The sequence below is a fragment of the Gobio gobio genome (assembly GCF_949357685.1).
Source record: "Gobio gobio genome assembly, chromosome: 1".
Taxonomy (NCBI): domain Eukaryota; kingdom Metazoa; phylum Chordata; class Actinopteri; order Cypriniformes; family Gobionidae; genus Gobio; species Gobio gobio.
In genome coordinates, this window is record NC_137097.1 from 63,200,031 (window position 1) to 63,254,711 (window position 54,681).

At 39.8% G+C, this 54,681-nt stretch overlaps 1 protein-coding gene across 2 annotated transcripts; it reads left to right on the forward strand.

The window, feature by feature from the left end:
* Window positions 1-760: 760 nt before the first annotated feature.
* On the forward strand, window positions 761-30,466 carry raver1 (ribonucleoprotein, PTB-binding 1). Of its 2 annotated transcripts, XM_079820085.1 has the most exons (15): window positions 776-1,145; window positions 2,704-2,770; window positions 6,589-7,058; window positions 12,107-12,298; window positions 12,731-12,851; window positions 12,943-13,037; window positions 13,125-13,196; window positions 15,609-15,687; window positions 24,002-24,204; window positions 24,421-24,505; window positions 24,597-24,739; window positions 24,833-24,904; window positions 25,000-25,119; window positions 28,323-28,388; window positions 28,530-30,466. In XM_079820085.1, exons 1-15 carry the CDS (start codon window positions 834-836, stop codon window positions 28,674-28,676), a joined length of 2,244 nt encoding a protein of 747 aa, XP_079676211.1. In that variant the 5' UTR covers window positions 776-833; the 3' UTR covers window positions 28,677-30,466. The 2 variants fall into 2 exon arrangements, with proteins under 2 accessions (XP_079676212.1, XP_079676211.1); XM_079820086.1 differs by lacking the exon at window positions 13,125-13,196 and having other exon boundaries at window positions 761-1,145.
* The last annotated feature ends 24,215 nt before the right edge of the window (window positions 30,467-54,681 follow it).

A 54,681-nucleotide genomic window follows, 5' to 3' on the forward strand; every position in this document is an offset into this window, starting at 1 on the left:
TGTTTAATAGGAAGCCAGTGCAGTGTTGACAGAACTGGGCTAATATGGGCATACTTCCTGGTTCTAGTAAGAACTCGAGCTGCTGCGTTTTGGACCAGCTGGAGTTAATACTCAGATGTATGTCACAATACGGAAGTTGCTACGTCCATTTCAGCGAGGATTTGATGGCACGCAGTTGCAAGACCTGGTACCTTAGGTACCTCAGCTCTAGATACCATGACCAGCTATACAAACAGCACATTTTCACAACAACTCCATTGTGAACCCCCATTGTTAGGACCCATGAGGCCCATTGAGTGCTTTTAACCTGATATAGCAACCCCTTTTTATGTCTTCTGCATTGTAAAACCAGAGGAATGAAAAATAATTACCAATAAACACCAGGGTATTAAGATTTACAAAACAGTGCTCTACTAGGCTAAAGTCTAGAGCAAGCACGTCTGAAATAGTTTGTCTATTTTTTGGTTTAGTTTGAATTGTATGTTTAGGACAATATCTAACAGGCTGTGCATTTAACGTGTTATCAGGTATTTAAACGTTTTAATGCAAACAGTAAAATAATGAAAGAACAAAACATGTTCACGGAGAGCCTAATAAAACAAAGAAACGTGATTTTTTTATGTATATATTTTAAATAATAGTGGTATCTGGCAACCCACATGCTGTGTGTTCAAATTTGAGAGGTGACTCGTTGGCCCCGCCCATCATGCCTAAAAGAAAAACGCATTTCCCCTCGTCCAATCAGCAGGCGAGTTCCTCGCATGTGTGTATTGTTTAAACTGGCCAAAGCAAACGAGCAGTGCGAGCACACAAACTTCCACACATACGGAGACATGGCGGCCGCAGTGTCCGTTAGCGCAGCTGCCAGAGACGAGAAATCCTTCACTGGTGCCAATCCACTCTACACAAGTTACGAGCAAGCAGCCGAACCTGAAAACTGGGAGTTTGAAACGGGCAAACAAGCTGACTTGGACACCGTCGATGAGGGTTCACCGACGGGTAGCGACTGTTCGCGACGGCTCGATGATGAACTGACGGCCCTCAGTCCAGAAGAGATTGCCAGCCGTTTGGAAAGAACGAGAAGAGAGTTTTATAATAGGCGAAAAATAATAATAAAGAACCTCCCAGCCGACATCAGCAATCAGGTTTGTACATTAAAAATATAGCTTAAACTTGTTGGACTTTAGGACGGGCATCCCAAGCTTGATTCAGACACCGTTTCGGTTATCGCTGACTCAGTAGTTAAGGGATTTCTACAGTGTTTCGGTGTGGGTAATTGCATCTGCAGTGTCAAAGTTAAGGAGGATGATCAGTGTTTCTGTGAGATGCTTTGACCACTCCGGGAACCTCGTGTCATCGCAGCCATTAAAGAGCCCCCGGTAACGGGATGGAGTCCCATGGGAGTTGTGTAACGTTAGTTGTATTGAAATGATGCTTGACCGTTGATTTAAGGCAAGCTGAATGCCCGGAAGTTTATCCTGACTAATGCGCCACAAGCACAACTTGAGCAGGTTAATGTTGTATGTTAATTTGAATAAATCAGTAGCTATTTAATATTTATCACAATTCTCGAAATCTAACGCTTAAATATGAAAATGTTGGCCTTTTCCATTTTCCGTGAAGTTGAGTCTGGCAAGCAGTTTTGACACTTGAAACCATTTACTATTAACTTTTTCATCAATAGGTAATCCAATAGTGACTAATACCTGTCTTATTTTTAACTAGTGTGTCCATGAGTAGTGTTGTGTAAGATACTCCAAAAATGTAACTAATTTAATCTTCAACGGTGTAATTAGATTACTGTACCAGTTAACGTTACTTTATCGAAAGTAATGGATTACTTATTACTTTCTAAACCCCATATCAACCTTGACCAATTGAACAGTGCGATAATGGGCATGAAACTGCTCTAGTAAACAAAATACAATTGCATAAATTATTCTTGAAACTGACCAAAGTGTATAAAGGGAGAAGGTTACGTTAAAAACATACATTTTGATGTTAAATCCACTTGTTTATTTAGAGTTGTGCTATAGTTTGTACAGTATTTAATGCCGTTAAATTACAGAACGGTTAAGAGTAACCCCTTACATTACATTTTTAAGGGAAAAGTAATTCGATTGCTTAGTAATTCACTGCACCCAACACTGTTCAGGATGACATGAGGGTCGGTGTGGTCGAAGCATCTCTTTGTAAATCCGCCTTCAGATTGACACAGCAGATTCAATTACGACACCAAAGTTCATATGGGTCAGTTGGTTCTTGTTCTTTGTGGATGTGGTTCTCTTAGGAAAATGCTTGATTCATGGGGAAAACAGGCGTGTGTGCGTGCGGCTCTGGTATTGTTCCAGATCGGAATGGGAGCAGTGAGGATGACAAAGGACAGAAGGCGCTGAAACAAAACGTTTTGCTTTCACTGAAACTAAAAGAAAGTGCTGGTTCATAATATTATGGTAACATGTAGGAAGTAAAAGGCATTGTCAAAAGTGGTTTATAAGTCCCTCAATCATAACAACTGAAAGAACAATATTTGTGACCCTTCAAAACGAGTCGTAGGAATAGAGATGAGAGCTGAGCCATTCAATTTGTTCTGAATCTGTTGTGTGACTTTAGTTATTCATGCGAAATGGAGGATACTGTGATTGTTGGATGAATGAAAGTCCTCCGTTGTGGTGACAATGTGATTCTGTTGTTTTTCTTTAGGAGGTGCATGAGCTGTTAAGCAACTATGATTTGAAGTACTGCTTTGTGGACAAGTACAAAGGGACAGGTGTGTATGACTCTATTGTGAATAGACATTTTGTGTTTTTGAATGGGGATATTGACAACATTTTACATCATCCTGAGCCGATTAAGTCTTAATTTAGCATCAGCTGTTCAGGATAATAACAGTGTTTTAAAGGTAGCAATTATTTCTCAACCTTATTTTTTATTTTTTTTTGTGAACCCGGCCTAAATATTAAAACACTTAACATACCCGTTGCAGGTTGTTTCAGTCTTGGGCATCCTATTTATTTTTTGTTTTTTAACTTTGCTTTTTAGTAATATTTTTTTTTATTTATTTTTTATGAATATTTCTTAGCAAGGATGCTGTAAAATGATGATAAATGACATTTATAATTTTACAAAAGATAATTTTTCAAATAAATGCTGAAGAATCCTAAAAAGGAAATGTATCGCAGTTTCCACACACTGAACTGTTTTGGCAGGTTTCAATCCAAGGCTTTCTTTTTCCTGTTTTAACTTTATAGTATAAGTTCTATGTCGATACTTCAAATGTCGTGAAAAACTAGTTTGGAAACATTTGTGTAGGTTTTGGCCTAGGGCTAGATCAGGGGTTTTCAAACTGGGGTCTGGGAACCCCCAGGGGTTCTCCAGAAGGTCCTGAGGGGTCCCCAGAAAATTTCAGAGAATAAAAAGACAAAGAAAAATGGATGAAGTCTACCGAATATTGTTTAATTTCTAAATGTTTCTCTCATTTCTTGCCGTATACATAGGCTACTTTCCAGAATTGTATATGTTTGCTTTGTATCTTTCTAGTGAGTCCCATTATCTTTCTCACTGGGGTTATAAGGCAGTATTCTTATCACAGTACATAAGCTGCTTGCATATATTTATTGTGAAAGTTGCTTTTACAAATTTTAATTGAAAAATGTTCTTCAAGTTTATACATACAACATTAAGTATAGCCAATTTATTAAGTTTGGAAACAATATTTTGTATTTATAATGTCACAATTTATCTAACAGTTTAAATGTATTTTCATAAAAATAGATGGAATTTATGATGGGGGTCCCTCATAAAATATTAATTGTATTTGGGGGTCCTTGGCATCATGAAGTTTGAAAACACCTTGGGCTAAATGATTTGGCCAAAAAAATCATATCATATCAAAATCATATTTTTTTGGTTGAATGGCAATACACAGTATATATCCTGGTGTTTTCGATTGTTTTTCTATTTGGATAAAAAAAAAAAAATCTATTTATTTTAATTAATTTCACATCCTGCCCAATGTTGATATTGAAGGCTATAAACAAATACAGTGAATGTGATTTTTAACCCAAAAAAGTTACCGACTGCAGCTTTAAAGATTGTTGCTATATGACTGAACATTTTACTCTACACCAATCTTTTTTTTATATTTGTTTTATGGATCCTTACATTTTGCATACAGGACAAACGAGCTGCTCCTTGTCCAAACCCATGGGCTTCTCATAAAGCAGTTACATGCAGTCCTACATTAATATTTCCTAGTTTAGGAATGGGCATGTAGGCGCCGTGCAATCACATGCATTTTTTTTTTTTCCCCATCCTAAAATACTCCGTCATCTTTGGTCATACAGATAAGAGTAATGCATCATAAATGCCTCCAAACTGTGAAGTCTACTTTTATTTGTGTACACTCACAATAACAATTTTTTTTGACAAAGCACATCCTGTTTGTTTTCATTTTACGTCTTGGTTTTTATGAACTGCAGCCTGTCACATAAATGATCCGAAACTCAGGGTATGCTAGCCTACTTGCCTCAGACATGAGAAATGTATCTATAGAAAGCTTGAAATGTCTACTTTTAAACAACCCAATTTGAATCAAATGCAAATACTCTCTGCTTATGTAATCCGTATTAGAGCCCTACCGATATTAGGGAGTAAACGAGTATCGATATAGGTCGATATTATTTGTGTATATTATAGTACTGTATCAGCCAAAAGTTTGGACACACTTTCTCAATGATGTGTCAACTTTTGACTGGTACTGTACTATAATGTACATGTACATAATATACATACATTGTACATAGATGCAACAGAACAAACATACAAATGAAACAGTTCTTTTCAGGTTTTTCATAGGTCTAAACTAGATTTTCAGGTAGGCTACAGAAAAAGTAATCAAATGTAAAATATCACTTCATAGTCTTCACTGTATAAATATAGATGAAACCTTTTTTTAAAGTTATTCAGTCAAAACCAGTGAGTAATTTGTCTTAACTCATCCTTTGAGAGAACGCTTGCCAGCCAATGAGATTTTCTGGCTTTCCATGTTTTCACTGTTATATGGTAGGGGGTGCTATGATTCATCTTCTGAACGAGTACAGAATCTCCTGATCAAAAACACAGGCGAAGAAGCAGAAATGAGCAGTCTCCTAAGCAGATGCATATGTAAAAATGCGATCATCAACATTAAACGGCATATAAATCAAAACGGTTATGTTATTAAAGGAAATGTCAGACGAGCTATAGGACTGTGAGGGTTTGTGGTGTTAATGGACTCAATACTCCATCTGTGTTTTGATCATCGTTATGAATTCAATCTGCATGTAGTTCTTTGACAACAAATGCAGTTTTCTCAGCTTGAAGTGTTTGTTTTGTTTTCTTCATGAAACTTACCCACATTGTTAATAAAAAATGTGATATATTGCATGTTGAGATATTCACACAAGATATCCTGTGGGGCATGAAACTTGTGAATATGACCAAAAACTTTGGTGGTGAATGGCAAGTGTCAATTTCATTTTTAAGTTCACTTAAAGGGATAGTTCACCCAAAAATGAAAATTCTGTTATCATTTACCCTCACCCTCAAGTTGTTCCAAACCTGTATACATTTCTTTGTTCTTCTGAACACAAGAAGATATTTTGAAGAATGTTTGGAACCAAGCAGAGAGAGCAACCATTGACTACCATAGTAGGGGAAAAAAAATACTATGGTAGTCAATGGTTGCTCTTATCTGCTTTGTTACAAACATTCTTCAAAATATAATCTTTTGTGGTTCAGCAGAACAAATAAATGTATACAGGTTTGGAACAACTTGAGGGTGAGTAAATGACAGAATTTAATTTTTTGGGTGAACTATCCCTTTAAGACTGCTTTAATCTCTGTGAAAGGTGCCTTCTCTCTCTTTTGGCACGTTCACTATAGGCTACTGCAGAGATGGCGAGGCAGCGTCGTCGTCATCTTTGCAGCCGACACTGAGGTCTTCAACCCTAGTTTATTTCCACCCTGCTTCAGCACACCTGCCTGTGTATTTTCAACAAGTGATCCTGAAGAGCTTGATTAGCTTCACTTGTCTTTAATTAGGGTTGGAGCTGAGCTCTGCAGGACAGTGGGTCCCCAGGAGCGGGTAGAAGACCTCTGCACTAGTATATTAATAAACAATTAAAATATCTCTACATTCATAATTGTTACTTTTGCCTGTGCTTTGTGTGCGCATGAGCGCGGAATAGGCATATATTCCGCCCCCAGTATATATTTAAGTAATTAAATTAATATAAACGTGAGGTTAGTGGTTGTTCATTTAACAATTATTCGACTAGTTTACTAGAAAAATAGCATATTAGAATGATTTCTGAAGGATTATGACACTGAAGACTAGAGTAATGATGCTGAAAATTCAGCTTTGCATCACAGGAATAAATTAATATTAATATATATATATATATATATTTTTTGATCAAATATATTTCTTTGTGAGCATAAGACTACTTTCCAACCACAAATATTTGAAATTTAGATTTCTTTTTTCCTCCATGCATATGGTTGCCATTACTAATTTTTCATGGTTTTTTTCTTTTCCTATCCAAGCCTTTGTGACTCTACTGAACGGTGAGCAGGCCCAGTTTGCGATAAAGGAATTTCACCAAAATGTTCTCCGTGACCGTGAGATCTCTGTGCAGCTGCAGCCGACGGACGCTCTGCTGTGCATCGCCAACCTTCCCAGAGCTTTCACCCAGCAACAGTTCGAGGAGCTCGTCCGCCCCTTTGGAAACATTGAGCGCTGCTTCCTGGTGCACAGTGCTGCCACAGGCCACTCGAAGGGCTATGGCTTTGTGGAGTACATGAAGAAGGACTCTGCAGCCAGGGCGAAGTCAGAGCTGCTGGGGAAGCAGCTTGGGTCACGTATGCTGTACGTACATTGGACAGAGGTTGGATCGCTCACATATCCCATGCTGCACTCGCGCTGCCTCTGTGTGGACCGACTACCTCAAAACATCCTCACCGCTCAGGATCTCCGCAGTGTGTTGACTGACACGCACGCTCCTAGTTTCTGCCAGGTTGGTATGAGCAATTTGACCCTTACTGTGTGTGTAAGAGGGGTTTTTTTGTGTGTATGTGTTTGTTCCACTGCGCTGTTTTTCTGTTTACAAGCATTAGATGGAGATTTTCGCGTCTGGCATCTGTCAAGTAAACTTTTGAAAACGCATCTCTAGACCTTGCTCTTTTTCCCTGTTCCACTGCCCTGCATCTTAAATTTTTAAACGCAAAAACATGTGAGTTGCCCCTAATTCAGCACCTCATTATCCTGACTGGGACATGTAACTAGCAAGAAGCTGTTTTCACTTGGAAATTGGGAAGAAAAGATGATCACGATTTCTATTTAATGCAGACTTTAAAATAGGGATGGGCATTTTTGTCAATTTATCATTTCGATCATCGATAGGTCTCAAAAACGAGTACTCGGGGGCGGGGCATGTCCGTCATTGAGATAATGAAAATACTGTTATGAAAATGGTTGTTGACCAATAACAAACGTGACATGAAAACGGGTATATGAAAACATGAACCTATCAAGCAAAAAATAACTGCTAGATTATGATGCATAAATGTCTTTGAAAAAGAATTTTTTTTATAAAATGACCGTCTCAAAATAAGTCAGTAATATCGAGCATTGCATTTGAGCTGAAACAGTGAAATAACACCACCCTGCAGAGCTTGCTAGCTGGTTAATAAACTCAACCAAACGCACCCTATATTAATATGAAGATTAATAGGAACCTATTACAACTTAAATTAACACAAGGGCGTGAATGCGCACGTGAACTTCAGTGTGCTAGATTTTACAGGCACGGAACATTTTGAATGCGCTCTTCCCTTAACAACGCTGATACACGGACAACGAAAGCACACAGAAATTAATTAATTAAATTAATTAAAAATAATTTTATTAAAATCGTGTTCTCATTATGTAAGGAATAATTGACGACGGGCCGTTCAATTATTAGAATGATAATGCACACCCGAGGTGGTGATGCGGTCACGACGCGAAGCGGAGAATTCGTTTGCATCTTGGCTAGGGCTGTCAAATTGGCTGAAAAGCTAAATTCGAAATTCTTTCATAAATATTAGCAAAATTCGAATTATGTTTGAATTCTAAAGGCAATACTTAAATGTTAGAGGGAAAAAGTACTGCATTGTCTCCTATGCTCGCACGAGGGCGCAAGCGAGTGCAACAAGCAAATGTAAACCAAATCGAGCATCGCATATTTTATTGAAATGGAATGACATTCACTTTTTACAGTGCATTCACTTTTTTTTTAACAATTGTAATTGAATAAAATATAATTTCATTAATGAGCATGTAAGGAAAATTAGGTAACAAAAGTGCATAAAACTGAAAGTGCATCAATAATCTGAGAAAACACTTCAACAGGCAACGTAATGTGGACACAAAATGGCAAACGGCGTTAACGCCGACGCCCCGGTTGAATGCAGCGTAAAACACCCTGAGAGTTGATTGACAGCTTTTAGGTGTGTTATTGGCTGCGCCACCCTCTGGTTACATGGACCACCACATCAGCACTGAAATCATGGGGATTTTTTTTTTTTGACAATCGCACAACCTGTTCTATAATCTAATCAAATATTCAAAAATCATGACTCCTCATCCCTATGGTGCTCTTGTACACTGTGCATTGCACACGATCTCTAAGACATGAATAATAAGGAAGTAAATGGGTGGGCAATTTTGTTTGTCATTTGTATGTACTCGCTAAAGCGGCAGATGGCAAGATAATCAACATGCCGTTTAATTACTTCTCCAGTGCTGGAGTTTTAATTTTGACGTCATGGTCATCTTTTTTTCCAAATGTTTGGTAGCGGTTATTTACCTAATTATCTGATGGATTATTATCTGCCTTCTGCTATATGAATTCTTGGGTGCTTTTGAATGTACAGCTAATGAATGGTGCAGAGCTCAGAAAAATAAGTGCACCTCTTCTCAACATGTGCTTTTTTACAAAGTTGCCATAACAAAAAATGTCACGCACATCAGGGTACAGCAAAACTGTTTATTTTTTCATTTGTTTTGTTTTTTTATTTGTCATCACTTGTCCACTTGCTAGAAATCCTTGGTTTTTGATGTAACCAATTGATTTTCCCCCACATCCCTCAATCAAGCTTCTAAACTTCCACTTGCTGCGAAATGTTTTTTTCCAGCTTCTCTACTGACGTTTATCCACTGGACGACTGACATTTATCCACTGAGGCTCATGAACATCGTAATGAGTCTTTAAGTTGCTGTGATCAGTCGAAAATCTTAATGTTAACATCCTAATCTTTTTATTATGTGGCGTTTTAAATCCCTTAATGGAATCATTTTCCCAAAATGGAAACATTCACTTACACACCCTCATGTTTTTCCAAAACCGTATGACTTTTCGGTCCATTCCTTATACAAAGCTGTCATTTAACTTAAAAAGACACAGCACATTGAACAGACTGCATTTCTGCCTCTCACTGCGTTGTTTTCCTTTGACTAAAGGCCCATTCTCACTAGGAGAACTAGGGGTGAGCAGTATACCGGTAGACACATTAACCAGATTTTGGACTATCGTCTCTATCATGGTTACAATCGCATGACATTGGCTTCTGATTGGCTGTCAAAGTTTTTATCATTCATCAACCAAGAAAATAATCATTTTATAAGTTAATTAAATAATTCCAATCATGTGTCATTTATCGTTATAAGCTGTGGTGTGTGTGGACTGATTATTAAACGTCTGTTTATGATTATTGAACGTCTTTGTGTAAACAAACCTTTAGTCAAGTGAGCTGACTTTGATGCTTAAATGGTGTTTTTGTCCTTTATGGCTCTTGACCCCTATCCTTGTTCACTTGCTTAATTTTCTGTTTCTTTTATTGGTGTTCATGAATGGCCCCTTGTCAGATTGACTTAATTATAAAGCTAAAATGTCCCTTTTATTCCATTTTTATGTTCAACCTTTGACCTGTTTTTGAGACCGTGCAGAGTGCTCCATGGCAAAGTGCATTGGTTTCTATGGTGATTGTCACCTGACCAGCCCAGGTGCTGTCAGTCAGCAGGTCATTCTGGAACCAGAGCAAGCTGCTGCTGCTGCTGCTGCCTTTTTCATATGTTAAATGTGGGCCGCATACACCGCAGGCTGCAAGGCATTGTTGGGAATGGCACTTTTTGCCATGTTCCCCATTGCTTTGGAATTAGCAGAGGCTTTTGGAAGTTCCTTTTCATTAAATCAGTTTTGCTCCCAGTTTAATTTCTAAGGTTTTAGGGAAGTATTGGATTATCCTCCTTCATGTGGATGAGGCTCTCCTTGTGCGTAAAATGGTTAAATTAATATTTCAAAGTAATATATAATCAAGGTCTTAGCGTCTCCATTGTATTTGCTTGTTGAACACAATTCTACTCAAAGCAGAGAAATTTGGCAGCTGCAATAATCTTAATGGCTCGGTCAGGAATGGTTGCATTTTTGTATAAGTATGCATGTGTTTTCCATAGATTAGCATACTGTGATTGTATTGGTGTTCCACGTCTCCTGTTGACTTGAGGTGGTACAACTGTTCTTATACATGATGACTTCAATCCCTCTGTTTGACATGTTAGAAGTCTAATAAAATGTTTCATATGATTTGTTTTTAGGGCTTTCAATAACAATTATTTTTTGTAATTGAGTAGGGCTGTGCTGTGTAATCTTTTTTTTTTTTTTTTTTGCTTCCAACGATTAGGAAAACAGGATAATCTAGGTGAAACTATAATTGTGCCGCTGCCGCATTTCGTCCAGTGCACTGTTCTTTCCTTCACATTCTGTCGTTCCTCCCTAAGCTAAACTTATCCAAATCAGCTGAATAAGTGACTGATGTAAAATGTTGTCTACTGTTGCTAAACTGCGGGACGCGCCTGATTTATTAAACAGTGTTGTTAAAAGCGTATTAAGCTGCAAAAGATATGCTGTTCTCTATGTGGCCGCCTGTGCGCACTAGGGTGGTATGGAACCGGACCGAATCAGAACGCAGATTTCGGTGCCACTTAAATTCAAATGTGCTTTCGCGGTTTGGCTGGCGTCGATACCGAGAGAGACCCGCTCACCGCTTGTCACATATCACAACTATTCAGTGTTTTCAACCACATAATATTTATTTTAGGTTTCAGACATTTAAATGCTCATAAGTACTAGCAAAAAACACACACTGATGTTTATGGAAGCGGCAATAACAATCCTTTAAGACAGTTATAATTTGACTGTTTTATTCATATCAGATAGTACACATTATATAGTAACTATATGCTTACTCTATTCTTCTCCCAGTTCACCGGTCACTTACTTTCATGTATTACGTGAGACGAGGATGAATTTGTGATTGTAAATCCGACAGATCCGATTCTCAAAGGCACAAACTAACATGGTGGCGCCCATCGCGCATTATAGCACCCATTCACTTGAACATATTTGAAAATTAGTGAAACTGATAATGATTATCAGTTAATCATTTTTAATGATGATATTTCACAATATTACGGTTTCTGTATTTTTTGATCAAATAAACGCTGACTTGATGAACATGAGAGACTTCTTTCAAACACATAAAATTATGTTTCCAAACTTTAAAATGCAGTGCATAATACTGTATTTAACTGAATCGTAGCCTTTGAATTCACAATAGCACTATGCTGTAGTTTTTATATGGTTTTAATACATCGTGCAGCCTTTGAAAATGGTCTAATAATGTGGTTTGTGTATTCTCGTCACTGGAATGTGCCACTTCCAATATTTCGCCGGTTACTCCAGGATTTTTAATAGTACTCCTATTTAATCGAGGATTTGTGACAGCCCTATTTGTTTCTGAGTGGAATCAAATGTCTTGAAGTTGTACACTTTGGTCCTTAAAAAAAAAGCTTGTTCAGTTTGAATTTTGGAATAGAAAATGTACTTTATGAACTTAAACGGTTTTGGTTACTATCGACTTCCAATGTATGGACATCTTTTTTTGGGTGAACTATCCCTAATAGTTGCCTTATTGGGGTAGCCTCATATCTTTGAAGAATAAAATGCATTTCTTTTCCCCGTAGCTTGCCCAGGGTCAGGATTGTAGTTTTCGGCGGTTTGCAGTGCTCGAGTTCTCCACACCTGAGATGGCTGAGGATGTGCAGCGGCTGACTGATGGAAGATCTCTGGGCGGGTCTCACATACGCATCTCCTTCTGCGCCCCAGGACCACCTGGAAGGAGCATGTTAGCTGCCCTCATTGCCGCCCAGACCATGGTAAATCCCCACACCCCACTTCTATTATTCACAAATGAAACTTCTGCATGCACGACGCTCAATCGAATAATTAAATTGTGTGATTTTGTTATAAATATTTGCAGGGAATAAGCCTTTTGATATTTACTTGTTGATGATTTTTCTCCCTCTGTTAATATTAATCATACTTTCTTTGGTTAATCTTATAAATATGCAAATTGAGGTTTATAAAACCCTTTCAAAGAGTGACATTAACAAGTTACCAAAGCACAAACTTGGAGTCAATTTAGTGAAAGGTGGGATGTTTTGCGTTCACTTCTCAGATTTTTCCCCCACTTGTTTAATACGTTTTAATTTAGTTCCTAACTGTTCATGTTTTATAATGGTGAATCCGAATGGATTGTGCTATTGTTGTGGTTTTACATGCTCAAATGTCGTCCTGTGCCTCTGCAGGCCTTGAACCGAGGGAAAGGTCTCCTTCCTGAACCTAATGCCATGCAGATCCTTACTGGCCTCAATAACCCTGCCACACTAAAAATGATGTTGGCGTCTCTCAACCCGGGACATAAACAAGGTGCTTACTGATTGTTTTTCTTGTTTCTTTGATGGGTTTGTATTCTTGTCCAGACAATGGATTTAATTGTCACTCTTCTCACCATATGCAGGCCTGCTGGGAGCTGCGCCTGCCGTACCTCTGCTGGCCAACCCTGCCCTCTCTGCTGCCCTTATGCAGATGCTGCTCCAGAACCAAGTCCAACAGGTACCATCCCTCCCTCCACCCCTCATCGCCTGCCACTGTCCCAGCAGCATGTGTTATAGCCCTCACTCTCTTCTTTTCCCCTCTCAGCAAGCTCTTTTAGGGAATCCACTTCTTTGGGCACATATTCTGCACAATAAAGAGTGCAGTCTCCTTCCTTGTGTGAGTGGTTCCTCTGTGTGGGTGTGAGGTGGTTCTGTGCTTTTTAATAGTCAAACTATTTCTACCGCAGATCAATGCTTTGAGCCCAAGTGATTAGTTAGCTACATCTGTTAAAGTATCAGCCATAATTGATCAAACTTTTTTGCGTTGGTGTGCTGTTTAAATACCTCTTCAATTTTGGTGTATCTGACAATGGCTATGTTTACATGCTCCGCTTTTGTTTTTTAAATCGGACTGAATCTGAACGTGTTTACATGAATGCCAAAAAAGTGATCGGTTTGTGTGTGCTTGTCAAAAGCTTCAAATCGGAATTGATTTGACTGCACAAATATGCTGAGTTTCCCTCTATTTGAGCATAACTATTCCTACACTGGTTCTTTATTTGTTTTAACCAGCAACCAGACTTAATATTTATCCAATTCTGGTCATAATTTGGAGACAATGAGCATATTAACCATTTTGCTGTGCTGCTTATATTTATCACGCTGTAAAAATGCCCCTCCGTGCCCAAAACCAGTCATCTGTTGATGAGAATCTGAAACCAGGACTGGTGGGATGTTGTCCTGCTCCACTTCACAGACGCTGAGTGAAAGGATCATTTTTAGAATGGTGGGGCAATCAATAGACACTTTTCCACCGTGGGGCCGAATGGTTTTCATTGCGTAACCGTTCTATTCCGTGTCGATCCAGGCCAGCTGGTACGGTTCTGGTTTCATTTTCCACTGTGGGGCTGATAGCGGCCAGTCTTTGGAGTGTCATACAAAAGCGTCAGTCGTTGACTTGGTAACACAACAGTTTACTGATGATATGAGACGTAAATAACGACTGCATTATAGAGGATGGTCAGATATTTCTTAAAAAAAAAAAATTTTTACATTTACGTTTGTGTCACTCAAATAGAGTATTTAGCCAGCTAAAGAGAAACTGTTAACAAGCTGCCAATCCTGAATGGCGAGAATTCCAGGCCAAAGAAACACAACTGGAACCATTTGGCCCCGACAGTGGAAAAGCAGCTATCTATGACACTTTATTCAACATTACATTTGTACGTCATTTAGGGCTGCCGATGACGTCGACATGCGTGAAATGTGTCCGCGTCGGCGTCACATTATTTACGTTCTAGAATAGAACAGATCTAGAATAATAGCGGCTTCTGCTCCCGGGCATAGTGAAAATTATATTTTATCATATAAAGCGACATTCAAAAGTGTGGGAGCACTTTAAACAGAAGCCGAATAAAACTGTGCTTTGTTCGCTGTAACGCCGATTTCACACGGCACGTGGTGGCAGAGCAGAAGCTGTGCGTGCCCGTTGGTCTTTCACACTGCCAGTGATCGTCTCGCGCAGCTAAACCATGGCGTGTGTATTGCAAATACAGACGAATATTGTCCATTCGGTCACATTTTCCGGTGTTCTTCTCCGACTCCAGTACGTCTCGTGCTTTTATTTATTATGGGCAGCATATATCTGCTTCAAATGCGACCGGGTTCCCCTCTGTCCCAAACACACATGCATAATAACATGCTGTATATAGGTAGTTTACATGATTAAAGTAACATGAAAGTTAAGATATGCCTCTAGTTTTAATCATTTAAATGTGTCTTTGAAGTTTGGGCAAAAACTTCTGGCAGCTTTAGGCGTTGTTTATGCACGAGTATATCTTCAAAATAGACGACTAGTTATACATTAGCAATATGCTGAAAGCTCCTGTATGTGAACCTTTTGCAGAGAAATACAAGTGCGTTTTCGTTTCCTATTAAAACAAATCAATTAAATTCAAAGAAAAAAAAGTAAATCATACTCAACTATTATAGTAAACAACTTTTTCTAATTAGGCCTACTCTGTATACATTTTATGATGAATAGTATCATTAGTTATACATGTTTAAAACGCTTCTTGTGTTCATATATTTCATTATAAAATGGCTTAAGTACACTACCCTTCCTGAAATACAATTAATATTGTCATCATTCATTGATTTCATGTTAAAATAATATACAAATTCACTACCCTCTTTGAAAAACAATAATCGGGAAAAAAAGATGAACCTGGAAAAATAATTGCTAGATTAGTCAACTAATCGGAAAAATAATCGCTAGATTAGTCGACAGAAAAAAAAAGTTAGTTGCAGCTCTAACGTCATTGCACATGCGCAGTCCTTTCAGTTTCGTTTTTTTGAATCCGATCAAGTGTTTACATGTCCTCTCGATCGGATTAGAAAAGGAATAAACCACCCCTTTCATTCGGATCCAGCTCAATCGGATCAATTTAAGGTGTTTACATGAAGGCTTTTCAGTCCAATTGAGCCGTCAATCTGATTACTAATGGATTGGGTTGCATGTAAACATAGCCACTGTCTCTGTTTCTGAAGGATTTTATCAAAAATATCAAATACCGTTCTCTCTTCACAGGCTGGGTTGCTGAGTGAAAATCCTCTGGCTGCTCTTCCTATCCAACAAGCCATTAACATGCTGGGAGAGATGCCTCAAGGTATCACACTTTTGTAATGGTCTTTTCGTTGCACTTATTTACTGGGACAGGATTCCCACAGTCTTGGAAAAACATGGAAATCGTCTAAGTTTGTCTCCCTATTTTTTGAGAACTTAACTTGGTTGCAGTCATTTTACTTGGCTTCAGTGCCAAAAAGGAACTGTTACTAGTACCATGGAACTACTCAATAACAGTTCCTAAAGTTAAACATAATTTTTTTTTTTTCACTTTCACGTCATTCCAAACCCCTAAGACATTTGTTCATCTTTGAAATGCACATGAATTTGAAATAAATCCGCGATTTTTCCCTCCATCCGCTCGTTAAGTCGTGACGTAAGGAACGCCATTTCTGGGTCCAAGCCTCAACTCGTTTCACTTGAGAATGCCATCGACAGCCATTTATGAGCAACATTTATTCATATTAAACATCAAACATTTAAAAGTTAATTTTTTTTAAATACTTACGGTCTACACAACAGTCTCTGTGCTCAGTGTCACAGACATTAATATTTTAACGATTTATTAAAGATGAATCACTGTCTGGGGATCTGGAATTTTGGTATGGAGATAAAGGTTATGATCATATATATATATATATATATATATATTATATATTATTTATTTTTTTTATTTTTTTTGTAGTATTACACAACAAGCAGTGGTAATATACACACACAATGTGGTTTTTCTTGTGGTATGAGAGAGCCTTTGGACCCGGAAGCACTGTTGCAGTTACTTTAATGTCTTTACTACATTCCTGGGGCTTGAAAGTGGTAATCCATGTGACTCCAGTGGTTTAACCTCAGTTTTATGGAGCGATGCAAGTGCATTGTTTGCAAAAAAAAACCCCTGACTTGCCTCTTAATTTAGAAAATATTAATCTCCAGCGTGTGTTTACGCTATAACGTCAAAACACGCATGCGTTGTGGTGCTCTCGTGAACACGCGTTGGAGATAAAATGTGTAAATAAAGTGGCCGTTTTTTGCACAAACAAAGCACTTGTGCCATCTTCATAAAATTGAGGCTAATACACTAAACACAACTGAACACCGTTGTTCAACAATAATCTGATCAAATTTTGTCTATCACATTGTATAAAATCTTGAAAATTGGATTTTGTGATCTAATCTGATTTCAGAATCCTTTTGAACAACCAATCTTTGCTTTGGTCTGGATTGGGGGGGGTGCACAAATAGTCGAATTTTCAATCTGTAATTAATATTCGAAAAATAAAAAAGCACTTAGAATTTTACGACATTGCTTGCTGGTTGTAGATGCAGTGAATCCATGATAAGTCCCTCTAAAACTCGCAGTTGTAACTAAATCCACTGGGTGGAGCGTAGATCATTGTATTTGATCCAAACATTGCGAGGCAGTCGACGACATTGTGAATTACTTTATAAGTTTATCATAGCACAAAAACAATATTCACTGTTTTGTTCAGTTTCACCAACGAAAAGTTTCAAACAAAGATGACCGCAGAAGTAAGCTATTTTGCGTTCTCCAAGCGACACTATGCATGTTTGAACCAGTCGGTTGAAATGAAGTGACTTACCGCCACCTACGGGTGGTTTAGTGTATTTAAATGCATGTGTTTTGTTTAAAATAAAATTTTGAATAGGCCTATATGAATACGAAATGTTTAATCTCATAACATAATTTTTTGCAGTTGTAATTTTTCACTGTAAATTGTTTAATTTGATTGGTAACAGCCTTGTAGTACATTCTTGAAATTAAGCTGTACTTTTAAGAGCACTGATGAATATTTTACTTCAGAATAAATTGTTAATACCACCAAAAAGCTTGGTGATATGATACTTTGTGGGGATAAATTGGGCTTTTATGGTTACATTACACTGTAGTGGACATCAGTGAACATCTCAACTAGCCTGTTATGAAAGATACAACAGACTGATTTGATATACTATTTTACTTTATGCAATATGTGTAAAATGGCCATGAATAAATTAAAAAAAGTGTACTAATGGGAGTAGTAATTGGCAACATTTTCATTAGAATAGCTAATATTTCATGGAAATATTGTTATATAATTTATTTTCCTGTTCACTTGTGTCTTCCAAAATGCCTGATTTACAGGCTTTAAGTGCTTTTAAGTTGCTCTGATATGAAATCGAGGTCCTGTTTAGTGACATATGTAAGTTTAGTAAGTCATATGCTGATTTTGGAAAAAAAAAAATATTGTTTTATAACAAACTATTTGAAAATTCTCATTTTAAATCTAATTGCAAAATATAATCATATTTCCATAAGACTGTCAAATTTGATCATTCAGTCAGTGCCAGTCATATTTAGAGACAGAAGATGGAGTGGTGAAACCTCCAAAATGATATCTCTGAATGTGCTCTTTACAGGACACCCAGAATTAAAAATGTGACTCATGTGGTGTCAGAAAAAAATCACTAAAACATAATATCCACTACAGTTAACAAAATGCTATGCTTGGGTCTCTGGGATATTTTGTTTTCTTTCTGCATTAAATGCATTAAATATTACATATATACGTATGTAATATAATGTGTATTTTCATCACCGGTTTGGTCTTAAATTTAACTTCATATCTGTAGACACCCTCTTATATAGTGTTTAGTGTTTTAAACGGAGAGAAAACCTTAAGATACGATTAGGCAATGTAGTACACAACAAGCAAGACCATTGACCATTTCACGTCAAGTTTGTTCAGAAATGGTGACGACAACTTGATGAATAAGTCTTATTTTCTCAAAATAACGTAATTTAAATAAACGAATATTCAAATACAATATTAGTACGGTGCGGGACTAGATTTGCTGGCGTGGACGATGAGGTACTCATGTTTGTGCGGGTTGTGGGAGAATAAAACTATTTGCGGGATTCCTGCAAAATAGAAATATCTAAAAATAAACAATCTAAAAACAAATACATTTTTATTCATCTATTACTTTGTTTTTAGTTCTTGTTGCTTTTGTGCAAAAGTGATTTACAGGCACAAGCATAGGCAGAGTGCTTGCATGCACTTTTGCTAAATTACTTGAAACCGTGTAATGGGCATACAGAAGAAAATCTGTTTATACTTTTGCGGGCTGGCACAGGACAATTTGAATGTTGCAAGCGGGAGAAGGTAACATGTATTTTTGCTGGAGGCGGACTCTAAAATGTATCCTGCGCAGGTCTCTACCATAGAGCACTAGTAATCCAGATTTGGTAATCTGAAAAAGTGTATCTGGATCAGGGTGATCCAATCCAATTTTGCTTTCACAAAAGTAGCATGGATTACACGATCCTGGATGGCAAAACATGGGATTTCCAAATTCAGATCGTTCTGAACCAGATTCAACGTTTTGAACAACTGGGCCCGTATTCATAAAGATTCTAAGAGTCCTCTCAGAAAACTCCTAATTTATCTTAAAAACTTTTACGTAGGAGTCTTCGCTTAAGAGCTATTCGGGACCGATCTGAGAGCAACTCTGAGCAAGGAAAACACAACTTTTATCTTAGTGAAGAGGCGGGGCTGACCCCGTTGCTACGTATGACAGTCTTTTGAAGACTGTGGTTGGTTGGTTGTCCAAAAAGGGGAAAAAAGGAGCGCTTTTAAGTATAGGGTCTATTCTAAGCCTTCACTTTGAAATTACAAGCGCAACTTGTCCTATTTTACCATTCTCTCTCACACACACACATTATATATATATATATATATATGTATATAAATCCTTTTATTATTTACCATGCTGTTAATTTCCTATAAGGTATTTGTTTGGCTTAGAGTTATAAACATTGTTCCACTCTCTCCAATTACACTGATTGCTGGCATGTCTATTTAATTGGTGGTTTGAAAGTTGGGTTTAATGCAACAAACATGATCCCTGCACGATCTAATCTATAGTGTCTTACTAAGTAACTGTCATCCATTGTCTGCAACACATTTCTTCTCCCTCTTCGTCTTTCTGCCATTTTCTCCGCTGCTAAAGAAACTCTTAAGCCTCTTAAAAGTCCTCGTCCGTGCTCCTAACAAATTTGATCTTAAGACCTCTTTTAAGGGTTAAGATGCTTTCTGAATTACTTTTTTCTTTACTAGGATTTTTTTAGTTAATTTTAAGAGTAAACGCCCACATTTCTAAGTATTTTCTTAGAATTTTGTCACTAGGAGCTACTCTTTGCATTAAGATTCTTTATGAATACGGGCCCTGGCCTCTGGAGTCACATGGATTACTTTAATAATGTCTTTAATACCTTTCTGAGGCTTGAAAGTGGTAGTTGTGTAGACTGTCAATGGAGGGACAGAAAGCTCTTGATTTTTAGATTAGATTAGATTAGATTCAACTTTATTGTCATTACACAAGTACAAGTACAAGGCAACGAAATGCAGTTTAGGTCTAACCAGAAGTGCAATAGCAGCAAGTGCAGGATATACAACGTTTGCATAAGTGCAGGACATGGATATGTACTGAGTATATATAAATATGTCTATAAATAGAGAGATGGTTATTACTATAAACAGAATTTACAGGTGGATATGTACTATGAATATAATATAATATACAGATGGCTATTACTATAAACAGAATTTTACAGATAGAGGTATACAATGATATGTTAGGCTAAAATGAGGAATATGGCAGTGGATTAAGGTAGTGCAATAAATTATGGACAGAAGCTATCCGAAAAAAAGTGTAAAAGTGCAGTGGAAGTGATTGCATATTACAGTTAGAAGTACGGTGCAAAATACAAATGTAAACAGTAGGTACTGTAAATAACAGTCGGCAGTGCAAATGAGCATAATCCAGTTACGGTGTGGTAGTGCAAAATGAATAAGTAAACAGTTGTTACTGTAATAAAGAGTCGGTAGTGCAAATAACAAAGTGAAGGTGGATGTGAGGTAGGAGAGTTATCAGTATATGAGGGGAGTGGATCAGCGGGGGTTTGAGTTCAGTAAGGAGACAGCTCTGGGGAAAAAACTGTTCTTAAGTCTGCTGGTCCTGGTCCGGTGGATCCTGAAACGCCTGCCGGAGGGCAGGAGAGAAAACAGTCTGTGGGCTGGGTGAGAGGAGTCCTTGAGGATGCTGCGAGCTCGATGCAGACAGCGTTTCCTCTGGATGTGTTCGATGGCAGGCAGTGGAGTCCCTGTGATGCGCTGGGCAGTTTTCACCACCCGCTGCAGTGCCTTGCGCTCCGCAACAGAGCAGCTCCCATACCACACTGCCACACAGTTGGTCAGGATGCTTTCTATTGCGCAGCGATAGAAGTTCACCAGGATAGCCGAGGAGAGCTGATTCTTCCTCAGTGTCCTCAGGAAGAAGAGGCGCTGGTGAGCCTTCTTGACCAGGCTGGAGGTGTTGGTCGTCCACATGTCCGCCGAGATGTGGATCCCCAGGAACTTGAAACTGGAGACACGTTCAACAGCCATTCCATTGATGTGGATGGTGTCGTGTGTGCCTCTTGACTCCTTCCTGAAGTCCACGATGAGCTCCTTCGTTTTGGTGGTGTTGAGGAGCAGGTTATTATCAGCGCACCATGTGGCCAGGTGCTGGATCTCCTCCCTATAGGCAGTCTCATCGTTGTTGCTGATGAGACCAATCACCGTTGTGTCGTCCGCAAACTTGACAATAGAATTAGATCCATACACAGGCTTGCAGTCGGCGGTGAAGAGGGAGTAGAGAAACGGACTTAGCACACAGCCCTGTGGTACACCAGTGTTGAGTGTGATGGATGTGGAGCAGGTGGATCCTGAACGAACATTCTGGGGTCTGTCAGTTAGGAAGTCCAAAATCCAGTTGCACATTGAGGTATTGATGCCCAGGTCTCCAAGTTTGGCTATTAACTTGGTTGGGATGACAGTGTTGAATGCTGAGCTGAAGTCAACAAACAGCATGCGTGCGTAAGTGTTCTTATTGTCCAGGTGAGTGAGCACAGAGTGCAGTGCCATGGAAACGGCATCCTCTGTGCTCCTATTGCTGCGGTAGGCAAACTGGTGTGAGTCCAATGTGGATGGTAGAGAGTCTTTTAGGTGTTCCAGGACCAGCCGCTCAAAGCACTTCATGACGATGGGTGTGAGTGCTACAGGGCGGTAGTCATTAGGGCACCTCGGGTTAGAGTGTTTTGGCACTGGCACAATGGACGTGCGTTTAAAGCATGAAGGTACAGCTGCTTGGGCAAGAGACAGGTTGAAAATGTCTGTAAAAACCTCAGCGAGCTGCTCCGCACATGCCCTGAGAACACGACCAGGGATGTTGTCTGGTCCAGCAGCCTTGTGCGCGCTGATCCGGCTCAGTGACTTGCAGACATCTGTGGTGGAGAGTGTGATTGGTGGGTCAGCTGAGGGTTTGAGCTTGGTGGCAGTTTCTCTGTTGTCTCTTTCAAAACGAGCGTAAAAGTGATTTAGCTCGTTCAGGAAGTTGACATCAGTGGCTGCGGGGGTGGAGTGGGTGGGTTTGTAGTCACTGATGGCCTGGATGCCCTGCCACATGCGTCGAGGGTCAGAGTTGGAAAAGTGACCCTCTATCTTTAGCTTGTAGCAGTGCTTGGCCTTTTTGATGCCCCTCTTCAGGTTTGCTCTGGATGCGCTGTAGGCTTGTGCATCTCCTGATCTGAAGGCAGTATTGCGTGACTTCAGCAGGAGTCGCACTTCCCTGTTCATCCATGGCTTCTGATTTGGGTATGTGGTGATCTGTTTCTGGGTTGTAACACTGTCAATGGTGGTATTGATATGATCCAATACAGAGGAGGTGTAGGAGTCAATGTCCGTGTGAGCGCCACTGGTGGCTTGAGAAGCAAACACACTCCAGTCTGTGTGTAGAAACCTTTCCTGGAGTGTGGAATCAACCCCCGCAGGCCACACCTTGATGGTCTTCACTGATGGCTTCACACGGTTGATGAGGGGTGAATATTTGGGGATGAGGAACAAAGAGATGTGGTCTGACTGTCCCAGGTGGGGGAGGGGTGTCGCAACGTAAGCTCCCGCCATGTTTGTGTACACGTGGTCTAAGGTTTTGTTTCCTCTGGTGTGGCAGGAAACATGCTGGTGAAACTTGGGTAGCACTGACTTTAAGTTTGAATGATTAAAGTCACCTGCAACAATAAAAGCAGCTTCCGGGTGATCAGTCTGTTGTTTACTGATGGCTGCATGAAGTTCTTTCATAGCAAGCTTGGCATCAGCATCCGGGGGAATATAGGCTGCAGTTATAATGGTGGAAGTGAACTCTCGCGGCAGATAAAACGGTCTACATTTAACCATGAGAAACTCCAGGTTAGCTGAACAATGACTCCCAACAGTAACAGAGTTTGTGCACCAGGCTTTGTTAATGTAAATGCACAATCCACCACCTCTGGTCTTACCGGAGCCATCTAATGTTCTATCCGCCCGGAGCGTGTGGCATCCCGCTAGCTCAATAGCGGTGTCCGGTATTCCGCCGTTTAGCCAGGTTTCCGTGAAGATTAGGACGTTACAGTTCAAAAGTTTCTTGCTGTGTGTGATGCTGAGTCGAATCTCCTCCATTTTGTTCACTAGCGACCGTACATTGGCAAGGAAAATACTGGGTAAAGAGAGCCGATGTGGGGTAAGCCTTAGCTTTAGCCTTAGCTTAGCTCTCAGACCACCGCGTATTCCCCGCCTTTGTTTACGATCTCGGCGCCGCCTGCGAGCACTTCCGCCCGGCCGGGCAGAGTGCATAGCCTCGGGTGTTCTAGCGATCTCAGGAAGGAGTCGAAGATTGTCCATAAAACTGTCGGAAATTCGCAAACCAATATCCAAAATCTCACCACGGGTGTACGATGTTAAGGCACAACTATTCTGAACGAACAGACCCGAGATGAGCAGGAAAAATACCGCAAAATTGCAGAATCTGGAGAGACCCAGAGCCTCGCGAACTACTCGCGCCGCCATCTTGGGTTTCATATTTTAATTTTCAAATCTTCATTTGTGTGAAGATTGAAGATGAACGAAAGTATTACAGGTTTGGAATTACATGAGGGTGAGTAATTAATGACAGAATTTTCCATTTTGGGTGAAATAACATTTAATAGGTAGAAACAGGGCTGATTTGTTTAGATGAGACATTTTATAATGCTCTCTGTGAGTGCTTGTGTTAGAGTGCTCTGGTTCTAATTGGAGGTTTTTGGATGCCAAGTAATCTTGTCATTTATTCCCTAACCTGGTATTGGTGTTTGACATACCGATAAGTCAACCACAGCAATCAGATTTTTCAAATTTGTTGTCCAATAATCCTAATCAACTGGGAAAACGAAATGGAAAAATCATTGGCCAAGAAGTCTGTATACCATGTAGGGTTTAATGTGCTGCTTTGAATTTATTGTTATTCAGGCGCTATTGCTTCAACACTGGGCTTGCAGAATGAGCCTCTTGGCCCCATCAAACAACCATCCCTGAGTCGACATCTTGGGAGAGAGAGCGAGACCCCAGCCACCCCGATTGGCTTTCCCCCAGCATCCTCTCCTGCACTGCAGGGAATGAGCATGCCCCTCCTGACTGGGATGTTAGGAGCAGATGGGCCGACTCTACCAGGGGTGAGATGGGTTTCTAATGGCTGCTGCTATTTGTGCACATTTATTTTGTCATGTAGCCTACTCTTACTGCCATGATCTCCCAGAGGAGAGGGTTGAAATTGCTTCAATTTGCTTTTGGTTCAGCGTGAGCTGTTGTTCAGTCCTGTTAGTGTTCAATGTGATGTTAAAGAGTATCTACAGCAGGTTTGTATATTCTGAGCTTTTCTTTTTCTCAAGGCGTCTATATTGGGTGAGCCTCCCAAAGAAGTCGGTGTATCCCAGAACCCCTTTCTCAGTGCTCCTAGCATATTCCCATCTTCAGGTCAGTCTACCTGTGGTGTTTCATGCACCTTTTACGTTTTTTTAATTTTTTTTTATCTTGTTGCATTTCTTGAAGCATTACGTTTATTTAGGTGCCAGCACCAGAGCTCACCCCTACAGGAAGAAAACGCAGATTGGAAGCGCGTCTAACCAACGCACAAACCACAGCATCCACACAAACTATAGCCTGCGCTTCCAAGAGTCTTGCACACCAGAGTTTCCTCCTCTGCACCAGGTTGGCTTATGTGTTAAGAGTAACTTCACTGAACGTTTGACTGCCTCACTATCCCTTTCTGATTGGATGTCACTGTTTGTACCCCATCCACAGGACCCTTTGTCTCACTTGTATGAACAGCAGGAGGTTCTGGAAAATGCAGCGTTTCCTGGCTACGGTTTGCAGGTACAACAGCACCACCTCCCTCCATTGACACTAACTGAAGGATTCTGTTCCAAGATTGGACTCGTGTGAAATTGTAATTTTCTCTGTCTCTCAAGCTCTCCAGGCACGCAGGCTTTGGTGATGCAGGCTCTCCTTTCAGCTATCCCCCCAGCCCCCCACAGTCTTATTTCGGCTTTGGTGCCCATACCAGCATCCCCTCCACCCAGCTCAATAAGGTACTCAAAGGCCACTTTGTCAAACCATGATATTGGGGTTTTTCCTGCCATGACAATCTAGGCACCTAGTGGGACTTCTGGAGCCAGGCTTTTCTTTTTTTTTTACAATTATGGTCAATGACAATATAGGCCCGGTTTCACAGACAGGGCTTAGACTAAGCCAGGATTAGGCCTTAGTTCAATTAGAACATTTAAGTAACTTTTATAAACGTGCCCAAGAAAAAAACATTACTGGTGTGCATCTTGAGACAAAACAATGCCACTGACATATTTTAAGATTTGTCAGTGCAAGATTCTTTCAGTTAAAACAGCTCAAACATGCATTTTAGTCTAGGATTAGCTTAAGCATTGTTTGTGAAACCGGGGGTAAATATACTAATATTTAATTAAAGTAAGTTAATTTTCATGTTATGGCCTATAATTGGTTAATGGCACATTTTAAAATTATATATACTATTTTTGTCTGAGAAAAAAACATTCCGAGGGGGAATTATTTGTGCTAAAAGGCATTACAGCATTATAGGGCCCTAAGAATTTTTTTTTTTTTCAGTTTTTTTCTGATTATTTTTTCAGGGACTCCATTTTAATGGTTATATTACATTATAGTAATCAATAAGCTTGTCTAATTAATTGAAATCATGAAAATTATACAATTTACAAACAATTTATTAAGTAACAATTACATGTTTAGGGCACTGAAATATATATATATATTTTTTTTTTTACTAAATTATGAGCTTTTTTCCTTCCAGAATGTGTTAAATTCTGTATGAAATTTTTCTTGCAGTCAAGTGAAGGCTTAAGGGTAAATGACAAATAAGAAAAATAATAATTTTAAGCAAAAGAGTTTTAAAATGCATTTTTAGGTACAAAAAATATTGGTTTTACAGCTTTTATGACCGCATTAATTCATTATTAAACAAGATTTCTGATTTTACCACCCAGAAAATGTCAGGTGGTGCGACCATATATTAATTTAAAATATACATATGAATATTGTAAAATGCATATCACATGGTAAATTCCCTTTTCTATGTACTGCCCTTTTAGTCCAATTCATATAATTGGACACTTTTCTATGTGTTCAGAACACAATTTTCCATAAGGAGGATTTTTTTTTTTTTTCGTATACATTTATATAATGGTTTACATTTATATTTCTTACTTCATTTTGCAATTACAGTGGGAATTGATACTTTTAAATGTAAATTTGCTGGTCACACCACCTGACATTTTAGGTCTTTGAAACACCAACTCAAAGTCAATTGAATTTCAAAAAAATTAAAAGAGTATCTTATAAAGGAAATATTGTCGATCAATTTGATGTGACATGTATTTATTAAAAATATTTTTGGGGAAAATAATGTATTCGGACACACAAATACGTGTCATGTCATTGACCCATAAAACGTTATCTTTTAATCATATGACATTAAACCGCTTTTGACAAAGTACTGCACGAGTTTTACTGTTAAAAATAAAAACATGGAAGACTAATTGATTTGTTCCTTAAAGTTTTAATGTATTACATTAAGATGTAGCTAAATTCCTCTGTACAATAGTGTAAAATATATTTCTCTATTTATATTGTCAATTTCTTAGCTGAACTTAAAAGGTCTTCATGGCAACCATCAAAATAAAAGTTGAGTTTGTGCGTTTATGATATGACAATATTTTTTCACAAATGAAACGGTAAAATGCTCATGAAATGACTCTGTAGATGAAGTTCATGCATTCATGTCTTCATATAGTGAGGCGGCAGAGGCTGAAAACACTGCGAGCATCACGTGTTTCAATGTGTGTGGTAAATGTAACCGTGTGTCTGCGCCATTAACTCAGACACAGGGAACATTCTAATGTCATCACCGCTGTTTTCAACATGGCTGCTTAATTTTGTGAAAACCATGAGTTTTCTTCAGGATTCTTTAAAGGGTTAGTTCACCCAAAAATGCAAATTCTGTCATTAATTACTTACCCTCATGTCGTTCGACACCCGTAAGACCTCCGTTCATCTTCGGAACAGAAATGAAGATATTTTAGTTGAAATCTGATGGCTCTGAAAGGCCTCCATTGACACAATGCACGGTTTACTCTCAAGACCCTTAAAAGGTACTAAAGACGTCGTTACAAAGTCCATCTCACTACAGTGGTTCTACAATAACTTTATGAATCGGCGAAAATAGTTTTTGTGCGCAAAAAAAACCTAAATAACGACTTGTATAGTGATGACGATTTCAAAACACGGCCTCATGAAGCTTTGAAGCGTTATGAATCAGTGAGCCGAATGATGATTTGGATCGTGTGTCAAACCACCAAACTGCTGAAATTTGGCGATTCAAACCACTGATTCGACTCACTGATTCATAACGCTTCGAAGCTTCATGAGGCCGTGTTTTGAAATCGTCATCACTATATAAGTCGTTATTTAGGGTTTTTTTGCGCACAAACTATTCTCGCCGATTCATAAAGTTATTTTAGAACCACTGTAGTGAGATGGACTTTGTAACGACGTCTTTAGTACCTTTTAAGGGTCTTGAGAGTGAACCGTGCCATTGTGCCAATGGAGGCCTTTCAGAGCCATCAGATTTCAACTAAAATATCTTCATTTGTGTTCTGAAGATGAACGGAGGTCTTACGGGTGTCGAACGACATGAGGGTAAGTAATTAATGACAGAATTTTCATTTTTGGGTGAACTAACCCTTTAAGTTTCAAAGAACAGCATTTATCTTTCCTTAAAAGGAAATCTTTTGCAACTTTCTTTATGGTCACTTAATTAGTTTAATATCCTTGCTGAATACGTGTTCATTTCTTAAAAAAAAAAAAAAAAAAATATGATAAGACTCCCACATTTTTTAACAGTAGTGTGTAAACATTGCACATCCCTGTCCAAAATGAAGTGTCTATGCCTTTGTGACCATCTCCAAGTTATCTAATATGTATTGCAAAATTGATATTATAAATCCTTTCATTTGGACGGACAGGCGAATTTAAAGTGGCCAGAGTGGCCGTGCAGCTCAACAAAAAGAGCGACACTTGTTTGATCACAAAGTTGGCCGCAAGCCCAAGAATCACTTATCTGGATCCATTTTCAGAACTTCACATCACTTTATTTTTACATAATATCCATCTTGTTATGGCCATCTTATGCACATAAAAATCGTAATATGTAAGAAAGTTGAATATAAGTGATTTGTTTCTTCAGGCTGTTGGAATGCCTCCAGTGACTCATTCCAGCCTGTTTCCTGCTGCACCTGGTGCTGGTATGAAGGTAGGCCATCTTCAGCCCTGATGTCTAGCTTCTATATTTGCTCCTTGTCAATTATCGCACAAGTGTGCCAGGAACCTTTTCAACGGCTATTCTTAGCGCGACTCATCGATTTTCATTTTGTTTTTTTCTGTCCGTGTTTAGACTCCCATCGGTGGGCAGAAGCGTCTGTTCTCCCGTCTCATCCCGTCTCCTGAGCCCAGTCCAGAGGGTGGCTATGTAGGTCAGCACTCTCAGGGTCTCGGGGGGCACTACGCCGACTCCTACCTGAAACGCAAACGCATCTTTTGACCAGCACTTGATGGCTTCCTCTAAACCACCAGCTTTCAAAGGGATTGCTGCTTTAATACCACCTTTAAGTGTGTTTGTGTGTGTGTGAGAGAGCGGTAGACCGTCATTGAGTTCGCTTTGGGGAAAGAAACAAATGGGAACCAGTGGAGGACCCGGAAGCTTAGATGATTGGTCACATGGATGATTGCTGAAGTTTGTGCGTGTATATAATTTCAATGTGTATGTGTAAATAGTTTTTTTATTTTTATTTGCCTTTTTAATTTTGTTTTAATTTTAATTTTTTTAATTTCATTTTTGTAAGATGCAACAAACACCACAACAAAAGGAAAGGGTTCCTGTCTTGTTCATCTGAATAGTCCTATTTTGTAGTTTTTTTTAATTTTTTTTATTTGATTTATTTTGAATAATTTAAGCAGGACGATAGCCTTTTTCTGCTACGCCTCTTGTTAGTTGTGTGTGTATATAGTTGTCTAAAAATGCTTCTCCACTACTCACATACAAGTGCCAAGCCTTGCATGATTCGAATATCATGTGTCTGTGCAACGGATATGGTAGTTGTCTGTTCTCTTCAGTGAGTCACCTGTTTGTGTCTTTATGGCGAGCTCTGGGTTAGTGTTATTCTCAAAATAGTTTTCCCCCCACCACGCACCGTATTTGTTGCACTACTTTCCATCCTTTCGTCCCGTTTAACAGAGTCGAGCTGTAAAATGGGTTGATTGTTGAGCGTTGCACTTGGAGGATATGGATCATGTATATTCATCCTCCAGAATCTGTCCTTTCGTCGCTCGTTCACGCTCATTCTTGTTTTCTGCCTGCTTTCACACCTCTCTTTGACCTCGTTCAACCTGCACCGTTTTGCTGTTGCAAAGCGTTAGCGTCTCAGCCGTCACGTTATGAAGCCCCAGCTGGTTGGAGATCTATGGGCTGCCGTTCTCCCCTCACCAGGCTCCGAGTGCTGCTGAAAGCACAGTATGCCTGCTGTTGCTTCTGTATTTCCACACACACTCTCTCCTCGTGTCCTCCGTTAGGTGCCTCTCCTCTGCAGACCAGCAGAGGGAGCCAGTTAGCTTTTCAGTTGGCACTTCTCCATATATATATTTTTTTTCTTCTCCTTTTCTTTTAAATCGAGAGCCAACAGTCTGAAGCAGGCCGGACCTGTGCCCTAGTGTGACATTCACTTTAACCGTTGTAACTGTGACTATCTTTTCCCCGCTGCGGTTTTAACTATGCCCCAGACGGGAAGAAGCTTCCGCAGACTGGAATGTGATTTGACGTATGATTGAGTACTTGGTCTGTGTGCGACTTATTAATCTGGTTGACATTTTGATTTGTGATAACGCATTACCTCTGACTTGTACCGCGCGGCTTACGATGGAACACGGAGTTACTTGTGTGTCTAAAAACCGGCAGTGTTTACTGTAATCTCTCCATACTGTGAGCCTCGACTACATTTAACTTTGTTTATTTGCGGTGTACCTGCTTGAGTTTGATTATATTTCCTCTCTGGAGTCTTGAACTCGTGTTCTTCTATTTCTTCTAGTCTGTAATGGTATCAAAATTGCTGCTCCGTATTTTGTATCCATCTGAGTGAAATTGCACAGTGCGGTATCTTGTAAATGATTTTTCACGTGTGATACGTGGTAAGAGCTGCTATTGCTGTGTGACATGAACTAAACCTTTCAGATGTGTTAAATGAACTCCTCATCATCAATTACTCTTTCCTTTTGTACAGCTCTTCTGCCCTGTTTTTGTGACATTTGAACAAGTAAATGTTATTTAAGTTCATCTTCATGACGTTTGTGTGGTCAATCAATTATGCACATCAACTACATCCAAAACTCGGTCCAGCAGAGTTAAGCTCCAACTTGCGTCCAAACACCTGCCGGGAAGTTTAGTATGCCTTGACCTTCATTAGTTGGTTCAGGTGTGTTTAATTGGGGTTGTATCTAAGCTCTGCAGGACAGTAGCCCTCCGGGATTGGACACCTCATGCTAATTTCAAAGGGGAGTACAGACACCCCACCCCACCCAATGATTATATGAGGGTTGAATTGATACAGAAGTACACCAGAAATTCATAGAAAATGAGCCATTTGGAAAGGTGCATTTAATAAAGATCATAAAAATCATAGATTCTTCTACATTTTAAGCAGTAGGTATTAAACGGGTCACGTTTGTGTAACCCTAATCAAGTTTTGGAAAATTCCCATTAGAAAGCTTGTAACAATCTCATCCTGGACCTGCTGTCGTAGCAATAGGTCGGTAAGATTTAACCTGCTCGGGTTTATTTCATTTAAACAGGATTAACAGGTGGTACTTAACCCTCTGGGGTTCTTCGGGTCAAATGACCTGAAGCGTTTTATACATTTTTTTTTTAAATCTTAGCTTCCTTTGGAATGGTCCGAAACTTGGTGACTTTATTGGTACTTGGTACATGAACTTGGTACCAAGTACCAATAAAGTCACCAAGTTTCGGACCATTCCGATGAAGCTACGATTTAAAAAAATATATATTTTTAAAACGCTTCGGGTCATTTTTGACCCGAAGAACCCCAGAGGGTTAAAATCTGCCCCAACCACTGCTACTTTATTACTGAAACAGGGGCAATAATTATTTTAAATAATGTAAGATTAATTTGAAAATATGTTGTGTAGTTTATAATATAGACACAGCCACTTGATTGAGAGATTTAGTTGATGGAAAAATTACTTAATAATTTTATTTCCACACATGCTGTACTGTTAATCTGAGCCGTGAGTGGTGACAGATTATGGGAGTGGCTTGATGCAGCAGGAGATGGAAATCATGTATATATAATTTTTTTTATATATTTTTCCATGTCATTTTGGTTACTTTTAATTGTTTCCTTATAAAGGTCAAGAAATGCAGGTGTCTTTTTTTATTATATGATGTCACTATGTTGCTTGATACCATCCAATCGCTGCATTGCTGATCGGGATTTTGAGTATCGATGCATGTGCCCTTTTCAAGGAACACAAGAACATGCAGTTATCTCAGACAATTTAATCCGATCCACAAATTAGTTTGAAGAACCAAATGAGCCAGCGTTCAGTTATCACGATTTAAAGATCTGGGATCTGTCAAATCATCTCACATGTATTAAGCGAGCTATGAAGAACAGGCCCCAGCTCTACCAGTTTATTTGTCAGCAAAAGTCTGCCTTTTGATAAACTTAATTTACCGTTTTGTCATCCGGTGTACAGCTCCAGGGCTTTTGTTAACCTTTGTTGTGTTCGGGTCATTTTGACCCGGAGACGATTTCTTTTTCCTGAGAATGTTAAAGCTTTGGACTAAAACTAGCTGACTTTGCTCACCCATAGTATGAACCCCTGTGTGTTTTTTTTTTTACTAAGTCATATTTATAAAAGCTACTTAAATGTCCTAATTGAACTAAAGCCTAATCCTGGTTTAATATAAAACTTGTCTGTGAAACTGGGCCTTAAAGGATTAGTTCACTTTTAAATAAACTTTTGCTGATAATTTACTCACCCCCATGTTATCTAAGATGTCCATGTATTTCTTTCTGCAGTCAAAAAGAAATTAAGGTTTTTGATGAAAACATTCCAGGATTTTTCTCCATATAATGGACTTCAATGGGCTCCAAACGGTTCAAGGTCCAAATTACAGTTTCAGTGCAGCTTCAAAGGGCTTTAAACGATACCAGACGATGAATAAGGGTCTTATCTAGCGAAACGATCAGTTTCTGCGAGAAACCGAGCAGTATTTGTTATTATTTTACCTCTTATCAGACAAATCATCTGAGCTCAGCCAAAACTTCCGCTAAGTGAGGTCAAAATATGAGCGTGGTCATAGATATATCGATCGTAGATTCCTCATTCTACTGATCCATGCAGGCGCTAATGAGGCATCTATGTATATATCTATGACCACGCTTGTATTTTGACCTCACTTAGTGGAAGTTATGGGGGAGCTCAGAGATCATGTTCGTCTGATAAGAGGTAAAATAATAACAAATACTGCTCGGTTTCTCGCAGAAACTGATCGTTTCGCTAGATAAGACCCTTATTCATCGTCTGGTATCGTTTAAAGCCTTTTGAAGCTGTACTTGAGCCGTTTGGAGCCCATTGAAGTCCATTATATGGCGAAAAATCCTGGAATGTTTTCATCAAAAACCTTAATTTCTTTTCGACTGAAGAAAGAAAGACATGGACATCTTAGATGACATGGGGGTGAGTAAATTATCAGCAAAAGTTTATTTAAAAGTGAACCAATCCTTTAAAGGGATAGTTCACCCAATTTTAATTCTGTCATCATTTACCAAGTAGAGAGAGCAACCATTTACTACCATAGTATTTTTTTCCCTACTATGGTTGTCAATGGTTGCTCTCTCTGCTTGTTTACAAAGATTCTTCAAAATATCTTTTGTGTTGAGCAGAACAAAGAAACTCTTACAGGTTTGAAACAATTTGATTAAATTGACAGAATTTTAATTTTTTTGGGTGAACTATCCCTTTAAGGCCAAAGTATTCTTGAGTTTTTACACGTATGCGAGGGTCAGCGTACAGTGCGCTTGATGCAAATTTCGTCATCAGAAGACTACATGCATACTGAAAGCACAACACTGAATTTTTGTTGCGCATCTAATTTTTTTTGCAGTATTTATGCGTAAAACAACAAAGTGTACTTTCAGCTTCAGTGTTCAGGAGCATGTTCATATATGTACATGTGCTTGCAAACTTAAATGCCTCAGACCTGTGCATGCATGGATACTTGTACATTCATGTACACAAACAAACTATTGAGCATTACAGGCTTTCTTTTTCACAGAGATGAACTTTATCCTCAGATCAATGAGGCTCAAATCAATGAGGTCTTCAAAAAGAAATACAAAAACATGCCCTAATTGTTGATAAAACAAGATTGAATCCAATATTTGGTGATCATATATCATACTGAACGATTTACAATAAATGTGTATAATGCTGGTCATTTTTGACTGGGAAGGTGTTACAGGGTTTTCAACACTGCATAAAGGTTAAAAACTACAGATCGAACCTCTGCATTTGTGTATTCCTGCCCATTGACAGTCGAATAAACATTTTTTGTCAAAAGGGAATGCAACAGCATTTTTCTTATAGTCATGTTTTTACTGCACAGCCAAATTTGATTAAAAGTCATTCTTGCTTGCAATAAATGTAACTTTAATGTGACACATTATCCCTGGTTTCACAGACAACGCTTAGGCCTATCCCAGACTAAAATGCATGTTTTAACTGAAAGCAACTTGCACTGGCATATTTTAAGATGTCAATGTCATTGTGTCTCAAGATGCACACCAGTGATGTTTTATATTGAACTAATGCCTAATCTTGGCTTAATCTAAGCCCTGTCTGTGGAACCAGGCCTATACCTTTTAAATCATGGTTATTTTGACATGGACCAACTCTGAAAATCAAGGTTTAAACCATATTATGGGTTTCCCTCTGGTAATTGTGAAATGAAATGAAGGCAGCAGAAATGTCACTTTTATCAAGTGCATCTGTGCTAGAGTAAGCAAAAGCTTAGTCAGAAAGAGACAATAGAGTATTGTTGCTACTTTGAGGATGGATGACTATCAACTATTATACAGTCTGCATCAAGAGCTAACCACCGCTAAAGATATCTGTCAAACTACGTCTATCGTCTAATGCTTTTTTTCATCTCTCCTGGAGGCCTTTGGTGCTGATAATCCACTGTGAGTAATGTCGTATTGTTCTATGCCAAAACAATGTCTCTTTGTGGGTGCCTTTGAGTTGGATAAGCCCTAAAGATACCACAATCAGTGACACTTCATCTGCAACACTTTCTCTGATGACATCTTGGCTCAAGCTAAGGTGATGCTTTTTTATTTGTGGCCTTTTTGCTTTGTAAAGGAATGGGGCTGGAAAATCATGCATGATTTTCTTCCAAAAGTTCGTCCATGCAACTTAAAATGTGAATATTTGAGCTACACTCTTTCCATACGATGAATAACCCAGTCGTCAAGCACAAAAATTATATGAACTATTTTCAAAAGTCCTCTAATATATACAAGTGCTATACAAATAAATTTGAATTGAATTAATACCAAATAGCTGAACTGATCAAACTTGAATTTGCCTCGTCATTGATTTCCTGTTACATTCGTTATACCATGAATCTTGTTCATGTTCAAACCTGTTGATACCACAACACACACACACAAATCCATGAAGTCTGTGAGCAGTTTCTCTCCCTCCTTGTGTCAAGTAGCTGGAGTCAAGATCCAGTCAGAGAGCCAGACAGATAAAATGCTGAATTTGTAGCAACATCTTTTCAAATGCTGAGCTGAACAAAAATACAACCTAATCCAATTTTTGCAATATGCCTATGTAGCCAAAATGCCTACATAAATACAACAGAACTGACCTGAATGGCTAGTGGAGATGCTGACGTAGCATTGTAACTAACCATCACAGCTCTATTCAAAGCTTGCTAATGTTCTCAATTATGAAATGCCTCAGAAAAGTTGTTTTCTCTGCGGTCTATAAGCCGAGATTCAATCCCAGGCTTGAAGCTTTGAGACTCAGGAAGGCCACATTTATGTAGTCTCCAGATCAAGACTTCAAATCTTGTATTAAGGTATGCTGTTTCTGGCTGAACTATCCCTCAACCGTGTCAGAACATGAGCTCTAACCGCTAGACCGTGAATGTGTTCTCCTTATGCTACAGCAATGGAAATTCCCAATTTTCCCCCTTCCTAAACGCACCATTCGTTCTTCTGAAAGTCTCCCTGTGAATAACTCGCAATCATTTGAGCAAAAATTCTGGATGAATTTGGCTTTGTGATTGCTCCCAACAGACCTTACATGTGTCCATCAACCTCCCTCTGGAAGTTATAAAAACAACTCGACCCTGTCTTCAAGAAACCAAAATAAACTGCACCTGCCCCACTTCCAAATGTCTGGCCATTTATCGCATTCCTTTTTTCATTCCTCCTAGCCTTCGCATTCAAGACGACTCAACTGCTCAACTTGTGCATTTTTCTGGGTGAGTGTCGTCAACTGACCTGGACCATTCGTTTAATTCCATCAGCAGGAAAGACTCGCTCTCCTCACAACCCGTCCGTAGCCTCACCGCTGGGCTTCTCAGGAATGCACAGTGCAGAATGGAAGTGTGTCCTACTCCTCAACATCTAGAAGTGTCCAATCATAAGTTCTTCCGTCCCATTTCACACTCATTTGGACATTTATTTGTGCACTGCACCTCTCTGACATTTCAAACTAGATGCTTGTACCCTCAAGCTTAATCGGGATTGGACTGAATTCCTCTTTCTCCCAGCTAAGACCTCTCTCACAAAATTTCGGCATTGAAGGTCGAACCACTGTGGCCTCCAGCTTTGTCAAAGCACTTGGTGTCAAGTAGTCTCAGGCTCAGATGGACTCGCAGACATGTTTGCAGAGTTAGTAGAGTGCAAGCATGTTGCTTTTACAATAATTTATTTTATGTGCTGTCTTTACAACCTTGTGTAGATTTAAAAGATCCAACACACTGCCAAAATGTATGTCCCTAATATATAATTTGATGTATATTTTACATTCATCACTGTTGTCAAAGACAAAAATATATATAATATATATCTCTCTCATTAAAGGTGCACTATGTAACATTTTTTGCAGTAAAATATCCAAAAAGCACAAGGCCAGTGTTATATATTTTGTTCAGTTGAGTACTTACAATATCCCAAATGTTTCCAACTATTTTTAAATCGTGAGAAATTGCTATTTTAACCAAGGAACCGGGACGTGTGAGGGAGTCGCCTGTCAATTGCGCCATATCTCCGTTACCCTCTGTTTCCGGTTTTATTTTGCAGAAACGCTTTACTCTCACTGCAGTGTGCAACAAGTGTCATAGCAGCCGCCAAGCGAACGCACAGAGTAATGTCATAACATCATTTTCAACACACTCAGATGTGTCTAATATGATAAACAGAGCTGCGTTACCTCATGACCAGAAAAGCGGAAGTGGCGACTGTGGCATAATAAAAGTCCCGCTGCTCGCCTCGCGTGTTGCGTTCATCTTATTAACAATCGCTCCAGCGGCCTTGCTCAGCTCCACAACACTCTGTCCTACAGTAATGTTAATAATCGCATCCCTGAACATGATTTCTGACCGATTCTTTTCCACCGGCTGTGAGTTGAAGACCACATGTCCAAAGATTCTGCGCTCATACGTAGAGTCATCAAACTACACCTTTGTTTTGAACAGGCGACCTCTAGTGGACGGAAAAGTTACAACTAAATTGTCAAAATGCATAAATTTACTTGAAATATTTTATTTAGTATTTTAGATTTACAGTTTTTCTCGATTTCGACTATTTCAGTTGGCACAATTTCCTAAACCATTTATTCAGGTTTAACCATGTTCTCATTCATAAAATAAAAACACAATATAATTGACCGTTCGCAAAGACCCGCCCCCTTTAGTTACTGCTGCTATGTCCGACAAGCCATAGCGCTCTCACACCACACACATGTTCTCACATAGAGAAAATACATTGCGGAGCAAAGAGAGCACAAAATAAGCATGAATGAACACTAAAAGAAATGTTGTTTCAACCGCAGAAAGACGTCAGTACACACCGTTTTTCCAAGTTCAAGTCCGCCAACGTTAATCTACTAACTCTCCTGACTGCTTTGTCAGACAAAACGGCAGATTCGGCGATGTGATTGGTCAGATCGCCTGTCAATCCAACTTGCGGCGAAGGGTGAATTGTCAATGCAAACTCAAATGGTACACATTTATACACGAGTAATTAAGTAGCAAAGCTGATGACACACCAATCAGAATCTCAGGATAATATAAACAGGAGTACGTGTGATTAGAAAATGCATCCTTAAACTGGAGAGAGCTCAAAGGATCATCTATAGGGTTATGCAAAGTTAGGTGTCATCCATCTCCTTTGTTGACCTCAATATGACAATAATGCGGTCCTGTTGCTTTATACCCCACAACACAATGAAAATAAAGCCCTTCCTCGACCAATAGTCCTGTGCTCTAGCATTTGCCCTTGAGCAAATCTATGCTTCAGCACAACTTGTTTTTTAACCTTCTCTTGTTACACCTCTGCTCATATCTCTACACTGTCGCTGTAATATCTGCTTAAGTTCCCTTCAAGTCACGCCAGTCAAGGGCTTGCGACTGTGCGCTTTCTTGTGGTGCCTTCGTTTAAATTCTAGTGTCCCTGATAGACAACTGACAAAAAAGCAGAACCTACTGGATTACAGAAAGTGTTTTCTGTGCTAATGTACCATGTCTAAGCATTCAGAAATGAAAATGAAATTCACTTTTCGTCCTGAAATATTTTTGTCCCCCACCAAATCTAGAATAAAAATATACATCCAGAAAGAAAACGGAAACACATGGCAAATTTGTCTGAATTAAAGTGTTTTTTACTGATGCATGAGGGAACGAATGTTGATATGGCGCGTCAACACTATTGTGCGCTTTGCAGGATTCCTCCACTGATGTGAGTGAACGCCCCATGGAGTTATACAGTCGGATTTGGCTGCCGAATAAAGGCCGTCCCTGTTGGACCTGGCTGCCTGAAAAAGTCACTCTGCACCCACTCTGTCAGCACCAAAGGTTAAGATTTGAAGATTTGGATTACTCATCAATAAACACAAACAATCTGTGATTTCTATCTCCATAGAGTACAGAAATGTCAATACAGGCTCTCACACTGCTGGACCGGGAGACATTAAATGGACTTTTCGGAGAAGGAGATACTCATAGGGTGGCTTGACATTATCATTTTGAAATAGGAAAATGAAAATGTCAACATTTTCCACTCCCTTTTGTCTGGGGTTGATGTCAAGGTTCCTATCTCAAATTCTGTTTAGGTTTGGAATGTTTGGCACAACGACTTTTCGTCGAGGAGGTGATGGAAGATATTTCCTTCTTCATCCCACACTGTTTTGAGCCATGTTTACCCCTCTCTCTCTCTCTCTCTCTTTTCAAAAGACCTATTTGTATGTTCAGCATTCTTGTTTATGTGCCCTTCAGCCCCTAAGACCACTGCAGAAGGACAAGAGCCTCTCCCGGAGACTCAGCCTGTCCCAGTAATTAGGTTAAAAGGCTGCTGTGATTGGCTGACCAGTGCTAAGCCTATGTGCTCCAGCCCACTTGGCACTATATGTTGAAAATGCCAAGCCCTACTAAATGAGCAGAATAAATACACTCAAGAAACCAAAGGGCATCTAAAAAGGCCAAACATACACTGCAAGCCCTAATAAGATAGCAAAACACAAAATTTGAGTTAATCAGTTAACAGTTACTTCTGATGTAATTGCATTACAGACTATAGAACAATTTTATTTCAAATTTTACATCAAAATTTTACGTTAAAATGTATTTTTAACTCCCATTAAATTCTCTGATCAGTTCAAGAATAATTAATGCAATTTATATTATTTATTTGAAAGAATAAAAAAATCTGTTTTTTATGTCTATCCTTGTATTGTTCAACGGGTCGGGGTTGATATGGAATATCAATTTGTTGATAGAAAGTAATTAGTAATGTAATACTTTTTAAAGAGAATATTTAGAAGGCTATAGTAATGTATTTACACTGTTAAACCGTTGAGTTTTACCGTTTTCGAAACCATTCAGCCGATCTCTGGGTCTGGCCGTAGCACTTTTAGCATAGCTTAGCATAGACCATTGAATCTGATTATACCGTTGACTCTTCTGTAGTTACATCATGTACTAAGGCCGAGGAAAAATGAAAAGTTGCGATTTTCTAGGCCGATATGGCTAGGAACTATACTCTCATTCCTGCGTAATAATCAAGTAACTTTGTCGTACCATGGGTGCAGTAATGATATTAGGCAGCTCCTGAAAATAGGCTAACTTCCGTCAACATAACCAACGTGACAACCTGCTTGCACAGGGAGTGTGCTGGGGACTATTTTCAGGTGCTAGTTGTGTCTCAGATCAGTAAATAAAACGTATGGACAGTAGCCTACTTCTGAAGCGTGGACTGATGCAAAGCATGCTGCTGTGAAATGGAAATCTGCTTAATTCAGTTTAAGTCTGGCTTAAAGGTATAGTTCACCAAAAAATGAAAATTCTGTCATACTCTGTAATTACTCATCATGTTCCAAACTCGTAAGACTTTCGTTCATCTTCGGAACACAAGTGAAGATCTTTTTGATGAAGTCTGAGAGCGTTCTGTCCCTCCATTAACAGCTTCGCAACTACCACTTTGATGCTTCAAAAAAATTCATAGTGATCAAAAAACTAATCCTTATGAATTGAGACGTTTAATAAAAAATATCTGAAGAGACACGATCGCTTTATATATGAATAGATTTAGTATAGATTTAGTTTATATTCACATTTAAACATTGATTAGTGAACATGAACAGAAGCTCAACCAAAACCTGCATGAGAATGAACCTCATTAGCTCAAACGTTCCGTGTAACACATGAGGATGAACCTCATTGGTTCTTATCAGTGATGCGCGGGTTGATCCAAAATGAGCGGGTGCCCGCGGCCACCCGCGGTTACCCGCGGTTACGAGTCATCCAAAAATATTTTTAATGATATTCGGGTCACGGTCGGTCGGATCGTCAATAAATCCTTATTTACCTTTTGAATGTTGAGCGTTATTAACTTTTGAATAAATGCTGACGCGGGACAAAATGCCCGATTTCCCAAAACGTTGAACTGAGCAATGCCATTGTACCATTTTAATAGGCTACTTTTAAACGCATTTAAAGTCAGTTTTATGTATTTTCTGAGAGGGGGCGGGATTTTTGTTGGGAAAGTCGGGGGAGAGACGCACACTTCGATTAGACTGGATAAACACATGCAGCATCTTAATTGTTAAGAAAATTAAACGAAATAAATGAATAAATCAAGCCTGTATTACATAACACTAGGCTATATCATACAGCATTCAGAAAAATAACAGTTTGCGCTCCTAAGGGCTTTCACACTTTTCCAAATGTTTTCCAAATGTGGGCTGATGAATTCTTCAAGCCGGGTCGAAACATAAACATCGCGTTCATCAATAATATGCATCTGGAGCTGAAATGGAAAATGATGGGCCGCCTCAAGAACTTCCTGCTCTCGCTGCTGCACCTCTGAGCGCACCACGCCAGGGCCTGAAACATTTTCTCAATGGCCCAATGAGCTACGATGAGCATTTACTACTTTTAAAAAATGCGGGTCAGGAAGCGGGTCGGGTACAATATTTTCTTCTTTTTTTTTTGCGGTCCGAGTTGCGGGCGGGTTAGTTGAAAACGTCGGTCGGGTGCGGGTTGTTTATACATTCACCCGCGCATCACTGGTTCTTATGGAAGCTCAAACGTTCTGTGTAACACGAGAATGAACCTCATTGGTTCTTGCAGAAGCTCAAACGTTCTGCGTAACACAAGAATGAACCTCATTGGTTCTTGCGGAAGCTCAAACGTTCTGCGTAACACAAGGATGAACCTCATTGGTTCTTGCGGAAGCTCAAAAGTTCTGCGTAACACATGAGAATGAACCTCATTGGTTCTTATGGAAGCTCAAATGCTTTGTGTAACACACGAGGATGAACCTCATTGGTTCCTATTGAAGCTCAAACGTTCTGTGTAACACATGAGAATGAACCTCATTGGTTCTTGCGGAAGCTCAAACGTTCTGTGTAACACGAGAATGAACCTCATTGGTTCTTATGGAAGCTCAAACGTTCTGTGTAACACATGAGAATGAACCTCATTGGTTCTTGCGGAAGCTCAAACGTTCTGTGTAACACATGAGAATGAACCTCATTGGTTCTTATGGAAGCTCAAACGTTCTGTGTAACACGAGAATGAACCTCATTGGTTCTTATGGAAGCTCAAACGTTCTGTGTAACACGAGAATGAACCTCATTGGTTCTTATGGAAGCTCAAACGTTCTGTGTAACACATGAGAATGAACCTCATTGGTTCTTGCGGAAGCTCAAACGTTCTGTGTAACACGAGAATGAACCTCATTGGTTCTTATGGAAGCTCAAACGTTCTGTGTAACACGAGAATGAACCTCATTGGTTCTTGCGGAAGCTCAAACGTTCTGTGTAACACATGAGAATGAACCTCATTGGTTCTTATGGAAGCTCAAACGTTCTGCGTAACACAAGAATGAACCTCATTGGTTCTTGCGGAAGCTCAAACGTTCTGCGTAACACGAGGATGAACCTCATTGGTTCTTGCGGAAGCTCAAAAGTTCTGCGTAACACATGAGAATGAACCTCATTGGTTCTTATGGAAGCTCAAATGCTTTGCGTAACACACGAGGATGAACCTCATTGGTTCCTATTGAAGCTCAAACGTTCTGTGTAACACATGAGAATGAACCTCATTGGTTCTTATGGAAGCTCAAACGTTCTGCGCAACACACAAGAGTGAATCCATTGGTTCTTGCGGAAGCTCAAACATTCTGCGTAACATGAGAATGAACCTCATTGGTTCTTATGGAAGCTCAAATGCTTTGCGTAACACACAAGGATGAACCTCATTGGTTCACGTGCTGTTATGGAACATGGGCAGAGCAAAAAGAAAAATGGACTACTGAGTGTTTTAATAAGCTCAGTCTAACTGAATGACTTTCTCTGCTCTTTCCATGCCGCTGCAGATGTTAATAGAGAGCGGCACTACAACTGATCCCTGTTATTATGTTCTGACGTACATGCACTCATGCTCTGATTTCCATTTTCTATAAAGGTCTGTAATTTTTTCTGGACAGAGAAGCTCTGCTAGTTGTCTACCTTCGAGCGCTCTAAAGGCAAGCATAGCGGCGAAGTGGACGAGATGTCAGACGCATTTAGAATTCTGCCTTTCATTTTTCCACCCACACAGTCCCCCTGCAGTCTTGGTGTTGACTCTACTGTAGAAACCTGTGATTTCCCAAAATGCTGAACAGAAGAAAGGCGAGGATAATAAAACATGCAGGAGGTGATTGCATAGCATTAACTCTCACTGTGCCAGAATATTCTGGAACATCTCGGTTCTCTGGGGGTTAAGCAGTGTCTGGTTCATATGAATCATCGTCTAGTGAGGCTCGACATGCATCGTCTTCCTCCAACAGCTGGAATGGAAAATCGAATCTTGTGGGTAACAGTAATGCCGCTGATATTGCCGGCATCTGAGATGATGGGCGCTAGGTAATGAGAGTGAATGGTAATAGTGCATGGTGAACTACAAGTGTGAGGGCACCCAGGCCGGCTGTGTGCTCTAAATGACACTCAACCCTATTTCCGGGCCCATCTTGACACTCCTTCGTTCTGAAACTCACTTAAAGTGCAATTAGGCGGTTGGAGAGTACTTAGTTTATTCTTCCAGAAAGCCACATTGTTCTCATGTGTTCGCCTTTTCCAGAAACTTACCATTAATGTCTTTGAATTATCTGCTGCTGAGTGCCTAGATTTCTCAATCATTTCTTTTTGTCAGTGTTACAGTTTTACAGATTTTGTCTTTGAGCAAAAAATATCTTTTACATTTAGTCAATATTCCATTATAGGGACTGGATTGTAACTAGTATTATAACACATCACCTTTCAAAATTGTGTTGTCAGTATGACTTTGTTTTTCTAAGATTTTATTCTGCAAGTGTGCATTAAATTGACCAAAAAAAGACATTCATAATGTTACAAAAGGTTTCGATTTCAAATAAATGCTGTTCTGAATTTTCCATTCATCCAAAAAATTCTGAAAGAAATTTCCACACAAATATTAAGCAGAATGAAAGTTCTCAACATTGATAATGATAGCAAATGTTTCTAGAGTAATACAGTAAACCATCATATTAGAATGATTTCTGAAGAATCATGTGACACTGCTCTGCTTTGATGACACATGAATAAATTACATTTCAGAAAAAAAGAAAAAGAAAAAGCTTTTGGTCAAATAAACGCAGCCTTGATGCAGTATAAGAGACTTCTTTCAAAAACATCTTAAAGGGGTCATGAATTGAGAACATTTTCCTTGAGCTTTTGATATATAAAAGTTCATCGTAATATAAGAATATCCAGTATGTTTTGGAGCTGAAAACTTCCTTGTTAGTCAAAGAAAAGCTTTTATTGACTGCTGGCTCATCAAACGAGAGATCTGCGAATTTGCCTCCCTGTGATGTCAGTGAGCAGCGAAACGCAGCGTCAACCGAAGAAGAAGAAGAACACCTAATTCTGTAGCCCCGCCCACCAATCTGCGCATGACATGTAATAGATAAATAACATAGGCCTACGTGACGCTAAACTGGATCGAGCTACCAAGCAATAAACATGCCGTAGAAGATTACAAAATATTGTGCAGTGCCTGGTTGTGGAAGAACACAGTCGCTGCATAAGCTTCCTTCGGATTACAATATTAGTAATGCGGTTGAACTTTATTTTTTAAAGGGGTCATGAATTGAGAAATCAACTTTCCCTTGAGCTTTTGATAGATAAAAGGTCATGGTAATATAAGAATATCCTGTACGTTTCAGAGCTGAAAGCATCCTTGTTAGTCAAAGAAAAGCTTTTATTGACACCAGGCCCAGCAAACGCTCAGAATGTGCCCGGCTATGACGTGAGAGTGTAAAGAAGCACCGCCTTAACAGAAGAAGATCAACGCCTGATTCTGTAGCCCCGCCCACCGACTCGTGCCACTAACATAACACGAGCTAAACCGCATCGAATTTCTAAACATACCACATAAGCTTCATTCGAATTCCAATATTATGAATGCATGGATGTACTCTTTTTATAATGAATATCCATCTCATGTGGGGAAGACTTTGCGCGTTTGTTCCTTCATTTTTGATAACGGATTAATTTGCAAACGAGACCGGATTTGCAGACAGGACGAGATTACATGAATGAATGTAGCAACAGACTTTCACGAGTTCACACTTACATCAAATTAAATGGAGTAAAGATTATGCGTATTTGGCGTGCCGTCCGGGGGAGGGCTCCGGGGGAGGAATTTTGGCCCGAACCCAGAGTATCCCCCGGGGATACAGATAGTCTAGAACTAGACTGTATTTTATTATGGATTGTGTTGACGTCTAATGAGAGTTTATTAAATCAAAGTGAGGAGATGGGGTGGTGGAGGGATGCTAAAAATAAAAACGGTCAACGAAAGAAGGTAAATATGCTGTATATATACACACACCTCTTATCGTTGATTAAATCAATTGGCTTGATGTGCTCCACATGTGTTTAATTAGGTTTAATTATCTGAGGGTGCCCCACTTGGGTTTGATTAGGTTACATTATCTGGCGTGCTCCATTGTTTAGATAGGTTTAATTATCTGGACATGCTCCTCCCGAAATGAGTTACTAAAACTTCACAATGTGAGTAAAACATGTTTTTTATATGTGATAGTATTGCATTGCGTTACAGATAGTTTGATATCTATGGATTATGTGTACGTGTCTAACTGAACATACCTTAGCACGCTGTCGCATTCTGGAGAATCCTTTATTTGTGGTTCTTGTGTTGTTCACTCTCTTGACTTGATATTTGAAGGAAAAATACAATCGCGGAAGTTTTGATCATGTAGTCTGCAACGTACTTGGCGCGTGGGATGCACGGTTCATGCTTATATCCACCGATCGGCCGGCCAAGTAATAAAAAAAAGAACATTCAAATCAATCGCGGGTGGATGAGAGATGAACAATCGTGGCGATTTCTGTGATTGTGGCTCCTAATCGTTGGTCCTATGTCGAACAGTGAGAGAGGTTCAAAAGACATCCGTTGTCATGGTCTTGAGACCAAAGATAGCCCACAATCATTTTCTGACAGTGTCAGAAATTAAGAATGATCATCGCACATTTGCTGCTACGGCCTACGTCTACTGACCAGCCAATAAAAATGCGACATGAAATCAAATGATGTTTCATTAGCAAAATTCGGGAGGAGCACGTTCAAATGATCTATCCAATCATTGTAATTCCAACCAGCAATCAGTAATCAACATGTCTACCCAATCAGCACAAGTGGAGGATCACATAAATACCCAGTCAACTCACCAATGTTCCTTGACAGGTTTTCAGCATCCCTCCAACACCCTGTCTTCCTCACACTCACCTGGTTACTTTCCTAACTAGAGATACGGGGGGTGGGGGAGTACTCTGGGTTCAGGCCAAATACCGAGCTCGGAGCCCTCTCCTCGGACAGCACGGCAAATATGCATACCATTTATTCTATCTGACTTATTTGTAAGTGTGAACTTGTGAACGCGACATGGCGCTAAAACTTAAAACTGCATACCTCAAGCTCTTTTCCCTTCCTCTTTCGCCGTGTCCTCTTTTTTAAGCACACATAAAAACATACAACTTTTGCAAACAAGACTGGATTTGCAGAATGAGATTAAGGGTGTTTTCACACCTGGTCCTTTTCAGGGGTCTGAGTGCGGTTCGCGTGATTTTTGGCCCATATGTGAACACTCCAAATTATCTCAGACCCCTTTAAAGCAAACCGGACCGGCTGGCTTCTGTGCATGCGCTTTAGGTGTGTGCGCTCGTAAAACCATTTTAAACTGGGAAGGCGCGCAGCCGTGTCTCTCTTACACAGGTCGGAAGCGGTTGAAATTTCAATTTCAAGTGTAAGTTGTGAACGAATAATTTGTAGAGATTTGCCAGAAGAAGCCTCCATGACGAACAGCCGATTTGTACGGAGGCATCTGATGACCTAACTACACTGGAATTCGCGAACAGAAAAATCAAGTAAGCCCAGAGCGGTTTGTGTTCGGATTGCGTGTTTTTAGCGAACCATACGATAAGATGAGATCGAACCGTACCCAGACCACCTCCCGAGATGGTTTCGGTTCGGTTCTCTTTAAAGGGGTCTGAGATCGTTTGGAGTGTTCACATATAGGGCAAAAATCACGCGAACCGCGCTCCGAAAAGGACCAAGTGTGAAAACACCCTAATAAAACTATGCTGTGCCTTCTATATTGGATACAACATGAATGGTTCAACTTACACTTATGTGAGTAAAAAAAAATTATTTTATTTTATATGTGATAGTATTGCATTGTTACAGCTCGTTTGATATCTATTGATTATGTGTACGTGTCGAACTGAACATAATTAACGATAATTTACCACGCTGTCACAGGCTGGAGTATCCTTTGTATTTGAGGTGTTGTTGGTTCATTGTCCTGCGATTCGGTTGCCATTTTCCCATATTCGAAGTTTTCAAAAAAATTCCCCACGTGCACTGATGGGGGAGTCGAAACTCATTTAATATCAAAATCATTATAATATGCAAAACTGTTATCCAATCATAGCAGTGGGCATTTACTTCCAAGTCTTCAATGCTCACGGCCATAAAAAACGAGCATTTCAGGAACTAGGCTCAAAACCAGGGTAGAAAATAGCCTATTACTTATTCATTATGATGTTTTTGAATGTAAAAGCCACATGAACATCGTAAGTTGACCTCAGACAACAGTATAAAAAAATAAAAAGCCAGTTCATGACCCCTTTAAAAAAATCTTACCAACCCCACACCTCTGAATGGTAGTGTATCTTCTTAAAAAGACTTAGTGTATTTGTTAATATCTTGTGGTAATTTGTTTCTTGTGATAATTACATTGACAGTATCCTTTAATCAAAAAGAGTTAATTATCATCAAGATGCACTTTATTTATTGTTGTCAAAACGTGAACCCTTTGTTAATGACCGTGTTCATCGCTAATTTTGTTGATGCGATTAACACTGTTCTCTGTCCACATTTCCCCTCACACCATGCACACACAGTCGATATATTAGTGTTTAAGGAAGTGGACTGATTCAGGTAATAGACTAGTAAACAAGATGAACAAATTGCTCCCTCCTTGGGCAGAGCTGCAGAAGAGCTGAAAATAGGCATTCCTCGTTCTGGACTAATATTCGGCTTCTTCAGTAGCCAAGCGACAAAACATACCACATATCCTAGTGTAGGAGGCGGATTCACATCATTTAAGCCAAAGTGCATTTGGTATTTTCTGTTCTGTGATACAGGTGCTAGATGCATGACCGCACTTACAGAACTGCACTTACATTGCATTCATTAGTTCATTCCTCAGAGGATCAAATTAATATTTAATGGCCTTCGCCCAAAAGCAACGAGGCTCCTATACCCTTATGCTAAGACTACAGTTTGGGACATCGGCCAGACGAAAAGCTTCTCTTGGCATTACACTGAGAAATCGCTTTTCATGTTTCAGCACTCGTCTATACATGTGTGCTTCTGAGTGGGCTGAGAAGTATCATACGCTCATAAAGTGAAAATAGGAGCAGACAAACTGCTCGCAGAAGATGCTTCGTACCAGATGCACTCCTCACACTAGCCTTAATATTTCTTCTAAGATACATTTCTGCCCCTGTATCAGAGTATAAGCCGTGATATTTCAGTCAAGTTATGGGGGTGAAAGGAGAAAGATGAGTAAGTGAGCTGTGAATTTGTCTACGTGATCCAGAATAAGCGGCATAAATTGAAAGTGCTTGACATTTCCATTAAAGTGCTCATTGGGGATGTAAATGCCTGGAGCCCTTTGTTTAAGCTGTCCAGAGTAATTCAGTTCTCAGCAGTATTTATCATCAACGGTGAAGTCAGCGTGATGAAAACCAATATTCAGTCCATATAGAAGTCCAACAGACACCCTCGCACGCACTTGCATATATCACCATCTGTCTATTGGATACGCTAATGTATAAAACCATTGCTGTGCTTTGTGTACCCAGTGGTGCGGAGATGCGTGACCTTTAAAGAAGCCCAACTGGAAGAAACGTCCATTATCACAGCAGTGAGTTAATGTAAACAGGATCAATGCAGACAAAAGCAAAAAGTATCAATATCGCCACTGTCAAGTGTACAGCGGAAATGAGAGACAGATGAGACAGGCACATGCGATATCCAGAAGAGCAACATATATTTAAGAGCATTTGAGAATTATCTGAATACAGTCAAAGGTTACTCAGGAACTAGAGATAACTAGAGATTAACTCAACCCAACCCTGTTACTTGAAGACTCCAAGGGAAGCGAGGAAGCTTCCTTAAAGGCATGAGCAAAGATACAGACACAAAAAAGGAAGGAGGAAAACAATTAACCTATCGGTAAGCCCCTCCCCTCAAACGCAGATGAGCCAATGGCAGTTGAGTATCAGTTGCACAGGGACCAGAACTCGGACATTTTTAGGTTTCAGCGCCATAGAGAAAACAAATGGATCAAGATGAATCGCACTTTGTGCTAAAAAAGACAATGAACGGAAAGAGGAGAATATGGACGTGGTCATCATGGCTAGGGAAAAGAGGCCAACTTGCCATGCCGATCTGGCAAATGGAGCTTGTAGTTGTATTGGCTAGTCAGTAGACGTAGGTCATAGCAGCAAATACATTGTGGGTATTTCCTCGTTTCCTCGCTCCTCCTTCCTCCAGCCCGTGACCTGGAAACTGATCGTACTCTACCATCTTGATCTCGATTCTCTAATTGCACCGCGAGGAACAAAAAGCGAAGAAGCTTCCTTAAAGGCATGAGCAAAGATACAGACACAAAAAAGGAAGGAGGAAAACAATTAACCTATCGGTAAGCCCCTCCCCTCAAACGCAGATGAGCCAATGGCAGTTGAGTATCAGTTGCACAGGGACCAGAACTCGGACATTTTTAGGTTTCAGCGCCATAGAGAAACATTGGAAAATCCGAAGCTCTCATCAGTTTGCTACAAAAATGGTAAAGCGATGTGCCCAGGGTAGCTACTGCAACACTGTTTCCAGGTATCGAGTTTTTTTTGGTTGTCATACTCTCATTAAATTACGATTAAAGTTAGTGAGTCCCTGCTAACGTACAAACTGTTCTCACGTAATGTAACATTAACAGTGTGGGTCAAAACACATAAACGAAGGTCTACATTTCAGTGCCTCTCCATATTAAGATGGTTAAATGTAGATTAATTTAATCTTGCCCTGCTGTACATGAACAGTGTTGATCCTGGATGTTGTCATTCGTGATCGTGACGAGCGTAACATGAGGCTTCTCCCGCTTGGATTGTGATCTGTAAACCCTCGCTTCCAAATGAATCTCCCACCATATTTATTTTAAATTATTTTATATATCCCTCCATCATGGAGGCTCCATGGCATATTTAAGGCCTGGTCCACATGTATACATGGGTATTTTATAAACAGTTTTCCCCTCCATTTAAAAAAAAAAAAAGCGTCCAAACACAAAAAAATGCAAAACACAACATGAAGCACTGTCAAGAGCATGCCAAACCAACAGGTGGCAATATAACCCTAACCATGTTGGCCAATCAGAAAAAATGTTATTGCCGATTCCGGTTCTGACGTAACAAGACAAAATCTCCGATTTCACTGTCCACACGACACCACTGCAACCGAAGTTTCTAAAAATGTTCACCCTGGCAGGAGTTTTCGGTTTCAATGTCTGGATACTGCGTTTGCGTGTGGATGAATGGCCAAACCGCAAAGAAAAAGCTGCGGTTTTTGAAAATACCCGTGTTCATGTGGACAGGGCCTAAGTCCCACTTGAATGCTCCTCGACGAGAGGTGGTCCTTCTGTGTCACAGACTTTATTGTGATTTATCTTCAAATTTGGTTTTGTATACTCATTCATTCATTCATTCATTATCTTCCGCTTATCCAGGGCCGGGTCGCGGGGGCAACAGTCTAAGCAGAGACGCCCAGACTTCCCTCTCCCTAGCCACTTCCTCCAGCTCTTCCGGGGGAACCCCGCGGCGTTCCCAGGCCAGCCGGGAGACATAATCCCTCCAGCGTGTCCTAGGTCTTCCCCGGGGCCTCCTCCCGGTGGGACTTGCCTGGAACACCTCCTTGGGAAGGCGTCCAGGAGGCATCCGATATAGATGCCCGAGCCACCTCAGCTGGCTCCTCTCGATGTGGAGGAGCAACAGCTTTACTCTGAGCTTCTCCCGAGTGACCGAGCTCCTCACCCTATCTCTAAGGGAGCGCCCAGCCACCCTACGGAGAAAACTAATTTTGGCCGCCTGTATCCGGGATCTTGTCCTTTCGGTCATGACCCACAGCTCATGACCATAGGTAGGAGTAGGAACGTAGATCAACTGGTAAATCGAGAGCTTCGCCTTACAGCTCAGCTCCTTCTTCACCACGACAGACCGGTACATCGACCGCATTACTTTTATATTTCTGTGAGTTTAAATATATTTAAGGTCTGCATTATGTGTCTTACTAAGGAGGCACTCCTATTTAGTAGTCTACGAAGCGATACGGGTAACGTTAAAGGATTAGTTCCGGATAATTTACTCACCCCCATGTCATCCAAGATTTTCATGTCTTTCTTTCTTCAGTCGAAAATAAATTTCATTTATGGGATTTTAGGATTTTTCTCCAAACAAAGGTCTTCAATGTTAACCAACGGTTGAAGGCCCAAATCAATGCAGTTTCAAAGGGCTTCAGAGGCTCTGCATGATCCCAGACAAGGAACAGGGTCTTATCTAGTGAAACCATCGGTCAGTTTCAAGAAAAAAATAACAATTTATATACTTTTTAACCACGAATGCTCGACTTCGGTGTTGTGATTCTTCACGGCGTGTGACGTCATTACATTGTAAAGGTCGCGGCCATGACGTACGTGGAAGTACCGACCCAGTGTTAAAACAAACATGCAAAGACTAAATCAAATGCCCTTTACAAAAACAACGATATTGGACGATTTTGAAGTTGGAGGAGAACATGAGATGGAGTTTTTCGGCAATGGGTCGGTAATTCCACATACGGCACGGACGTGACCTTTCCGACGTGATGAAGTCTTACGGCGTGAATAATCACAAATCGGGGTTAAAAAGTATATACATTTACAATTTTTTCTTGAAAATGACCGATCGTTTCACTAGATAAAACCCTTTTCCTCAGCTGGGATAGTGCAGAGCCCTTTGAAGCGCTTTGAAACTGCATTTATTTGGACATTCAACCATTGGTTGCCATTGAAGTACATTATATGGAGGAAAATCCTCAAATGTTTTCTGACTGAAGAAAAAATTATGTAGGAGATGGGGTGAGTAAATATATCAGGACATTTTTATTTTGAAGTGAACTAATCCTTTAAGGGAGGGGAGAGCTCGAAAGGGAGAGTTCGCAGTTTATCCGAGTTGTTTTGCAGATACAAAGTTTACAGTTTATTAGTACCCCCCGAAAAGCCATAAGGTCTGTATATGTTTGTTTACTGTTAGTCGTATGAGTGTTTTTGTGTAATTTTCTGTGTATGTTAATGATTATGCAACGGAGAGATTGAGTTTGTGACGTTAATGCGCACTTTTTACGCTTTATTTGTTCAGCTCTTACGCTTTTGTTTTTTTTGAGTGAAAAAGGACGCAATAAACTTCAAAAAACTTTAGTTAAGTTTGGCCATCAATCTACATTCTGTGTCCAAAAACAACTTGGGATAAGGTTTTCAAACTGACAGCTGTCGTAAGACAGTTAGCAACTCCGTTTGTTTGTCCGAGTTAGCAACAGTAACTAAGGGGGGCGGGGCTTACCGATAGGTCAATTGAGGCATGGGAGAAAGTTAAGACATGGCGATTGACTGTAGTCTTTGAATGAATGTACCTCTTATGGTTCTACATACAGCACCATTTGACAAAGGTTCTGTATAGCCCCTTTAAAGATAGGTGCTATAAAAGGGTCCCCTACTTTAAAAAATTTTTTTGAATGCAGGTGTAACCTTCCCTTGCATCCTAAGGGGGTGGAGCTAAGTAAGATGAGAGGAAATGAAACAAGGATGCACAAATAAGAAATGAAAAACACCCTGTGAGAGGATCATGCTAAATTTATGACACTGTCAGAAAATTACCACAGGCCCTCTTTGGTCACAAGGCCTGACCTCTCTCCCTGTACGATGTAGGACCACCGTTCACGAGCCACGACTGCAGAAATGGCCACGATTGGTCATCTTTTGTATGGGACAGCCCAAGAAGTTTCCCTAATCAAATAAACCTGATTCAACTCATTCGCTTGTTGTAACTAGACTACTCCCAAGACCTGAAAACGTTGTGTCAGATAAGGGACTCATCTAAATGTGATTTGTAGGGTGGCCTCCGGGACATGGGATGGGAATCACTGGATTAACTAAACATAACTAGAGATTATGTCTTTAGGCCAGAAAATGTGACTTTGATTTGAAACCCAAAGGGTGGGCATGAAAGTGAAGGTTAAATCTCTAATAACGGAAAATTGCCCTGCAAACAAGAGGATTAAAGAGAATGCAACATGTTGCAAAAATCATTTGCAATTTAAAAAACAACAACTCCCTCTTCTTAAATATTGCTATGCCATTAGCCTGATGGATTAACAAACGGAAAATAAGAATTCAGTCATTTGATTGTGCTAATGTGGAAGCTAACCATTTGTGGTTTTAAAGTGTGTAAGGTTTGGCTGATTAGCATGAAAAGCAGCCATGTATTCTGCAAAAATAATTTTAATGTTTTCAAATTATTTCAATTAAGATGTAATATATTATTATACGCGAGTAGATGTTTCGCTAGTGATTTTTGGAGGGCCCTTAACAATGTTTTTCCTTGTCTGTTGCCGTAATTAGTCACATGGCATTTAGGATCAGATGGTTGGCTCAAAATAACCTGGCAGCAGGATTGAGCGCCCATGAGAAAAAAGATGGTAGATATGAAATCGTGTACATCTGGGGATTCTGCACCAGTCGAGCAACTGTCATTGAGATGAATGGGAATCCTGATAGATAGATTTCTACAGGAGTTATAGTCCTCCTTGGTGGATTTAGCAGAATCCTTTGAGAATAGTGTGCAGTGCTGGTTTCGACCCATGTTGATTATGGTGAAAACATCAAGAGAACTATTGCCACGAATAACTGATAGGCTAAAAAATGGTAAAGACTTCAGTTAGGCCTACTGTACCAATCATTAGTCCAACAACCACATTATATATTTATTTCATTTAAAATGGATGAACATAATTAAGGTGATTTGTCCTTTCCAAAAGCACCGCACATTGCTGGTAAAATCGATATGTTTACTTAATGGAATTATGCAAAATCAATTCATGGGGGAAAACTACTGACGACTGGAGCTGTTTGGGTCCATCTCGCCTAATTGAACGAGAAAACAACATCGAGGCTCGTGCTCTTAAACTGAGAGAGAGAGAGAGAGAGAGAGAGAGAGAGAGAGAGAGAGAGAGAGAGAGAGAGAGAGAGAGAGAGAGAGTGAGTGAGTGAGTGTAGCGGTAGAGTGTTTCTCAAATGCCATAATTTAACATCTGTCGACAACTGAATGACACGAGCGAGATAAGACGGCAAAACTAACTAAAGTGCAGCTCGAAGATCGGTGAACTTTGATTCACAAGCATGATTTCGCGGAATTGAACGAATGCTTCAAGAAAGAAGAAAGCGGGGACGCGAAAAAGCCGCGTGCATGGATCTCGCATACATCCATCATCCCACGCGCGCTCTTCTCCAGGCAAAATCCAACATGATTCGCCTAATGAAACTGTTCGCGGCGAGGTTTTAATGGAGGTGGAAGGTGAGTCTCCTGACAGCGAGCTTGAGTTTTAGTCGCCGTTAGTTCCAGATGCACAACGTTGCTCCTCATCGCAGAGTTCGCATGGCTCCACTTGGAGACGCCAGAGCTTGGAGAGACATGTGCGGTCTTTAGCAGCAATAATCGCGGCAGGAATCCCAGTCTGGAGGGCTGATCAAAGCAATAAATCCGCACTGAACACAAGTGACCCGTCGCGCAATGAGAAACTTCAGGGAAAGAGCTTCACCGGCGACCGCGCGGATGCTACGACGCCTCGTGAGGTTTTAAAGTGGAGCCTTTCTGATATACAGGAACTTTTTGGATTTAACATCGACACGATCGCGGAGATGACAAGAAGACAGGACGACATTGCGCCATCACCTGTTATCTGAACACTGTGATTAGTTCTCACAAAAGCACTGAATCTTTATTGCCTTTGGACCTGCTTTGAATACATTCCGGTGTTAGACATGGAGACTAGTCAGTCACGG

Bases quoted from the DNA above. Each gene is read 5' to 3' on its own strand.
- raver1 (XM_079820086.1), top strand. From the start codon at position 762: ATGTGTGTATTGTTTAAACTGGCCAAAGCAAACGAGCAGTGCGAGCAC. The intron at 2,771-6,588 runs GTGTGTATGACT...TTCCTATCCAAG, and splicing joins GGACAAGTACAAAGGGACAG to CCTTTGTGACTCTACTGAAC. The intron at 24,905-24,999 runs GTACAACAGCAC...CTGTCTCTCAAG, and splicing joins TTCCTGGCTACGGTTTGCAG to CTCTCCAGGCACGCAGGCTT.